General features: G+C 31.3%; 5 protein-coding genes, 1 long non-coding RNA gene, 1 other non-coding gene and 1 pseudogene across 8 annotated transcripts in view; 3 read left to right on the top strand and 5 right to left on the bottom strand.

Annotated features, from left to right (window-relative positions):
• LOC118033371 (microtubule-associated protein RP/EB family member 1B) overlaps nt 1-2,201 on the top strand; it is a 4,045-nt gene extending 1,844 nt beyond the window's left edge. The window contains exons 4-8 of the mRNA XM_035038328.2: nt 199-305; nt 421-563; nt 665-741; nt 1,578-1,691; nt 1,797-2,201. Of these exons, the coding sequence (XP_034894219.1) occupies nt 199-305; nt 421-563; nt 665-741; nt 1,578-1,691; nt 1,797-1,922 (567 nt within the window). The 3' untranslated portion in view covers nt 1,923-2,201. The remainder of the gene's footprint in view (nt 1-198; nt 306-420; nt 564-664; nt 742-1,577; nt 1,692-1,796) is intronic.
• Nucleotides 2,202-7,449: 5,248 nt separating this feature from the next.
• Nucleotides 7,450-9,735, bottom strand: LOC118033372 (HVA22-like protein a). Of its 2 annotated transcripts, XM_035038329.1 has the most exons (5): nt 9,518-9,733; nt 9,196-9,222; nt 8,957-9,079; nt 8,223-8,469; nt 7,450-7,739 (listed from the first exon to the last, which is right to left on the bottom strand). In XM_035038329.1, the coding sequence occupies exons 1-5, from the start codon at nt 9,577-9,579 to the stop codon at nt 7,677-7,679; spliced, it is 522 nt and encodes a 173-aa protein (XP_034894220.1). In that variant the 5' UTR covers nt 9,580-9,733; the 3' UTR covers nt 7,450-7,676. The 2 variants fall into 2 exon arrangements, with proteins under 2 accessions (XP_034894220.1, XP_073260896.1); XM_073404795.1 differs by lacking the exon at nt 9,196-9,222 and having other exon boundaries at nt 9,518-9,735.
• An 8,560-nt stretch (nt 9,736-18,295) lies between these two features.
• On the bottom strand, nt 18,296-21,978 carry LOC118033373 (NAP1-related protein 1). Its single transcript, XM_035038330.2, has 10 exons — nt 21,686-21,978; nt 21,091-21,213; nt 20,922-20,972; nt 20,733-20,804; nt 20,470-20,583; nt 20,322-20,383; nt 19,782-19,842; nt 19,599-19,655; nt 19,461-19,505; nt 18,296-18,705 (listed from the first exon to the last, which is right to left on the bottom strand). The coding sequence occupies exons 1-10, from the start codon at nt 21,812-21,814 to the stop codon at nt 18,613-18,615; spliced, it is 807 nt and encodes a 268-aa protein (XP_034894221.1). The 5' UTR covers nt 21,815-21,978; the 3' UTR covers nt 18,296-18,612.
• Nucleotides 21,979-26,900: 4,922 nt separating this feature from the next.
• On the bottom strand, nt 26,901-28,777 carry LOC118033374 (protein PHYTOCHROME KINASE SUBSTRATE 3-like). The gene has a single exon (XM_035038331.2). It carries the CDS (start codon nt 28,513-28,515, stop codon nt 27,121-27,123), a length of 1,395 nt encoding a protein of 464 aa, XP_034894222.1. The 5' UTR covers nt 28,516-28,777; the 3' UTR covers nt 26,901-27,120.
• Nucleotides 28,778-35,356: 6,579 nt separating this feature from the next.
• On the top strand, nt 35,357-37,895 carry LOC118033375 (geranylgeranyl diphosphate reductase, chloroplastic-like; annotated as a pseudogene).
• Nucleotides 37,896-45,939: 8,044 nt separating this feature from the next.
• On the bottom strand, nt 45,940-47,256 carry LOC140954622 (uncharacterized). The gene is made up of 2 exons (XR_012168044.1): nt 47,034-47,256; nt 45,940-46,899 (listed from the first exon to the last, which is right to left on the bottom strand). It is a non-coding gene; the product is annotated as an uncharacterized lncRNA (long non-coding RNA).
• Nucleotides 47,257-52,913: 5,657 nt separating this feature from the next.
• On the top strand, nt 52,914-58,604 carry LOC118033376 (uncharacterized). Its single transcript, XM_035038332.2, has 7 exons — nt 52,914-53,340; nt 53,796-53,921; nt 55,636-55,836; nt 56,669-56,765; nt 57,630-57,733; nt 57,893-57,944; nt 58,199-58,604. The coding sequence occupies exons 1-7, from the start codon at nt 53,117-53,119 to the stop codon at nt 58,421-58,423; spliced, it is 1,029 nt and encodes a 342-aa protein (XP_034894223.1). The 5' UTR covers nt 52,914-53,116; the 3' UTR covers nt 58,424-58,604.
• An 11,695-nt stretch (nt 58,605-70,299) lies between these two features.
• LOC118033379 (uncharacterized) lies at nt 70,300-71,135 on the bottom strand. Its single transcript, XR_012168100.1, has 3 exons — nt 70,926-71,135; nt 70,763-70,824; nt 70,300-70,652 (listed from the first exon to the last, which is right to left on the bottom strand). It is a non-coding gene; the product is annotated as an uncharacterized protein (transcript).
• Nucleotides 71,136-72,089: the final 954 nt, after the last annotated feature.

Here is a 72,089-nt window from a genome sequence, read left to right as displayed (position 1 = left end):
TATAGAGATATGACTGAGATTGTTGATTGTGTTGTTAACATGTGAGTTGAAGGTGTGTGTTTTTAGTTAACAGTGTTGATATTCTTCAAGGTTCTAACATGAGTGAGGAGACTGGGAACAGTTTTTCTTTTTTCTTAATAATAGAACCAAGACACTATATTTTCCTTGACATCCCTTCTCTTTCGATCTGCATGGCAGCATCTTGAAGTTAACAGGCTTGTTAAAGGAAGGCCATTGGACAACTTGGAATTCTTACAGTGGCTGAAACGATACTGTGACTCTGTGAATGGTGGCATCATGAATGAGTATATCACTTTTACATTCTTCACCCTTCCATTTATTTTAACTCTCTTGAAATTGTTTTTTTCATTTGCTCTAGTCGCTTACATACTTTTTGTTGAACATTTTTGTTTCTAAAAGGAACTATAACCCATTGGAACGGAGAAGTAAGGGTGGGAGGGACCGTAACTCTAGGGGTTCTCAGAAGACCACAAAATCGCAGCAAGCAAGCAACATGCATAACTCTGCCTCTGGTTACACAGTTGACCTGAACAAAATGTCTGGTAAATATGCACCACGTGATATCTTCCACATCCTTGCCTCTCTTTTTTATTTTGCCTTCATTTTGCTTTAATCCTTTGTTGTTTAATGCATGTTGCTACAGGGCAAAAGCAAGGGAGGGGAAGTGCTGTGGTAGGTGAGGCAAATTCTTCAGAGGAGATTCAAGCTTTGTCCAAGGAGGTATTGGATTTATTTATTTATTTATTTTTATTGTTTTTGAAACAGCAGCAAGTCAAAATCCCCTTGTATTTAGTGTCTTTGATAAATGCAGATTGTTCTCATGCACTTTAGAGTTTAGATGGTCAATTTGGCTGGGAGATGAGCAAGTGTTTTACACAGATGGTAGAGATTGAAATTTTTCAATAACCGCACTAGCTCTACTTTGTAGTCATAGTTCTCATATGAGGAAACCTCAATTTAATTCCTACCAGATTACCTCATTATGAGTTGAGTTCTAAACCTTTTGATTTTATCAATTTTTCCCCAACATTAGAGAATATATCACTCTTCTATTTATCCACCTTTAATAATAGTTAAAGGATTCCATCTAATTTGCACATGCTCTGAAGTATTTTATTCCAAGGTTTTTAAAATAAGCTCTAATTTTCCCTAAAAGACAATCTTAACGTTAAATAATACTATTTTTTTCTATTTTTCCCCTCCATTTCGCTATCTTGTCTAAAAGAGAAATTTACTATATTTTGGTGGTAAAATTATACTTCAGGGAACATGAGAGTTTATTTTGGCTCTATGGATGGAAACACTTAACTAGCATGTGCAAATTGGATGAAATATCTAAACTGTCATCAACAGCGGATGGGTGCAGGGATAACATTGACTGCTGTACATTATGTTTGGGGAAAAAATGATAGAATCAAAAGAATTTAGATTCAATTGATAATGAGGTAATATGCTACGTTGAGGTTACCTCTCCTCATAATAGCCTTTTGCTATTGAGACCTTGGAATATGAAAGATATCATGCAATGAGTATTGAAGTTTCTGGTGTGCATATAGATTGCAGATATGAAGCTCTCAGTGGACCTTTTGGAGAAAGAAAGAGATTTTTACTTTGCAAAGCTGCGTGATATAGAAATACTATGTCAGACTCCTGAATTGGAGGATCTACCGGTAAGAGTTTCTGGATGCCGAATATATAGATAAAGACATGGTTAGTATCATAAACATGGAATGGGGTTATGCTTCTGGTCATGCTATTGTTTAAATTCCATGCAGGTGGTAGTTGCTATAAAAAAGATACTGTATGCTGCTGATACCAAGGAATCTGCACTTGAAGAAGCTCAGGAATACCTATCTGAAGCTATCTGTACTGGTGAAACTGAAGTTGAAAGTGAAGTTTGAGTTGAGTTCTGGCCAGCACATGGCTTTCAGGGCGTTGTCATGATGCTTTAGTTTTTTACCAGCAATGGTAAATAAGAGTAGTGTTTTCTGTTTATTATGAGTTCCTGGGTTTTTGTGAATTTAATTGGCGACTAATCTATCAAAGTTAAGGGGAAGCTGCCGTTGCTCCCTTCTTCTGCACTGTGTTTGCAAGTTTATTACATGTTCCTGCGTTTCTGTGAATTTACGCGGTGACTAATCTATCAAAGTTAAAAGGCAACTACTAATGCCGCTTTCTTCTCCACCGTGTTTGCAGGTTTTGTCCTGAACTAGCTGTCTGATTTCCTATCTTTCTTTGTTCAATGCCAATATCCCACACGAAGAAAAGGAAATAAAACACACACACACACAGTAGACCCGGTGGATAGCAATAATCTGAAGGAAAACGATAAGAGCAGATCATCAAATTTGCTAGTTCTTTTAATCCATCAATAAATTGACACGATTTGCACCTACCATTTTCCTAAAAATAAAAGTTCTTGGAGAGCTGTTTCCATCCATCACTGTCAACTACCTTGGCCACCATAGCTTACAAAGAGAGAACATTTATCATGAACAGTTGTGTAATTGGGATGTGAAACTATTCAGCTCACCACAAGAAAGTTTCTTTCCACATTGCCAACATACATGATGTAATAGGATTTCAATTGGAAACCGTTGCTTTTAGGATCCTCCTTCCAGCAACAAGTGTACCCCAAGATTTAATAATGTAAGATCATAGTTAATTAGTGGAAAATCCCGACCAGAAATAATAATAATAAACCTTTATACGAAAAATAATTATGGCCGAAGACTTTATGAAAATAAGCATGTGTGACATGAATTAGGAGCATATTGGTAAAATTTATTGTCAACCCCATTTTTAGTAGTATAAACCGTGCGTACGTGAATAAATATATAACACGAAGAAAATACTTATGATTGATGGTTTAATGGAAAACATTGAAGTATCAGCTATAAAACCAATTACGGACAGTGGCCTAGGAGCAAAAGAGAGGGTGAGATCTTTTTCTTCTTTTTATCCTCCAAATTGGTTTCTAAAGGTGAATGAGAGTGAGGATCGAAATAAAAAAACAATCAAAGCTTGTGGAAAAGGGGAGGAGAGTGAGAGGTTGTAGTGCTCTGGCTATGGTTTGGAAAATTATAATTTGGATAGAAGGAAAGGTGGGTTCTTGGATTCTTTGATTCCCACACCAAAATTCTTTTAAATTAGAGTTATTTGGAAGTGTTGGAATGTTTACTCTCCTTAACTTCATGTGTTTGTTGCGTAATTGATTTTTCCCTAAGTAATGTAAAATTAAGAATTTTGTGTTTGAAATAATGTAATTAGTAGATAAATGAAAGAATTTGAGGCCAACCATGTGTTGCCGGCCATGAATGTGCAAGTGTAGTAAGTTTCAAATTTGAGCATGATTTGATGTAATGATGTTTTTGAGTTGATTTTTGTGTGATGTGATGGTGATTTGCATCTTTGTGTTTGATTATGTTGTTATTAAAGTAGCTTGTGATGTGCAAATTGTTGTTGATTTGTATAGGAAGTTTGGTTAAGTGAAATCATTATGTACAAGAGGGGATGATAATATTGCGTAGAAGGTGTTCGATAAAATGCTTGAATGAGATGAATAAGTTGGTGATCAAAGTGTTGGCAAATGCTTAATGGAAAGGGTAGGTTAGTAACCAAAAGGCATTATAAAAACTTGAATTGAATGAGTAAATAAGTGGCAAAAAATAACATAAAGGATGTCTGAATGAATGAATGAGTTAGTAGTTTAAAAGACATGACAAATTCTTGAATGAAATGAATGCTTGGGTTAAAATAAAATGTGTATGGGAAGCCAAAAATGGCATAATGGGTGTCTGAAAGAAATGAATGCTTGTGTTAGAAAGAAATAAAAGTGTGGGAAGTCAAAAATGACATGATAAATGTTAGAATGAAGTGAATATTTGGGTTATGGAATTGGATGATGAAATGCATGGACTTTAAAATAGGTTAATAATGGAAATTAGGTGATGAAATACATGGACATTAAAATTGCAAGATGATCTGTATTGGATGATGAAATGCATGGACTTTAAAATAGGTTAATAATGGAAATTAGGTGATGAAATACATGGACATTAAAATTGCAAGATGATCTGTATGGATAGTTGAAATAAATGACTTGGAATAATTAGATCCTTACATGGACAAGAGGAGAGCTAGGATCATTTGTTAGGAGTGGTTAAAAACAATATAACAAGATATAATATTTGTTTTAATTTATTATACATAAGTTGTAAAAAAAACCAGCATGATTTAGTTTTATTTAAATAATTTATTAAAAATATATAATGACCTTTGTATAAGGTAAAAGGTTTGAAGTAATACCAAATTGAGTCAAAGCAATAAAGTTAATTTTATCTTCATGATATATACATCACTTTAATGTTGTTGGTCTTTTTATCTATCAAATAGAAACATACAAAACATATAAGAAACATTAACTAAAGAGAAGCATTATTTTATGTTTGATAAACTGTGAAATAAAGTAAAAAATAATAAAGAATGTTTCTTACATATTTATTTTAATTATGTCCGTCGTTCTTTCATAGAATAGAAATCATCGATTATCATATAAATTATGAATCTTTCAGCAATTTTATTTTACTATATAGACAATCAAATTGCAAGAAAATCATCCTCCATCCGATTGCGAAGTCTTGTTTTAACAATCTTCATTGCTGAGAAAGCTCGATCAGTAGTTGTTGTCGAAAGAGTTAAAATAAACCGAATCAACCTGTCAATTAGTGGATAAATATTTTTCCTTTTAAAAAAATCAATTCTTCTTATTTTGTTAATGGTTCAACCTAAAATCAAAACATATATCGTGAGAAAAAATTGATAATTTTGGTGGCCCTGCTAAAAACAAAACATAAAAAAAAATTCCAAGCATAATCAAAACAAAATAATAAAATATATCTAATTAATTAGAAAAAAAAAATCACAATCAAGAATTCAAAAAACAATTTTTAAAACTAGTAGATCTTAAAAACAAAGAGAAAAAATAACAAAATTATATAATAAAAAAAATCTCATCAAATTCTTAATAAACATCTCCAAACAAAATAAAAATATATTTTAAATTTAAGTTATCAATACCTAATTACCTTGTTTTGTTTAATGAAAGATGAATTAATCGGTACTTTGCTTGAATCTTTTCGCAGAAAAATTTTATTTGTAATTTGTATGGATCGGGTGAGCTGCATACATTTATATTAGGGCTTTAGGGAGAGAAAAGATAGCAAAAACACATTAATAACTTTTTTTTTTTTTTCCTTTCCACATAGGCATATAGTTACCATAAAATCAAGACAAAGTAAAGGAATTCAAAAGTAAAGCAAAGGATAGCAAATATATTTACTGTACACAGACCATCTCATTAAATAATATTACAGCTCCTCACATTTAATTACCAAAAAATAAATAAAAAAATATCTTGCAAGGGCCCGGCTCTGCTTGCCACCCCTTCATTCCACCTCTGTACATGGATAGCTTCTTGAATGGTGAGAGGGGCGTCTGAAGCGGGACTAGCTACGGTAGAAGTAAACATAGCAGGAACACCAAGTATGTGTTCACCAATTTTTTGCTCATTTTGTTAAAGAAATGTTTTTGTTTAATTATTTTACATAAATTCAAGGTGAAGTTTAGAATACGAATTTGATATGAATGTTTTGGAATATGAATTGAAAAATCAGAGTCCATCGCATGAACAGGGACTGCTTTGAAAAATTAAGTTGATTGCATTGCATAAATGGAAACTATTTTAAAAAATTAATGAAATTGATGTGAAATATAAAAATACAAACTTGACATGAAGTTTATGAATATAAAATTTGATGCGATGTATACAAATATGATTTCAAAGTGAAGTAAGGATTCACCCTTTACCTCGATTTTTGAAGTTATTCTTGTAAATGCTGGAATATGAGTTGCACACACACATGCACACATACTTGAATCAGGATCGATCGATCGATATCTTAACTCCCATCTTTGGTAACAGGGGTGTAATTGTAACTCTATAAACTAGAGATCTCATGGAATAATAAGCAAATTCAGCCACCAAAGAGAGGGGTTCTGACAGCTACAACCACAGCTTGGAGCTGTCAATGAGGCTGCACTCTGTTACATTTGGATTTTGTCGAGAGATCTCTGAAACTTTATAAGAATTGGAAGTGCAGCTTGTTCAGACTCTAGCTCGAAAGATCTCACTTAATTGGTTGAGAATACTAACTTCTCATAGAACTAGATTTCCAATGTAATTGTCAGGTCCCTTCCATATCAGCTGCTATTTTCTTCAGTGGTCGAGATAAAAGATGAACAGACAAAAAGCTCTCTATTTTGCCTTTCTGCCCTGGATAATAACCGAATGTCCATCTAAACACAGAAAATCTGAAGGTTGTGGCATGCAGTCAGCCATATCACGAACAACAGGAATAGAAGGAAATATACAGTGTACTGTATGAAAGGCCTTAATATATATATATATATATATATATATATCAAGAGAATTCATGGAAACCAAGCAATAGTTTGGGGAAGAAGATTAGGTGTACAGATTGAACCATAATATTGCCCTGACAAAAAGTCCGGAGCACAAGAGGGAAAACATAAATCAGAACATAAAAACGGAGATTAGATAGTAGAGCACATCCATACTGGAGCATCGATTGAGCTTATCATAGAAATTAGAACCAGGGTACGAAGCCGATGTCTTCTAACTTCTTGCGTGGAAAGTTGATCAGCCATGTGATTTCCATCCCTCGTAAAAAGGGAACGGCACCAGTAAAACCTAAGAAGCATGTCAATGTTTTATAACAATTTTGATCAATAAAAACATCTTGAGACCCTTGATTCTCATCACCAGTCCCGATAGCTTTACAGGATTGAAAACTTATGATCCAACAATCTTCTCCAACGATTTTGAGAGTAGGACAGATGAGCAACTTCCCCCGAATTCCTGAGGGCCGCCTTGGCTATCCCCAGTGAGTAATTCTCATTTTGCAATTGCTTCAGAACCCGCTCTCGGTACTTCAGATTTCTGGCATACCCGGAATATTGCAAATCCCTGCAGCTGTGCCTCTCTCAATTGTGGAAAAGAAACTAGTATCGAAACTAGATGAGAATGGAATAGGGCCATGAGATGCTGAAGATGAACGACACAGCTCACATGATAATCCGAGATGCCTGAAAACTAATAGCAACCCAAAAATTGGCTGTATTGCCAACTTCCAAACTAGAAGTCTCATTGCAGGAGGAAACCATTCGCAGCATAAAGTTATTGGCTGGTTGAACGGCGGGTAAGGTAACAATCTTGTTGCACTGAAGATAACATTAAGAGAGGAAAAGCAGTACACGTTGTGAACGAGAAGAAATGGTTCCTGCAAAAAGTGATCGATTACAAGGATCTGGTAGTACTTGGAGTGTATTTCATCTTCAAGCACATAATTAAACGCATGAAAATAACGCACGCAGCCATGATATTTAAATACTATAATCTTACAACATCATGTATCCTTAGAAAGAACCACAGATCACATTAGACAGACAGAAAAATCGCCAGATTCAGTGAAAACAAAGAACTCTACTAAGTAGCAGCATCAGCATGTAACTGAAAGGAACTCTAGCAAGTCTTCCCCAACAATGAACATGGTATCAAGACAAGCTGGAAGCTCTCAGTATCGGTCATCCCTGTCACCATCAAAGAATGTATAGCCGCTACTCCTCCTGGACTTATCCTGCAGAACCAGAACATATGCATTGAGCCATTATCTTATTATAGTTGCAATGTGTTCGGAGATATTTAATGCTACATATTATTGGTAAACCATTTAATCAACTGCATTCATGATCAATTAAGGAAACTCCCTAGTTTATCACTTGCGCTATTTTTGTTCACAAAAATGCTGACGAAAACAATGGCAAGAAATAATTTCTAGAAAATTATGTGCCATTGGATCATGATCTTAATGCAGGATTCAATGGTCGTACCCTCAGTCTTTTCCTAGCATTTTAATGTTTAGCATTACTCTTTTCGTAATTAGTAGAACGAAACTAGAGATGGTTCAGGCAACATGGGAATGATGTAGATCCCTCTCTACTTATCCATCAATCCTTTCCACTCAAACAAACATAGTGTGGCATTTTATCAGCAGACTCCTAGAATCATTATGGCTCTCTCAAAATCAGTTTAAGACAACTGTTTATGGCTCATCACCTACCTTGGTAATGAGCTTCTCAAAAGCATAAGTCCCATTCTCTTCAATGTATTTCTCTGCGGCAGATAGAACATCATCTGGTTTGCTGAAGATATCCTTCTTTCTTGGCACATACAATATATTAATGGTTTCCTGTGGGTTGGCATAGAAAGGTCTCACAAAGTTCTCGTAAACGTATGCAGCACCACTGAAGTATGGAACGACCAACCAGCAGGTCAAAATGAGCTTCGCAAATGGCCAGATTGGTATCCTGCCATTACATTCAAGGGTTTAGCAAATTCTGCCACCAGCTAAATATTTTTGCAAAAGTGCATTGTTAAAATAACAGTAACAACTTAGCAAGGCATTTCACCATATTGAGAAATTACCCCAGAAACTAAATAAAATAGATCTTCCAAGCTAATTGATTTTTTGTTTATATTTTATTCCCATTAAGAAGTACACCAAATCTGCACAAAACTAAACTGTCACGATGTAACATGTGATAAATTTAGGATAGAACAAAAGGCAAGATGACTCAATTCTCTCAGCAGCAGGTTCTTTGTGAGTTGGCCAGCTTTGGATAACACCAGAACTAGCAAAAAAGGAGTTCCGAAACAATAATATTCAACAACCACCATCAGCAATGCAATCCCTAATTCCCATTCCGAAATTACTACTAATGATAGAAACAGAACAGACAAAACAAAACGAATTAAAATATTTTAAGAGGGTAATTTGAAGTGAAGAAAACTTACCACTCAATGACTTTGGCAAAGGTGAGCTCAAAGAGAGTGATCATGGAATAAAGAATCCAGTAAGTAAGCCATTGCTTATCATCAACATGAGATTTTGTCTCGATTGCCCTAATTGAGGCATATCTGTCCAAACACAACCCAAATTATCATAACATTTTACTCACAAAAAGAACTACGGCAGGAAAAGGAAACAAAAAAAAAAAAAAAAAAAAGGAAAGAGGGAAAAGAGGGGGGCTTACAAAGGATAAACAAGACTAATCACAGGCCTGGAAATTATTCAGATTAGAAGTTAGATTTTTAAAAAATAAAAATAAAAAAGCACACTATATATATAGAAAATTAATAAGCCAATGAGTTTGTTTTATCTTTGAATAACTTTTTCGTACCAAAAGAAAAAAATAAAGATAAATACAAACACCCTACTTTGAGGGTTTCCACTATCTCGGTAGCAAAATAATACTCCCATCACACAATGAAAGCAAGAAAAAATGAAGCTTTTGATGTTCTTAGTTTCAACAAACCTTGAAACAAAATAGATACACATGAAGAAGGAAAGCATACCCAGCAAGAACGTCAAAGTTCTCAAGAAGAACCTTTAAAAAGCTTCCAGTCCCAGATCCCATATCTGTCTCGCACGCACTAACAAAACAATGTTGTTCGCTTTCTCTGTCTCTGTTCGTCTGCAATTCTCTTACAAGAAGGAGCTCTCTAGCTTTTCTTGGTGATAGTGTTTGTGTGTGAAGTGAGAAAGGAGAGAAGACAGGTGGGGAAAAATTTTTCAAAAGGAAAAGCGGAAGCTGCCAAAACTCAAAAGCTTAAAATATTTTTGTTTTTTTATTTCAATAATATTTTTAAAAAGAATTTAAATATTTTTTATATTTTATATTTTAAATTAATATATATTTAGACGTTTAAATTATTTTGATATATTAATATTAAAAATTATTTTAATATATTTTTTAATAAAAAAAACATTTTAAAAAAAATAACTACATCTCATAATACCTGCGGTTTCTGTAACGTACGGTGTAGATTTTTATTGGAGCACAGCTCAAGCATTGACGAATGCATTGTCCAAATGTCCTCGTTCCGACTGTTTTTCCTAAATGGCAGTGGATTCGGTGCAGCAAACATTTTGGAATCACTGGAAGAGTCCAATTACTGCCCATTTTAATAAAGTTGTTTTTTAAAAAAAATTTTATTTTAAAATATATTAAAATACTATTTTTTTTATTTTTTTTATTAAAATAATATAAAATTATTTAAAATTTTAATTTATAATTAAAAAAAATTAAATATTTTTAAAACACAAAAACAAATAATATATCTTAATCTTTATTTAACTGCTTCAATATTTATATGCAATAGTCTCAAAAAAACCTCATTTGTTAAGCTCATTTGTTAAGGTTAGTGAGCTAATTCAAATATAATTTTAAAGATAATCTTAAACAAACCTAACTTGAACTAAGATTAGGTAAGCTAATTTTATTTAATAAAAAAAAACTCAATTACTCATGTAAGCTTAAGTTTAGAAACTAATTTAAGTATATATTTGATGCGTGAGTTTTTTATTTAAGTGTCTCTATTTTTATTTTTATTAATTGAGTTAAAGAATTTTTTTAGTTTTTTTTTTATAATTATGTATCTGTGCTAGATTTCATCATATATACAATAATATGGCTGTAAAATTGATACATCATAACATGCATATACATCAAATATACATGAACATAATACTTTATTTATAATTAAGTGTTTATATTTTATTATTATTATTCAAGTGTTTGCATTTAAATTTTTTTAGCTTTTGATTTTAAATGCTCCACTTTGAAATAGTATTTTGATCTTATTTGATAAAGTTAAGTAAAATTATAAATTAAAATGATAAAAAATTATTGAAAATAAAAGGTAAATTGTATAGACTACAATTGATTAGATAAAAACATTAAAAAAAATTAAAATACACACACATATTAAGGTTCATTAAAACCGAAATTTAATTAAAACTCACGAATTTTGCTAAGAGAAAAAAAAAAAAAAAAGTTGTGAAGGAAGGATAGTTCGGCCTTTTAGCTTGTGGCAATTACTTCAAAGGAGACCAAATTCGGTCATCAATATTTGTGCTCAATTATGAATTTTTAAAAGCAAGGTGGAAGTGACATCAAGTCATACACTTTTATACTTTCCTTTTGATCAAGCATGGAAGCGTAGTGAGCATTATTTACATCCAAAATATACATCATCTAGTCAAATGTGAATGATTGGGTGAAAATTGTAAGTTTTGTGTTGTTTAGTAGGGGTGTTCATGGTCCGGTTCGGTCCGGTTTTAACATAAAAATTCAACCGAACCGGAAAATACTATAACTTGTTAATATAACCCGAACCGAACCGAGAACCGGTTCAAACCGAACCGGTTTTGTTCGGTTCGGCTCGGTTTTTTAGCCTTAGAAACCAGAAAAACCGAAATCAATTAAATAAGAGAAAACTTGGTCCAATCACAATCACTTGACAAACTTGGCCGAATCACATTCAAAAAAATCCTTGTTGAAACCTTTGAATCCAAGCTCTCCGGTTGAGATCTGAAAAATCTCCCTTAATTGAATCATAATCACTGAATTTATCCATATTAAAACAACTACATGTTAACAAAGATTTCAATAGCATCCCGTAAAGTAGAGAATAGAAAGGCAACAATATAAGAGAAAATGAATTGCTTTAAGTCTTTCTTGTGCACAGAAGAGAGGGAGACGGAGAAAGGGAAGGGTAAGGCCACTGGAAAAGAAAAATGGGGGGAGAGAGAGCAGGGAAGGAGAGAGCGGGGAAGGGGGGGGAGAGAGCAAGGAGGGAGGGATGGGTGGGTTGCTGAAAAGAGAAGGGATTTTGGGGGGAGGGGGGGATAATTTATTATTAGGTTTAGTGGTGGTGGTGGGGGGGGGGTTTAATTTATTATGGAAAAGGGAAAGGGAAATGGGGAAAAGGGAAAGGGAAATGGGGAAAAGCTGGAAAGTTTTGGGGGGAGGGGGGAATAATTTATTATTAGGTTTAGTGGGGGGTGGGTTAATTTATTATTAGGTTTAGTGTTTCTTTTTATATATTTTTTTAAATTCAATTAAACTGGTTCGGTTTGGTCCGGTTTAATCGGTTTAAGCCTTCTTAAACCGAAATCGAACCGGACCTAGTGGTTTTTTAAATTTTTTAATCGGTTTATTCGGTTTTTTCTATCGGTTCGGTTTTTTCGGTTAATTTTTTCTCGGTTTTCTCGGTTTAATCGGTTGGTCGGTTTTTTTGAACACCCCTATTGTTTAGGCATTAAATTGGACACTTCAATTAGTCAAAGAGACTAAGCAATGAAAAAGGAAACATTCACAATAGGAAAAAAAAAAAAAACATTAGGGATGTTTTAGGCATGTTTTTTCTTGGTTATTTTATTTAGATTAATTAGGGGTTTTTGAGAATGTGGTAACAATTATTTTTCAAAGTACTTTTCGCTTAAAAATACATCAAAATAATTATTTTTTTTAATTATTTTTGATATCATCATATCAAAATGATCCAAATTTTTTTAAAAAAAATCATTTTTTTTAGAAATGTCATTTGAAACGCAATTCCAAACAGGCCCTTACTAGTTACAAACATGTGTTATATTATGGTCAGATCAAAAGATTATTTAAATGTAATAAAAAAAATCCAAACCATAGAAAATTCTTTGATATTTTTATTAAACTTGGTCTAGCGGGTCAACCTTGAAACCTCTTGATTTAAATCTTTGTTTAGGTATAAGTTTAAAATTAAATTATGTGAGAGTTGCTTTGAAGTGATCCAATCAGCTTGACTAATCAAAAAGCATATCGCTTGACCATTAAAAACATATAACGATGAAATTGAAGAAAAAATAATGAAATTAACATAAAAAACCTCTTAATCCAACTTCTTGTCTAACACAAGTTTAAAATTAAACTATATGAAAGTTGTTATGGTGTAACATAGTCAATTTGGCTAGTCCAAAGGTAACCACGCCAATTGGTTCAAAAAGTTTTAGGATAAAAGGAAAAAAATAAAATTAAAACAAAAAAGAAGAAGAAAGGAATGCATGAAAAAAATGGAGCGCTGAATTAAAAAAATGTTGTTAATATAAATAGTTCAACTTCTTAATGATTTCTACAAAAATTTTAGTATAAAAGTAATTGTTGTTTACAAATATCTATTTTACATATTCAAAATTAGTTAAGTTTATTCTCTACATTTACTTAAAAGATTACTCTCATTGTAAAAAAATTTTATACCACACATAATTTTTTTACAAATCTATCTTTCAAGTTTTTTATTGCATTAATTAAAAAAAAAAAGCTAATTCATGTGGGAGAAACATTGTACATTAGGTGTGATTTGCTATGGATTACAATATCAGAACTACGTTCTTATCTCTAAGAAAAAAACCATTATAATTATCCTATAGGGGTAGATTAGTATTTTTATAAGGTTCATTTTGTCATTCTTCAATTGTTGAGAGGCATCTTTGTCCTTTCATAAACTTGTTGTACAATGGATTTACTTTATTACCCTAAAAAGTAATTTTTAACTTAACTATGGCTAGGGGCATTGGTTGTTTTTCACTTTTTTTTAGAACAATGCAATGACTCTATTATCCTTGAAAGGAAAATTCTCAAAGCATCTTTACAGGGGCCAATTCATCATTTCTTGACGGTTTTTTTAGCAATACTTGTTTGGTCATGGGGTGATGTTGTCTTTTAACACATATATATATATAAAAAAAAGTTGTTGGTATGAGCATAGCATGTGTCAACTACTCTATTGCTTTTAGGCAGCGCGTGTGGATGATTGTAGTGGTGGAAAAAAATGTTTTGTTGTGGCATTGAATGCAATTGAACATTCTCTTTCTTTTTGGGCGGCACATATATAATGATTATGTTCAATTTGGTGTTGGTTTGATTTTCTTTTTTCTCCTTCATTTCTCTCTCATATGCCTCAGATTTCAAGCTGCCCATGAAAAAAAAGAAACACAACGGCCCTTGAACTTCTTTTCTTTTTAGATTCAATCAATATTTTATTTGGAAAAATCACTTCAAGTTGGAAAGTTTTTTTTTTTTTTATTACTAATAGTGGTAACTACAATAACAATAATAATAGGGGTGGTAGTGGTAGTGGTAATAATAATAATAATAATAATTAATTATTATTATTATTATTATTATTATTATTATTATAGTAATAATAGTAATAGTAATGATGAAACCAATAATAATGGTAATAATAGTGATAATAATTATAGTGATGGTAGTAGTTTTTTATGATAGTAATAGTTCTAGTAGTAGTAGTAATAGTGAAGTTAAGTGTAATTGTAATGTTAGTGCTAATATTAGTAAGAAATGATAATATTAGTAGGGTTATGATAATGATAAGACTACTAATTATGATAATAATGCTAATAATAGTGGTCATGATAATAATTTATTAAAAATAATAATAGTAGCGATGATAGTAGTAGCAGTATCAATAATTTATTATGATGATTTAGTGATTATGATATCAATAATTGAGGTGATAATAATATTAATAATAATTAAAATAATAATGATGATGATATTAGCAGTAAAGATAGCAGTAATAGTAAGACTACTACCACTGCTGCTACTAATAATAATACTATAGCAATAGTGATTGTGATAGTTAAAGCAATGATAATAATTATAATTATAGTTAGTGGTGGTGGTCGTAATAATGGTGATGGTAATGGTAGTAGAAGTTTAATATGATGGTTGTAGTGATTATGATATCAATAATTATGATGATGATAGTAATAATTGTGATGATGATCACGATAATAATAATAATAATAATAATTGTGATAGTTAATTCAATGATAATAATTATAATTATAATAATAGTTATAGTAGTAATTATAACAATGATGATAATGAATAATAATAATAATAATAACAACAATAAGAATGATAACGATACTAATAATAATAATATTAATAATAGTTTGTTATAATAATAGTGGTGGTGTTTATAATAGTAATAATAATGATAATGATAATAGTGATAAAAATAAAAATAAGTTTATAAAAAATATGTGAATGTAGGATATTAAAAAAGAAATGTGAAGTATAGTATAATTATCTCATATCAAAAAATTAAGAAACAATTTATGTAGATGTAGGCTATAAAAAAATATATGAGTGACTAAGTATTCATAAATTAATTTTATATTTTTAGGGTTTATTAAAAAGAAATGAAAAAATGTAAGAAAAAAAAAAGTTAGGTATCATCCAGGTTACACTATGTCACCCAAGTTTTAGGTTAACTTGGCGGGTCGCTTGGGTTTGACTAGAATAGTTGCAAGCCTAGGTTTTTATAATTTGAAACTCAACCAAGATCCGAGGTAACTCACTAAATTGGATGGACTTTCATAAATATACTTAAGTTGCAGTTGAAGCCTAAAATTAAAAATAAAATAAATTAAGAGAAAAGAAATGGTAAATGACACTCAATTAAGTTTGAGATTAAAAAATATTAATTAAACAAAAGCATAGGTACCTAATACATTTGTAAAGGTCTCAATATTTGTTTTTTTTTTTTTTAATAATAATAGTTCAGTATCAGTTAGAATGGTTGGCTGGTTAATATTGGCACAACTAATTAATCCATTAATTACTACTAAATTTCACTAGTGTCTTTAACGGTCAAACAAATAATTGACCGGTTTGATTGACCAAATTAAACAGTAGTCAATTTTACAATTTCTCTTATCAATCAGTTGACTAGATCATTTAGTAATTCAAAACAGTAAACTAATTTGGGCAGTATATCATATATTAGTATTTTTTAGACTAATTATATATTTACACAAACTTATATCAATCAATACAAAACCGATCCAATCATTTTAAACCAATACTCAACTCAAATGAGTTATGACTCGTTCATTCACTTATTATTATTTCATTTCTCGTTTTTTTATTTTTCATTGATTTCAAGTTAGCAACAAATGAAAATAACATATACTAAAACAACAATGAAAGTTAAGCATTCATGTTTACATGATTAAAACAAAATAATATTACAATCCAAAGTACAAGTAGTATACCTAATCTATATCAACAAAAGAGATAGAGCAAGTCTACTCCTGACGTGAGGATAATAGCATATCTAATGAACAATTAAAACATTAAAGAATATAAATAAATCTCCTATTATTATGTGATAATCCTTGACCTATTATCTACATCAAACATCACAATATCATTAGTCACCCATGACCTAGGCCCACTAAATAATGTTGATACCAATTCACCTGGTATCATTAGCTTGCAATTCATTGGATAACTAATTTAAGTTTCAGTATATGTTGATGTCAATGTATTTGTATTGACATCATTAGCGTTACCCATATTCTAGAATCAGCTAATCAAATCTCTAGTAAATGTTGATACCAATTATCATCATTGATATAATTAGTTTCTTATACTAGAAATGACTAATCAATTCAGGTAAATACCGATACCAATGATCATCATTGATATCATTAGTCTCTCATACCAAAAATAACTAATTAAATTCAGGTAAATGCCAATACCAATGATCATCATTGATATCATTGGTCTCTCATATCGGGAATGACTGATCAAATTCTCAATTCTTATTTCTCTTTTTTCTTTATCCACCAAATTATTTATTTTTTAATACCACTTTAAAAAGCTATAAGGAATTAAATTAACAATTATGCTTGTGTATTAATTGAAATAAGATAAGTGTCTAACACTTACCTACCATGCTTGACGTCCCAGCTCCTACTATAGACTATGGTCTATTCGCGGTAGTATCTCCTATCAACATAAGTTAACTTCATCATCATTATATCTAACTTCCATTCTTTCCTTGTAATTTAATATCCACTGCACACAATTAGGCTAAAAAACACATTTCTTGATGATTTCATATGCCATTTACATTAATTATCATCTCATTTTATGCCTATTTGGCCAAACCTATGCATAAAAAGGGAGGCAAGATTTTTCTTCACTTTGTCTTATATTGACACTTGACCCATTGTTTACTCACCATAATAAACATGTTTCTAGCATTAAACTACCTATTTAAACCATTAAATTCTCTAACCCAGTTTTTTCATAATACAAAACAATGCATGATTCATTAAAATCCATGTTAAAACTTTAAATTAAGCTTGGATTAGGCTTCCTCACCTCTTAAACACAAACAATTTGGTAGAAAATGGCAAAAAAAAAAAAAAAATTCCCCTTCACCTCTTTCTTTCTTCCTTTCTTTTTCTCTTCAAAACAGTCATTCTTAAGCAACAATTACCCTATAATTTCTTCAATTTCCTAGCTTAGATTTCCTTCCAACCTTTTTTTTAACCTTTATTTCATGTGTTTAGATGAGATTTTTCTGAAGAAATTTCAAAAAAGATTTAATAAAACTTCTCCCTCTTTTATTCTCTAAATAGCCACCTTAAGAAACCAAGTGTGCATTTATACTAGACAATATCCTGCAATTTATGATAATACCCTCCTTTTTTATTTTGAGTGTTTTTCTTTAAATGGTTATCTCATCTCATCAACCTTCTAAAAATAAATCGTATCTATAAATTTTAGTCCTTAAAACACCATCTCTAACTATTTATCACTGTTATATATACCCTTTTTGAATTAATCACGTTTATCATTGAGTCAATTTTACTCAATTAATAAATTAATTTTTTTTTTTTTCAAAACTGGGGGTTTCAACTTATCGCAAACACCCGCTAAATCCACCAACCAAGTCGCGAGAAAACTACAACCTTCAACCAAAAGAACGTCTAAAAGAAATTCCAAAATCACAAGACGCACTATTCATGTCGACTACCACCACAAATCAGCTTGCAGGCGACCATATCATCACGCACCAGAGGTAACCCAGGCTCCAAATCAGAGACCACTTATGATTTCAAGTCGTTAGGCGCCATGGATTAGCTGCTCACTCCCCATAAAAAGGATGGAAAAGAGAAGATGCACCTCACCAACGGGAGATGGTAAGCTTATGTGCTAAGCGAGGTTGAAATTCGAAAGAGATTCTTTTAGGCATGAGGACGCCATAGTGCTGACACAAGCAAGTTTTAACTCGTATAATGATTGCGAACATTACACGCGGGTGTCACAAGATTATGACAGAAAACAGACAAGGTTTTGTACCAAGTTCTGATGATGGCAATGATGAAGTTCAAACAGAGCATCATAACGCCTATCGGGGATATTCAATTAGCTTTACACCACAGATATTCTACGTTTGACCTGGCGAAGTTCACAGCAGAGAAAATCATTATAAAAGGCCTACATAACATCATTATCTAGAAACCTGAATTTCTGGGAAGGAAAACATAGAATAACCCCAAACACAAAGGCAAAAAAAGAAAGAAAAGAGACGGCCCTGAAACAAGAACAAAGTCAGCAAACCACTAACCGACCATGGTAACAGCCGGTGGCCTACATAGTAGAGGAATCTACCCATAAAAATGTTATAGTGTGGGGTTACCCTTCCCAGCACATGATACCAGCAATCCTTATAGACTACTTTACACAAGGTGTTGCCCAAAACGGGGGAAAGCTGATACAAGTAAAAAGCTGAAGTAAAGGGAATCATTTGTCTGCGTCGTCGTCGTCGTCTTCTTCTTCATCGTCATCGTCATCTTGCTCATCATCATCCTCTTCAGAGTCATCGCTATCCTTGTCCTGCAATTAGGCAAAACCCAGGAAAAATGATAACAGTTGAACTTTGGAAGACATTACCAGTTCCCACATATTCTCATTCAGTATGGCCGGCCTAATATAATGGCACAAAACTTTCATTTTATTGTTCAAAGTAGGAGATAATATCGTTTAATCAGTCAATAGAACTGCACCTAAACTTGAAACATCTTAAAGGACGGTTTCTAGCTAAGAAAGATAAAACAATAATGTCATTTCTAAGACAAATACCGTGTATCCCTAACAAGCATAGGCATAAAAAAACCTTAAGAATGAAAATAAGATCTCACCAGCAACCTTCTTTTCAACAGGATCATAAAAACCTTCAACTAGATTTTTTTTAACATAATTGGAATTTGTTGAAGCCTAAAGTCGATCGGCCTGCATTAAAGCACTATGGAACACCAAATTCCAGCAGTTAAGATTTCTTCAGCTATTAAGTTTATAATTGACTAACATATCAAATCCATAAACATCTTATAATTTTTTATAATTTCCTATCAAGTTTTGCAAGAAGGCCTCTATTAAGTTCATACTTCTGAAGAACAAGCATCTTCCATCTATTTTGGTTTCAATATCTTCATATCCAACAAGTAATCTAGAAAACCATCAACTAAACTTTCCAAGTACCAAAAATGAAATAATGAAGCAATAAAACATCACGCCCTCAACTGAAATAGAAGGAAAAAGTACAAGCACGTCATAAGATTCACAAAACATGATAAAATAGGATCATTTACCTCTTCATCTCCTTCATCCCCATCAAAGTCCTCATCATCAGGATCCTACGTTGGAGAATTAGGGACGTTACCCTTTATTTCAAGATTCATTTTCAAGAAAGAAAGGGAAGAAAAGAGCACAAAAAATAAATCAATTACAGTGTTAAAATATGAGAGTGGATTGGGCCATAAATCCTCCTTAATGATCTCTGCTACCTGCATTTTTTTTCACAAGGGATTGTATCAGCTTCAATAAACTATTTGGTAAAGAAGATAAAAGTCCACAATGCTTCCACCAATGAACAAAGCTCTACTACTTTGTCAGCTACAGATTCAACTAACCTCATCTTGCATGTCATCAATCATGCCTTTTGGCTGAGTGTTACCAAACCAGCTAAAGAAGCTGCATTCAAGCAGGTGAATTTGAAGGTGAGGCACACAGCACAACACAAGAGAATGGTACAAAGAACAGATTTGGAAAAAGAACAGGCAATATCCATAAAAGATGAAAATAAAGTTGAACTAGAAAACATCTTGCAACCGTGACTTGTATTCCACTTGAAACTTAAAACAGCATATTGTTACAAAAAAAAAGGATCAAATTTGACCAATCATAGACTTGTCAAAAGGAAAGATATCATTGGTTCGTTGAGGAAGACAATGAACAGAATGGCAAGTGACAATCAAACAATAAATCATGTTTCTAAGGAAAGAGAAAAAATGAAGTTATTGCTTCCGCACAGAGATTTTATTATGCTTCCCATTATTTGGTACTAGAACAGATTATATTTTTAAGGATAAGAAAAGGACCGTTATAACATGATAACTGGCTTTAGAGTAAGAAAACAGGAAAAAAAAAGTAAACAGGTTGAGAAAATAAACCTTTCATCAGCCCAAAGCCTCTTGTTCCCTTTCTTTTCATGACTGACTCCATTTGGTAGACCCTTCACATTTTGGAAATGCAATTAAATAATAAACAAATGAGAGTACACGTTTTAGACATTCCCTGCCATGAAATGACAGAATTTACCATGCCCTCTTTCCAGTTGATTGGTGTAGATGTTATCTCTGTCGTTCCTTCATCATGGAAGGAAAACGATTTTGTAAGCTTTGTCTCCTCAAAGTAAGGGTTGGATTCAAAGTTCTGTGAAGGAAAAAAAACATTGGAATCAAGAACTATTCAATCAATTGAGCAAAACCCAGATATCAATGAGTACCACTCAATCAGAGGAAAGGCAGTGGAATCAGTTATTCATCAAAAAGTATGCAAGCACGGGACGACAATAAACTTACAAATGTTATTGAATAACCAGATTTGACATCTTTTGAATCCTCCACTTCCAGCGAACTTAAATATTTGAATACCTACCCAAACACAAGGATAAGGGCATCAAATTTACTACACATACAGGCAGTTAAGGAAAAAGAACAAATGCAATTACACAAGTTAATCTTCACATCATACAGGAACAAAAACCAAACCTTTTGATCCTCTTCACTCAAAAGAGTACCAAGAGCAGGATGGCTTAGAAACTGCAGAGAACCACAAACAATTAGATGGAATGATGAACTCTTTTTTTCTTGGGAAGGCAGGGGCACAGTACAATAGCAGTTAACAAATTGTATATTTTGATAAGAACAGATCACTAACCGCAGTCAACCAGAAGTCTGGAATCGATTTAATGATCTCATTCCGCTTATCATAAACTGGCCTGCGTATCTCATTATACTTTTGCTCTACTTCCAAGACCTTATCGCTTGCCTCTTCGTTTATCTATAAAATTAACCAAATCACGGTTTAAGTTCCAAGGTCTAAAGTAGCAATAACGTCAACATATCCAACATGCTTCATACAATCCCCCTTCCTGATTGAATACTATAGAGTTGGAGGAAAATTATCATTCTTGTTTTTGTTGATTTTCTGGAAGTTTTCATCACATAACCAGAGATACTATTTCCCCATCTGAATTTCTATGCGACTCTACCAATAACAGGGATTAAACAAGTTAAAAAGTCATTTAATTATAACAAATCAGCACATCAAGGCATCGAAGTAGCATAAACCCAGAATGAATAGGCAAATAATTAAAGTCAATAAGAGAGTCCAATTTCAGCGTGTAAGGAATACTGAGTAATTGGATTCTACCAAACCAAAAGAATTTCTCAGATTTCATACCAATATACGGGACACTGAAAGCGCATAACCACAAACATGCAACATTTACATCGGCATTTTTTTACACTACCTTTTCGAGATCGTCTTGGATCTCCTGGAGCTTCTCGATAGAGATAACGAGTTCTTCATCGATTTGGTTATTGTCCTCCTCGCCTTTCTCCGCTACCTTCAACTTCTTACCCTTGTTGTCTGCCACCATTTTCTGTATCACCCAAAGCCCTAAACCTCTCTTTCTCCCTCCCTCTGCCCTACCGTTTGCTTTTGCTGCAGATGATTGTCTAAAACCCTAGTGCCTTTACGCTCCTTGTCTTTCCTTTACTTTTCTTTTTTCCCGTGAGTGGTTAGTACAAAAGGGTTAGGGTTTTGCGAGTTTGTATCCGCTGTGGAGTATGCGGTAGAGGTTTAGTAAGTAACCAATGGATGGGTGACAGCACAACAGAGAATCACCTGTTATCCATTTGAGTCTCAAGATTTCTAAAAAAAATACAATTGTTATTATTTGTTTGAAAGTTTGATTATGGTTAATTTTTTAAATATTTTTTATTTAAAAATATATTAAAATAATATTTTTTTTAATTTTTAAAAATTATTTTTGATGCCATTAAATCCAAATAATTTAAAAATAAAAAAATATTAATTTTTTTAAAAAAATAAATTTCTTTTAAAAATATTTTTAAAATATAAAAACAAACAGTCCACTAATCCATTATTACCCCTCTTATTCACCGTTAGTGGTAGTTACAAAATTCCATCCAGTTTGTATGTATTCGTTAACAATTTCCATTTCACAGTGTTAAAATAAACTCCAATCTATTCTAAGGAATAATTTTATACAAGCTACTATGATATTAGATTAATAATTTTATACAAGCTACTATGATATTAGATTAATAATTTTGGCTAGGAAAATGTAGAAGAAAAAAAGTTACACAATGATTTGACGTTAAAAACCATCTTTTAAAGCAAAGACGAGTATATGCAAACTACATTAAAAGATATTAGATTAAGGTTTCCCTTCTAATTTCAACCAAAGATGATAGCACTATTTAGAACCTCTTATTTTTATTTTATTTTCTCAATTTCTATATTTATAAAACTCAAAAAATATTATTGTTACCTATTTTTGAAGCCTTGTATAAACAAAAAAAAATTAAAAAAATGTTTGGAAGAAAATCAAAAAATATTTCGATAAGAATATACCGGCGCAGGAGGTGTGCCGAGCCCCAAGCATCGGCCCAAGCGCCACGTGGTTTTTTTTATAGTAACAACAGTTTTTAAAAATTTATTAATGATGATGATGATAATAATAGTAATAGTAATATTTATTTTTAGTTTTAACTTTCAAATCAAATTTATGAGTGTTTTTCAATATTAAGAATATATATATATATATATATATATATTTTCTAATTTAGTAGTTATTTTTATTAATAATATTGATAACACAAAAGATAATATTTTTAATATTAATACTTTTATTATAGTAAAAATAATAATATTCATAACACAACTAATATTATTTTTAATTCCAAGAATATTTAGAACGCAAATAATAATATTTTTTTCTATTAAAAATTTGAATTCTTATAAAAATAATAATATCTTTTATATGAATATTTTGAATTCTAAGAAAAATAATAATATTTTTGATATGAATACTTTGAATAATAATAATAAAAAAAATAATATGTTTTAAATGAATACTTTGTATTCTAAGAAAAATAATAATATTTACAACTCAAATTATAATAATTTTTATATTAATACTCAGAATTGTTGACTATTTTTAATAATACTACGTCGTGGGCTCACTTTTTATTTTTATAAAAAATATCATAAAAATTTATAATATAAATACTAATAATTTTTTCAATATTAATAAAAATATTTCTTTCAAATTTATTAATTATATTAATTATAATAAAAATAATAATATTTCTAAAACAAACAATAATATTTAGAATCCTAAACCTAGAAACCTCAGGTCTAGCACCATGACCTATGTGTTAGGTATCCCCAAATAAGGTGCCGGCATGGCTCACTCCTAGCGCAGCCCTAGCATCACATATGCACATGGGTGTGCCTAGCCCCTAGTCAGGCATCCCAAGCACCATGTATGAGCATGTGTGTGCACGGCACTGAGATAGTAGCTCAAGTGCCACATGTGTGTTTTGTTTGCCAACACATAGGAAGCCAAAGCGCCACGTGTGCATTATGAATGCCTAGCTCCCAAGCAAGCTGCCCCAGCACCACGCTACAGTTTGGTGCTTGGGGTATTATGGCTGCATCCTCTTACATGTCCCTATCAAGTAATATAGTTCATAATGAAAACACTCATAGTTTATAGTATCTGTGCTATAATATATAACAGTGTAATTTATAATAAATTTACTTACAATGAATAGTATTTCACACTACAACGGAACACTAATCAGTTTTACCTATAGAAAATAATAATTCTTTTCATATCACTTGCACAACTAGAAAATTGCTTTTAACCAAAGTTAATTTGCGAGGGAAGAGCTCCGCCATTAATTAACGATGAAAATAGCCAGGAATTGTTTTCATAGGTGGTTATTATCGAATGAATTAAAGATGGAAATTAAGTTTTTTTTTAATTAATCACGATGGAAATGCTGAAGGGTTTTTTTTTTTTAAAGAATATTGGTATTTTTTCATAAATAATGAAAAAATTTCAGGAATAAATAAAAGAATATTTTTATAAAATGATAATAATTCATATTGGTAATTAAAAATCCCTCTAAATTTGTCCAAAGTATAGTTTTCCTATCTTCCTTCAAACTTTCCTCATTATTTCTATTTCTTTCTGGATAATTATTTTTCCTGCATTCTGCCATTCCCACGCACACCCTTTATTTCATTCTCTCCAGCAGCATGCATCGCCTTTCTCTTATTAATTATTTTCTCTCCATTCTCCTTTTCCTTCTATTCTCTTATTCTCCACATCTCCCAATCAAAGCCACCACCATATCCCTTTACAATTATCTCTTTCTTTCAAGTCTTTTTCGTTATTACTCTCTCTCTTTTCGTTTTTCTTGCTCGGCTCTTCTTTCCCATCATCTCATTGTGTATTTCTCATTACTTTTCTCTTATTTCTGGCTTCCTCTCTTCTATATATAGTTTTATTTTTACTGCAAATTAATGCTGCGGTTATATTTTATTTTGTTGTTCATTCAACCCTGTCATTTTCGACGATGCATGTCTTAATTGCTCAAAGGCTCATATGCCATGAAGTAGGTTTCCTTCTGAGACATCCCTGAGCTACTGATGGCTGCCATATATATATTCCAAGTGGTCCTCTTGCTCATTCAGTGAGCTGTTTTCATTTGCTGTCAGTCCAACCCTAATTGGTCCCTTCACGACATTCCATTGCTAGACGTGTGGTTTGATTTATTACATCACGCCCAGAGATTTTTCATAAGCAACAAGTCTTTGTGGGCATCAAATCTCTTGCAAGGATGGATGTGAAAGGCAACCTCTCCCTCTACCATGCATTAAAGGCACATCAACTTCACTTCTTCTCATCCCTACCCATCACATCGTTCACATTTAGACTTGGACTTTAATACCTGTCATCGGTTCTTTAATTTCCAAGCTAAATATGTATGTTAAGGAATTCATTGATGTATGTAATTAGGAGAGCTTAGGACCTATCTCTCTGAAATTTCTCGTTTGATTTGAATGTACCAAGTTGACATCTACAGGGATTTTTCTGTTAATGTTGTAAGCCATTGATGTTACTTTTACTATTTGATGGGATTTTGTCAAGATTAGTTTATGCTGTGTTTACCAGATACCCAACCTAGTTTCTATTTAGTGAAAGGGAGAGAAGAGAGCATGGGTTCCACTCTGTTAGCGAAACGGATATAGAATTGAATATGCAGCTACCCAACCACCATGACTTCTGGATAACATTCCTTGACGCTCACACCCCACCATTGAAATTTCCTACCTCTCTTAATTGGTTCAGGCATTTCTCTGCTGAAATCCAACAAGAAATTGGCCTTATAATGCCCTTTTCCATTACGAGATGTGGCAGAAATTTGAAGATCGCATGCATGCAATGGCCGATGAGCTAATTGATCGGCGTTGAACCGGATGTTCAGCACACACCAAATATCTAAAACATCTGACTGTGACCAAACCTCTCGAGCTGGTTCACCAGAGTTTCAATAAAAACAAGGAAAAGCCTCAAGTGGCCTTAAATGTATGTATAAAACGTTTTCTTTGGGAGACAAGAGTGCCCTAACATGTATTAATTCTCCCATACAATTTTTGTTTTGGTTGTCGTAGGGTATTCTTGTCTAAAAAGAGGCAAAAAAGATGAATGAGAGAAGATTTTCAAATATTAAAATGAAGAAAACTATTAATATTCACAAAGAAAAAGGATAAAATACTTAAAACTTATCCAAAAACGTTGGATTTGATATAATAATAATAAGGTAGTATTTGGATGGTGATAACGCTTGCTTTTCATTTGAAAATATATCAAAATAATATTAATTTTTTTTTTAATTTTTAAAATTTATTTTTTACATCAATAAATTAAAATAATTTAAAAATATATAAAACTAGTTTATAGCATTCAAAAATATTTTTAAACACGAAAACAAACCCACTAGAAAAAGCATAATTTCAATAATTTGAAAAATGCACGTGCAAAATGTAATAGATGCATACGTACGTACTAATAAAATGTATAATCTCTTGGCCTGAAATAATAATGTACGTACGTATTATAATTATTGCTCTCTGAAGTGTGTGTGTGTGTGTGTATATATATATGGATCTCTCCTCTATCGGGGTGGGGGGAGGCGCGTCTCCATTTGTAGGAGAAGCTTTAGATATCTAAATAGATACATGCATGCCTACTACCTGAGCTTTAGATTTGTAGGCTTATATGTGAGGCAAGGGTGGCTAGCCAAAAGTAAATCTGTTGAACGATTTCAAGAATGTCCAAAACATGAGTGACGCACCAAGTTATAAATCAAGAGAACAAGAATAAGCTCTTATTAGTGGAGAAAGGAAAGAGGCTAGACATGGATGGTCGGCTGTGTGGTTCCTTTGTGTGTCTTCAAGGTCCACACACCTAAAGAAATCAGCGTTCACTTTTCATGTTTCCTGGGTTGTTCTCCCTTTGGATGACATTTACGATGTCGATGGCTAGAAAAAATCTACAATATCTAATCTAATCAGCCTCAGAATTTACGAACTTTACATGTAATATAAAACAAGCTTAATTATATAGCAGGTAATTAGAGGATTTTGTTTACATAATAAATATTAATGTTGCATGTATATATATATGTTCACGCACATTTTAAACATAATTATCAGATGCAAATCTTAATTATTTCCCTGATATTGATATTGTTTGTATGTTCATGCTTTCATACATGAAAGAAGCGGAGAGACGCTCATGATCGATCTAGAGTTCAACAAACAGAGCTTACTTTCTTAAGCTAAAAATGCATCGGGAATCATTCAAGGGAAATCAGGATCTTTCACCATATTCTCATGAGCCTGTAAATTCCGCAGTACTGGGATGGGCGCGTCTGTCCTTCGAAGCTGCTGCGAGTGAGACTTCGCCCTGTCGTTTCTCTTGTGTGCAGCTTCAGCAACATCTACTGCTTTCTGACTGTTGCATCCCAACAGGCCGTTTGGGCGGCTTCTTCTGGGCACCGTGGATGCTAAACCCGGATTAATTATGCTATTTCCGACAGCCACCATCTTTTCATCGTAGTCCACTGAAACAGCTGAGAAATCAGCAGCGCTGGCGGTGACTACACTCCATTCAATGCTTCCCTCACTTGGTTCATAGTACCGGCTGGTTGGTGTCATCATGCAGCTAGACATGCCATCAGATGTTTGCTTGGTGAATATAGGCTGTAGATGTGAGCTTCCAGACAGGTTCTCAATCTCGAACAGATCCGAACTGCCATCGCTTTCAATGTCTTCATACATCTGGCAGCTGCTGGCGGAGGTGGGTGGGAGGTTTGGGGATTTTGGGATGGCATCCCAAGCTAGCACCGACAGCTTTCTCTCCAGATTCAGTGCTATATCTTCCTTCTTAATCAAATGGGAGCCGAACACCTCTAGGGATATTCGTGGGTCGTCTTCTATGATCTTCTGTTGATCCCCTCCTTTAAGATTCAGATTTTGCACCCCAGAATTAACGCATGGCAACACAAAGTACTCTCTTCTTTTTGAACCAACACTCGTTCTTTTAAAGCTCGGGCTGTGAAACTCATCTTTCACCTGGATTAGTCTTGATTGAGACTGCTTTCTAGTCCCTTCCGGTCCGATAGGATTGCGAGCAGATTCCCTCCTGAGCTCTTTTCCATGAGTGATCCCTCTGTGACCAATATTTTTATCCGTATAAACAGATTTCTTGTCTGAGCAAGAGCCATTAATGCAGGAAAAGCCTGAGAAGAACCATCTTTCATTGACTTTCTGGTGCCTGGTTGGAGATGAATTTCTCAGGGGATTTGGTAGCAAAGCTTTTTGACTGTTCCAACTCGCTTCAGAACTCACACTTGGAGTTCCTAATCTGCTTCTCGGTCTCATTTGTTGTCGATCAACCGGGTATTCTTTCTCATGCACGTACTTTCCTGCATTAATATTGTCAACGATTCTTGGACCATCATCATCCAGTTTCATATTGAAGTATCTCTCCGCGCCAAAGACGCTGATTTCCCCCTCTTCAGCTTTAGTCCTCTCTGACCTGGCAGGGAGGGAAATCTCTTGGCTTGAAGTGATTTTGGCAGGATGGGTAAACTGCACCGACTGATCTGTCAGCTTAAGTACAAAATTGTCTTCTTGTTTGGTGAGATAAGAAGAAAACGAGGCCTCGTGAAGATCAGGGCTCTTGCTGTCCATAGCACCAGAGATGGGGGAGATTGACTGGCCTAAGAAGCCGGGAATAAATCCTGCGGGAAAGAAAGAAGAGAGCAAATAGATGGTGAGAACACAAGGCACACTTTACAAAGCGATTTTTGAATGATATGGATCAGTTTTTGAAGATTCTAAAGCCATGGCATTAAAAAGGAGGAAGAAATGGTGCTCAAAGTGGGGGCAAGTATAGTAGAGCAGAGTTTGACTAAGAGAAGGTTAAAGATCTCATGGCCGGATTCTTGAGAACAACCAATCTCTTTTTTCTTTTTTTTCAAGTAATTGTAGATGTTCGAGTTCACTTGGAAATTGACAAATCCCTGGGATCTTAAATTAATATTGTAAATTTTAAAAAATAAATCGATCAATAAAGTTACATTGTTAGAATTATATATATATAATTTTTTTTTTGTCAGTTTGCAAGTGCCTTGACTAATTTTACAGATCCTAAAATTAACAATCATATAAATTTTTAGTAACTATCATATTAATAATTATATAATTTAAACTTGAAATTATAAAAAAATAAAATTAATTTTAAATTTTATCATTAAACACTCTATATTAGTAGGGCTTGTAGAGGCTGCAACATATGTGCCTAATACCAATCCTACGTCTACCTGCAATATGTACAAGCTTTGCTGTTAAGGAGAATTGTTTTTATATGTATTTTTTTTAATTTAAATCTTTGATGGAATTTAAAAAGAATTTATCAAGTTCTTCAGAATGCGTCATACTATGTGAAAAGTAAAAGTGGGTTTTCAATATCGTTTGAAAAAAAACTTAGTTTTAATTAATATGTATAAATTTTACTGCGAAATAAAAATTAAAAAAAAATAAAACTTTTATTTTATGCCGTGGTATAATAATCGTTCTAGGGCTAACACTATGTATGGACAACATGTTGACAAGTGGCAGGAGTTAAGATTTGACCATTCTTTGGATAAGCTCTGTTACGTTGATGGGGGCATGAAAGGACCAAATCAATACGTTTATTTATCACTATTAACAGCACTCTTCTCATGTGAAACACATATCCTTACTGTTCTTGATAACACTTGCCAATCCTTATTTTTATAACACTAACAGGAAAACAAAAAAAAAAACCCTAAATAAAGAGAGGATATTTGAATATTTTTTTTTTTCATCATTTAATATTAAATTTATTAAAAATTAAAATTTATTTATTTTTTTCAATTTATTTTTTATGAGGTTATTTCAATTTCATAATGGTCTGCGAGTTTGATGGGTTAACTTGAGTCTTTTTTTTTATGATTGATTTTTTCCCTTAATTTTATTTTTCAATATTGAGTTGATTGAAGTTTAAGTTTCGTGATTTATTTTGATTTATTTTTATAAAGCTATACTCATCTCATGACCTCCAATCATGTGTTTGGAGGGTTAACTTAGGTTCATTAGAGTCATTTTCTAGTCAATTTTTATTTGATTGTTTTTTAATTTCATCTTTTAATATTGGGTTGATTGAGAATTAAGTTTTATATATATATATATATATATATATATTATATATATATTTTTTTTTTTTCTATTAGGCTATTCAGGTCTCACAACCTGGATCACAGGTTTGATAAGTTAAATTAAGTTGAATAAGGTCATTTTTTTTGCTATTTTTTAATATTTTTTCAATTGCATCTTCAACATTAAATTTATTAAAAACATAACTTCATAATTTATTTTAATTTATTTTCTATAAGGTTATTATGATCTCATGATTCAATATGTGAATTAGCAAGTTAACCCGAGTTGACTCGAATTGATCCAATACATTGGCTTAATATTTATATAAAAAAATTATTTTAAATATTTATTTTAAATCAAATTATATTTTTACCGGTCATTCATATTGTTTTTGTATTCATCAAGATAATTAGATCATATCAAATCAATCTACACATACTTTTTTCTTTCTACTAGAAAAAACATTAGCAAACACCTAGATATTTTTTTTAATAAAAAAAATTAATTGAACTCGGTTGTGACAATAATCTAATTTTAAAACTACAAGTATTCGATCCAACTTTTGCTGAAAATTCCAGCCCCCTTCTTCTTTCTTGACGTTGGTGTCTTCCACTACCGGATCATCACCCCTCCGACGACAAAATCACCTCCAAAATCATCATTAAACTAATAATTTAAGTCTTCTTACAAAGCATTTCCAAAAAAAACAAAAAACAAAAAACAAGAAAGCACATTTTTCAAAACTTACCAATCATGTGGGCAGAGAAACAATACCGTAAACATGACGAGGAAAGAGCTGCCAAGATCAACAATTGCTGAAACGATGGTATAAATTAATCTGATCCAGCAAAAATCACGTGGGCAGAGAAACAAGAAAGCACATTTTTCAAAACTTACCAATCATGATATATTCCAATCAATCCACGCTCATGTTTAACACCCAGAGTGTTTTAGCAGATTCTAGAGCTGCAGCAAAGCCTCCCATGCCAGCATTCATGTCCATAAAGCTGCGATACCTCCCTGAGTCTATGGTTTTGTTTATCCTCCGGTTGTCCTCCAGGAGTGCCTCCACAGACACTCCGGGAATGGAGCCACTGGATATTCTGGAAGGAACAGCATTCAGCCTCTCCGAAAATGGCTGCCGTGCTGCACCTAGTGACTTCATCTGTCTCAGGATAAGGAATTGCAAGTTGAACTTGTGATTCATGAGAGTCCCTTGGTGCAAATGGCATGGCTATAACATTCTTTTTGAAAAGGGATGCACCCCAACTTGCAACCTAGGAACCGGAAAAAGCAATTAACGAAATGAAAAACAAAAAAAAAAAAAAAGAGTAAATACCAAACACTCCACGCTGCAGACTAAGCAAACATAGGATCATTAAGAAAAACAGTCACTGATAACATTAAGAGAGAACACTAGAGGAAAATAAGGACCACTGGTATAATTTAACTTACCCCACATCCAGTATCTAATGCAGTTCTAACAATTCCATTATCCATGGGAATTACAGAAGCGAGTTCATTAATATAGGCATTTTGTGATGGAAGAAAATTAGTGTAATAGAAGCTCATGGACAGCAATGCAAAATAGTAAAGCTAAAGAATAAGAAGAAAATTAGAGAGGAAGTATGTCTATTTATACTTAGGTTTATAAATCAAGTGTTTTTTCTTGTGTACATATTTTTTCTGTATGCTTATGTTTATACTTCTAATTATAAATTTATTTATAGATCTAAAATCCAGAAAATCAAATAATTATACTAAGTAACGGAAAACCTATTTTAAATAGGAAAAGTAATTTTATTGACTTAATCAGTTGGCTGATTCTTAATTAATAAACTGGTTCTTTTAATTTTGGACCAACTAACTAATTCCTCTATTTTTTAAGAAAACTAGAAATCTAGTTTATTTTCAATATTCCTCCTTAAACTTAATTTCTTATAACTCTCAACATTTTTTATATTTTGACAAAAACATCATGTTTGAGTGGCTTTGTGAAAATATATGCAATTTGATCTTGGGTCTTCACACACTTGACTTTAACTTTCTTGTTTGTAATACAATCTCGTGAGTAATGAAATATTGTGTCAATTTGCTTACTTCTGTCATAAATACTAGATTATTTGCTATTGCAAGGGATGATGAGTTGTCTATATAAATTTTTGTAGACTTCTCCTATGAAATTTGCAACCATTTCAATAATCTTTTTAGCCATATGAAATGACAAATACATGTTGTAGTATTTACATATTTAGCTTCATAATTTGATAATGTGACTATAAATATCTTCTTTGAACTTCATATGAATAATGTTGTGTCTTCTATGTAAAAGTCTTCTATGTAAAAGACAAAACCTGTAATGCTCTTTCTATTATTTATATCCCTTGCCTAATCACTATTACTATAACCTATAAGATCAAAGTTGTTAGAGTAATCATAGAATAAGCCTAAATTTATTGTATTTTTGATATATCAAAGAATTTGCTTTAAAGTTTTGAGATATAACATAATTGGTATCTCCATAAATGTGATCACAAGCCCTAGATAGGAGGTCATAAAAACAATAGTTTTCATCCAAGCTCCTTGATCATTGCTTGCTTAAAATCTCTAAATATATCTTTGGGTTATTACATGTAAAGATCAAGTCATCCACATACAAGCATACAATAAGAGTATCACTACTCTCTTTAATCTTTATATAGATAACATATTCATAGAGACACTTTACAAATACATTCTTCAAGAAATAACTATTAATATGACTATACCAAGCTCTCGGGGTTTGCTTCAATTAATACAAGGCTTTGTTCAATTTTAATACATTGTCTTTTTGTCCTTTCACTTCATAACTCATATGTTGCTCAATATAGACTTCTTCTTCAAGAAATCTATTTAAAAAGGCTAACTTGACATCTATTTGATATATCTTTTATCTATGTTGGGCAATTGTGGCAATTATAAATCGAAGGGTCTCCAATCTAGCAATTAGAGCAAAAACTTCATCATAGTCAATCCTTTGCTTTTAACAATAGCCTTTTGTTACTAATCTTGTTTTGTACCTCTCCACTTCTCATTTTACAAGATGAGTTTTATTAAGGTGTTTTTAACCTTTTATTTTGCTGAAAAAGTAGATTGAGCCTCAAAAATATTTTTATTTGGGTTGTTTCTTTTTGTTTTTTTGCATGATTAAAAATTGATTTGAGGTTAGAAATGGGTTAATGAAGTCTTTAAAGTTTTTTCAGGTATTTTGAGATGAAAAAAGGTTTAAAATTAATATTTTACATCCTAAAGATTAGGTCTTGATTTTCTAACCATTAAAGGTGGTCAAAATTGAACCAACAAATGATATGTTGTGTGCATTGTAATTTTTTTTTAAAAAAATAAAATTGGGTGGACTACACATCATTCATCCACCTAATTAAAAAAGAAAAACAAAGATGATGGTCAGTTACATAGATCTTTTTTGTTTTAGACCAATAGTTAGCTCACTCAAGCCCAAACATTTACTTTTTTATATATTTTTTTTCTGTGGATTTCAACTTCGATTTGATTGAAATATAAAATTATATTTACAATTTTATTTCATTAAAAATTTTAATTTATTTTCAAATACAACTATATTATTTTTATTACTAGTAAGTGCTCTTTTTAGATGGCCTTTCATGATTGTTTTCTTAGATTTTAAACAATTTTCATTCTAATTAAGTAATTAGATTCATATTTGAAATGTGATTTCATTATATAACATTTAATTTGGTATTTATTTTCAAATAAAATTATAGAAGTTGTTTATAATATTAGCAATATTTTTTAATTATTATATGTGAACATGCTATGCAACTCTTTTTTTGCAAGTTTATGGCCATGGATATTCTATGAAAAATAAAACTTAAATCATTCTAGTTTCTGTGAATATTTTTTTGTTGCTTTTGATGTTTTATTATAATTAAATATGATGCTTATAAAAATTATTTTTCTTATCCAAACAATGAAGAAATGCATGAATTTGAAAAATGAGTTTTGACGGGAAAAAAAAAAAAGAGTACATTTTTCCTCCATAATTTATTTTTTATTTATTAGGCGAGTATTTTTTTTTCCAACATCGTATGATTAGTTGAAAAACAGGTTCAAAAATTTCGACGCGGTAGGGTACGAGCAATATATTATTTTTAATTTCTTAATACATTGGCATCAAAATTATCAAAATATATTGTTTTTTAATTGAAACTTTTGTTTATGTTTTGGATAAGTGATTGTTAAAAAAAGTAATTATTTTATTGAAAAACTTTATGAAAAATAGATCTCATTAATAAAACGAAGAAGTTTTAATTAATAAAATATTTATTTCTTTATTTCAAATATTTTATTTATTCTAATTATTATTTTTAATAAACATCATGCCTTAAAAAACTACATTTTTTATTGAAAAAATGTATTAATAAGAAGAACATGAATTAAATTGGAAAATTATTTTGTTTCAATAAAATTTTAATTATTGCTTTTCTTACAAAAATCAACTTTATTTTTATATAATTAAAAAAAATTTGAAGAACTACGTAATAGATATTTTAATTTGAATATATCTCTTAATTTTTTTATTTAATTTTTAATTTGTATTAATAATTCTTTTTAATATTGTTGATATATATAATTTTCTATTTATTTATTTTATTAAACACATGCACCAGTTTTACAGTTCATAACTAAAAGTTTTCATGATGTTAGAAAACGAGTTAGCGACACCCAAACACTTTTTTTTTTTTTTGTAATAATTTTGTTTCACCCGATTCATATATCTCAAGCAAGCCGGTTCCTGTAATTGTGAAAATAATTACCTGAATGTAATTGTTATATGATTTGCTTCTTGCTCGAGCATTGAAAGTTTTGTCCATAATGGTATCATGCATCTTAGAATCATATGCTGTAGATAATTTGATTATAATAAAGTAATGCAATTATCATGCTTTATGATCTTTATGTTTAATATAACACTTCTGCTCCCAATTTTTTCATGTCAAAATAATCCCAAAAAACATCTTGGTTTTTTGCATAATTTTAGTATTAGTGCTAATGTGCATCAATTTCCTACACAAATCATATGAACAAAAATAAAATCAACAAACATTTGGAAAAAAATCTAATTAACTTAAAAAGTAAGAAAAACATGCTAAATTTCCTACACAATTTTGTGTTTCCAATCTATTTTACAAATATAGAATTGATTAGTGGCATACAATGAACTTTCTATAGTCTATTGGAAAACGCACGCCCGAAATCTATCAAGATTATCCAAATTCAATCTGCGCCATCCATTTAATTAATCCAACGCCAAACAACTCCTCGAATCCGTAATCGTATCCCCAAGAGACTCCATCGACTACAACTGAATTAAAAGAACACAAGTATCAACTTTAACCGGAAAACAGAATAAGCGAAATTTGAAGGCTCAAACCCTCTCAAGTCCACCGTAACAAAATGACTCCGTCTGTTGTCTTCAAATTCTTCACCGCACTCCAGCACTCCTCCCTCGAGCATCCAAAATTACTCCATTCCCACACAACCCCCAACTCCCCTTTAACATACCGCCGCTTCCGAATCACAGCCGGCAAGTCTAGTCCCAAGCTCCACCGCAACCTCAGAGTAGCCGTCATCGGCGGAGGCCCTGCCGGCGGTTCCGCCGCGGAAACGTTAGCCAAAGGAGGCATTGAGACATACCTCATCGAACGGAAGCTGTACAACTGCAAGCCATGCGGTGGTGCCATCCCTTTGTGCATGGTGGGTGAGTGAGTTCGACCTCCCGTTGGACATTATAGATCGGAGACTGACCAAGATGAAGATGATCTCTCCATCTAATTTCGCCGTGGATATTGGGAAAACTTTGAAACCTCACGAGTACATCGGCATGGTGAGCCGTGAGGTGCTTGATGCTTACTTGAGAGAAAGAGCGTCAAAGAATGGGGCTAAAGTAATAAATGGTTTGTTCTTGAAGATGGACATTCCTAACAAAGGTAGTTAAAATATAAACACTCCCTATGTCTTGCACTATACTGAGTATGATGGGAAGAAAGGCGCAACCGGAGAAAAGAAGACTTTGGAGGTTGACGCGGTGATTGGTGCTGATGGGGCAAATTCCAAGTCTATTGATGCTGGTGATTACGACTACGCTATTGCTTTCCAGGTATTCTTATTACTACTATTTCTCATTAGTAGCTTGATACTACTCTACTCTATTTTATTTTGGCAACATTTTCTGACACTACTTTAATGAGATCAGTTCTTTTCAGTTCAGTAATGAATTGCGTTGAATTTGTTACTTAAATCTTATATCGAATTGTGGAAAATGCTTGATTTCACAACCTTTGCATTCTTATTGTTACGCGAGGTGCGATCAATCGTTCTTGTTCTTGCTCTTGTTTGATGACAGAAACTATACTTTCTAGTCTCAATTTGCACCAGAGGTCCTTCAAACTAACAATAATATGCTATAACATCGAATTTTGTTAGAGGATTGTCATAATTTCAATATTAACTTTTAGATTTCGTGATATGGGAGCTTTTACCTTTAAGTATTCTCTAATACAGGAACGATACTCTGACAAACAATTATGTTGTGAAGATACAACTAAAAATGTCAAGCATTTTGTACCAGTAGTTAGTTGTTATTGATGGTATAATGTAATTGACGAATACACACACAAAAAAAGAATTTCATAGCTGCCATGGATACTATTGTATTGCCTTGGTAATTTTGGTTCTTGTTTGCCATATAACTAATTTTATGGTTGCCCGGATGAGTTATTACTACATTCTTCCAATTGTTTCTGTACATAGACATCTTAGATAAAATGTTTACAGAAGCTTCTGACATACATTGCTTTATTTATGCTTCCACAATTGGATTTGGCTCAAACATTATTGCATTGAACTAATGGATGATCAATTCCTCCTCTGTTGATGTTCTTAAATTCACCTCGGGTTATTGTTTTCCTTGTATGTACAGGAGAGGATAAAAATTCGCAATGATAAAATGATGTACTATGAGGATTTAGCTGAGATGTATGTTGGTGATGATGTCTCGCCAGACTTGTACGCGTGGGTCTTCCCCAAATGCGACCATGTTGCTGTTGGAACTGGAACGGTGACTCACAAAGGTGACATCAAAAAATTCCAAGAAGCCACAAGAAACAGAGCCAGGGACAAGATCCTTGGTGGTAAGATTATACGAGTGGAAGTACACCCAATACCAGAACACCCCCAACCTCACCCGATACCAGAACACCCCCGACCTCGCAGATTATTAGGTAGAGTAGCGCAAGGTGGTGATGCAGCTGGGTATGTAACCAAATGCTCAGGTGAGGGTATCTATTTTGCAGCAAAGAGTGGTAGAATGTGTGCAGAGGCAATAGTTGAGGGTTCAGAGAATGGAAAGAGGATGGTGGATGAAAGTGACTTGAGGAAATATCTGGAGAAATGGAACAAGACATATTGGCCTCCATATAAGGTGTTGGATGTGTTGCAGAAAGTTTTCTACAGATCGAAGCCAGCTAGAGAAGCTTTTGTAGAGAAGTGCGCAGATGAGTACGTGCAAAAGATGACTTTTGATAGTTATTTGTACAAGAGGGTAGCGCCTGGGAACCCTTTGGAGGATTTGAAGCTGGCTGTGAATACCATTGGGAGCCTGGTGAGGGCTAATGCACTGAGAAGGGAAATGGAGAAGCTTAGCGTATGAGATGAAAAACCATGTAATTAAGAGGCTTGTTTCTTCACCCATCTCTACCTCTACGAGAGACTGACCATCTTAAATTAACGGCTCCCTTCTTGAACCTACGCAAGATGAAATCTGTATTTTCGCACTGTTGTCCAAATATAAACTAGGGAGCAGTAGTCAACTTACCCGTGCCTTGCACTTTTAATGTAAAACGTTTTAATTATAAATTCAAAAACTGAACTGATATATATATATATATATATATATATATATATATATATATATATATATTACTAGTTAGATGACCCGTGCGATGCCGCGGGTCAATTTTTTTTATATAAAAAATATAAAAAAACCTAAGATCTAAAAGTATTAGGTATTTTTACAAAACTATACCCAAAAGTTTTAGGTTTGGTTACAACGCCTGATGTAAGAGTAATATTTATAATATTAATAATAATATTAAACTTGCATGATCCAAGTTTAAGTGAGTTTGGCTGCAATAACAAACTTAATAACCTTAGATGTGGGTTTGGCTGCAAGGTTGTATCATAAAAGTGTGATAATTAAATTAGATTAAGTAAAAAGAAAAAAAATATAGAAAAAAAAAATCAACATAAAGAAAATAACTAATAAAAAAAAAATTTAAATTAACCAGGTTAACCCTTTAAACCAGGTTAATCCGTCAAACATTGGATTTGTGTCATGAAAGTTTAATAACTAAATAGAAAAAAACAATTAACGGGTTAACCCCGAATTAACTGGGCTAGCCTGTTAAACCCGAGATTCATGTCATGAAAGTTTGATAACTATATAAACAAAAATTTAACATTAACAAATTAAAATAAAATAAAACAAATAATTAAAAAAAAAACTAAAACAAACAAAAGTCATCGGTTTTCACTATGGACTGTACTTTATAGTCCATAATCAATGGCGTAAAAAAGAAAAAAAAGAAAAAAAACCTAACTGAGTTGAAAGAAAAAAAAAACCTATAGGAAGAAAAAAAAACTAATAAAGAAAAACAAAAAAAAATCTAAATTAACTGGGTAACCCGTTAAACCTGAGATCCGTGTTATGAAAGTCTAATAACTTAATAGAAAGAATTTTAATATCAACAAACTAAATTTTAAAAAAAAAATTAGTTAAAAAGGGAAAAAGAAAAAAGAAAAAACCTATATGGAGAAAAAAAACTAATGAAAAAAAGAAAAAAAATCTGAATTAACTGGGCTAACCTGTCAAACATGAGATCTATGTCATGAAAGTCTTATAACTAAATAGAAAAAAAAAATTAACATAAACAAACCAAATTAAAAAAAAAAGTAAAGAAAAAAAAAAACAAAACGCATCAACCTTTTCACTATGGACTGTATTGTGCAACCTAGAGTAAAAAACACAAAAACGAGAAAAAAAATACTAAAGACATCAGTCGATAACTAAATAGAAAAAAAAAATTAATATTAATGAACTAAATTAAACAAAAAAATATTAATTAAAAATAAAAAGAAAGAAAAAAGCTATAAGAAGAAAAAAACTAATGAAGAAAAAGGAAAACAAAATCTAAATTAAAATTGGTTTAACCCTTCAAACCATGTTAACCCATCAAATATAGGATTCACGTCATGAAAGTTTGATAACTAAATAGAAAAAAAAAATTGACAGGTTAACCCAAAATTAACTCGGTTAACCTGTGAAACCAGGTTAACCCGTCAAACTCGGGATATGTGTCATGAAAGTCTAATAATTAAATAGAAAAAAATTTAACATTAACAAACTAAACTAAACAAAAAAAATTATTTAAAAAGAAAAAAAAAAAAAAAAAAAAAAAAAACTTCGGGTTACCTTGTCAAACCAGGTTAACTCGTTAAACCCGGTTAACCGGTAAAACCTGAGATATGAATCATAAGAGTTTGATAACTAAATAGAAAGAAATTTAATATTAACAAACTAAACTAAACAAAAAAAATTAATTAAAAAAAAAGCAAAAAAAAAAAACTCCGGGTTAACTCGTCAAATCAGGTTAACCCGTTAAACCAGGGATCCGTTTCATGAAAATATGATAACTAAATCAAAAAAAAAAATTACCATTAACAAAAAAAATGGACGGGTTAACCTAGAATTAAGTGGGTTAACCCGTGAAACCTAGGATATGTGTCATGAAAGTCTGATAACTAAATAGAAAGAAATTTAACATTAACAAACTAAAGTAAACGAATAAAATTAATTAAAAAAAAATCTAGGTTAACTTGTTAAACCCGGGATCAGTATCATGATAATTTGATAACTAAATACAAAAAATTAATATTAACAAACTAAATAAAAAAATTATGAAAATAAAAAAAAAAAAAGAAAGAAGAAAAAAAATAAAAGGCATAGAAAACAAAAAAAAAATAAAAAAAAATAGTTTTTTAAAGAAAAAAACAGTTCAAAAAACAAAACAAAAAAGTTAAAAAAAAATATACTTAGCCTTTCATTGTGGATTGCTACAGTAAAAAGATGAGCAGTTTTAGTGTGTGTGTGTTTTATATATATCGAGAATTATAATGTAAAAAAAGTTATTACTGCAATGTTGTGGGTAAATATGGTAGAAGAACATGACAATATTGAAGGGGAGTTTATGACAATATTGCAGGTGTATCTCATTGTATCGTGAAATTTTTAATTGACAAACATAAAGATATTTATGTTGAATGAAATAAATTTTAAAATATATGAATTAATAAATTGAGAAAGAGTTATTAATGTTAATTAAATGTTAAAATAAAAAAATAAAATTTTATCTTAAAGAATTTTATCAAGTTAAAACTTTGGTTTTGTGAATGATCAATTCTTTGTTCTTAAAAATTTATTGTTTTTCATTTAATGTAAACAAGTGGTATCTACAAGTTTCATGAGATTTTAATAACACTACCTTGTTTGGATGACTTCTGCACAAAGTCCATGATCTTAAGGAAATATAACTAAAAAATCTCGTACAAAGACTAAAATTAAACATAAGATTTAGAGGGGGGAAAATAAAATAGAAGAGAATATGCTAAAAAAAAAATAGAGGTAAAGGAGAGTGTAAACTCTAAAAAATCTGTGTTAAAATACTCTTTTTCAATCATTTTTTTATAGAGGATTTTGAAACTTAAATTGATAAAGAATTAATTTAGTAACCACTAGAATTCATTTCCACTATTATCAAACTTAATTATCCTTTACAAACTAGAATTTAATTTGAAAGTTTTTTATTTAAATGTGATATTTTTGCTTGAATAAAAATTATCTAAAAACTATTTAGGTTTAAGAAATTATTCATTCTATTTATTCATGGGATGGGAAAGCAAAAAAGAATTTTTTATACGTCAAGTAATTATAAAATCAAAATCAAGCTCAAAAATAGGTTGGCAAAAAAAAAAATTTCTTTGTTATATAAAATTTTCTTTTTATAATAAATCTAAACTAAAGCCCGAGCCAAGCCTCGCACAAAACCACTCGTGGTTTAGGTCCAAAACTCACTTTTTTTAGGTCGTCTTCCTTTTAAAATATTAGGTGATTATTGGGTTCAATTTTAACTCTTGATGTTTCCACTATATAAACAACAATAAAATCTTGTTTCATTCCTATATAGGATGGAGTTTTTTAGTTTCACAAAACTATATTGATTAAGAGTTATTTGAGATGAGTTTTTCATTTATCCATAATTTATTTTTATTATATCAATCTTCCATATTAAAAAGTTTATGTTGGAGATTAAATTTTAATAAAAGTTTAACACCAAAAGTAAGTGAATCTGACTTTAAATTTGCCATTAAATGTGTCTATTAACCATGTTTTAAGATAAAATTTTCAACAATCCTCATATGAATGAAAATTATCTTACCAATATAAAATACTTGAAAATTCATAAAGAGGTATTGATTTGGTGGATCACTACATTTAGATAAATAACTTTTGATTTTGAACATTATTTAATGAAATATTATCGGATTTATTCAGCTAAGTTATGATTATGTTGTCTTGAACTATTCAGTTTTTTTATGTAAATCAATACATTAGTATTCATATAGTTTTCTACCTTGATATTTTTTTGGTTTTCATTGTTTTGTTCATTTTAGCTCTGAACAACTCCTAGATTTATGTGTGCTAAAAAATTAAGTATTTTTTTAAATTCTTAAAAAAATGACTGTATTTCTCACTCATTTAGATGGTCTTTTATTTAGACTATTCTACTATACTCTATTTGGTATACCAATATATAAAAATATTAAATAGCACAACCCACCTTGAGCACACTACAACTAGTAACATTATTATCATAGGAAAAGACAAGAAATTTATTAATTTTCAAGTGCTATTGAAAATGTTATATAACTTAGTTTTCTTTTTAATATAGATCTTCAAATCTCCAGTCAACTAGGTAGGGTTATTGTCATTAAACTCTTTTATTTTTAAAAGTTTTTAAGCATATTTTCTTTGATCAATTATTCACAAACTCTCTCAATAAACCTTTCGTCAGCAAATTCATAATTTTTTCCTTTGACTTTACATAATTAATGAGAATAATATCATTTGAAAAAAATTGTTTAAGGATATTATTTATATGATATATATGTTTAGATTTATCATTATACATATTGCTTTGTGCCCTACCAATTACAAACTGACTATCATAATGGATATAAATTATTGGCATTGGTTTTGACCAACTTAAAATATCCTCTCACAAATTCCAAAGTCACTCGTCTTCCTATCTAGCTATTTCAAGAGCAAAATTTTTGATTTTATCGTGGATCTTGTAATACATATTTGCTTGGAGGATTTCAATGATTTATTTGCTCTATCGAATGTGAAGATATATCCACTAGTGAATTTTGAATCTTTAATGTCATATTTAATTGACATCATTATACCCTTCTAGTACCAACAAGTAACAACTATAGTGTAAACAATAGTCCAAGGTATACCTTAATTATTTAAGTACCCTTTTTATTTCTTCTTGATGATCCATACTCACATTACAAATAAATCTATTTAGTTTCCTAGTCGAGTATGCAATATTAGGTTTTATGCAATTAATAATATATATCAAGCTTCTAATTATTCGACAGTATTCCATTTAGTTTATTCCTTTCATTTATTTTTTATAAATATACATACTTATGTCCATTAATGTTTTAACTATGTTATTATCACATTTAGAAAATTCATCAAGAATTTTCTCAACATATGATTGAGACAATACCAATTCATTAGATGTTCTAATAATTTGTTTGTATTCATAGTATAATATCTGCAATATCCAAGTCTTTCATGTTAAACTTATTAGTTAACATTTTCTTAGTAGACTTAATCATGTATTCATTATTATCAAAATAAACATATCATCCACATAGATACATATAGTGCATAACCTTTAAATGTGTTTTTCATATAAATATATTTATCAACTTTGTTGTTTTTTTAATTCATTTGACAATATAACCTTGTTAAAATTTTCATCCCATTATTTAGGTTCTTATTTAAAACCATATAATAATTTGATAAGCGTTCAAACTTTCTTTTCTTGACTATTAATAACAAACCCCTCGAGTTTTTCCATATAAATCTCTTTATCAATGTCATCATTTAAGACAATTGTTTTTACATCTATTTAATATATTTCAAGCTTGTTAATACATATAATAACTATTAATATATGTTCGTATAAAAGCTATTCTTTATACAGGTGATTGTAGGTCAAAATAGTCCACACTTTCTATTTGTTGAATCCTTTAACTACAAGTTTTGCTTTATATTTGTCAATAGTTTCATCAACTTTTATATTTCTTTTAAATATCCACTTATGACCTAATGTTTTTCTTTTAGGTGGAAGACCCACTAGTTTCCATGTATTATTAGTCATAATAAATTCTATTTTATTATTAACTATCTCCTTTGAATTCAAAGCTTCGGGATAGAAGATTACCTCAAAGTATGTCCAAAGGTTCATTTTCTAACAAGTATATTAGAAAATTATGACCAAATATTTTAGTTGTTTTTTTCTTTTTACTCCTTATAGGCTCAACTTCATCGTCTCCTGATCGATAATGATTATTTGATATAGCTTCAATTGTTCTCTTATATGATTGATTTTCTTATGCTTTATTTAATGGAAAAACATCTTTAAAGAATATAACATTTCTTAATTTTATTATAGTATTAGGATGCATGTCCTCAATACTTGACTTGTATATAAAAAATCAATGTGCTCTACTATTAGAAGCATATCTAATGAAAACATATTCCAAAATTTTAGGTCATAGCTTGACCTTTTTTTTTTTTTTTTTGATCAAGCACTATCATACTTGCAAGACACCCCCACACTTGAGGGATTTGTAGTAATGTCGTTTCCTTTTTTCACAATTCATATGATATCTTCTTTAACTTTTTTATAGGATACTTTGTTAAATATATAATTGGCAATCAGAATTGCTTTTCCCTACAAGTTTTAAGAGATTTTTTATTTTATCAACATGAAATTTATTATTTATTTTAATGTTTGGTTTTGACATTTCACAATGTCATTTTATTGAAGTGAATAAGGATCAATAGTTTAGTGTATTGTTGTAACCCATTTTTGGGTCCCCACATAAAAATAATAATACTAATAATAAATATATAAATATATAGCCGAAATAAATTAGAAAAATAATAGGAGGCTGGAGCGCTCAGAAAATGGTCAGAAAAATTGATTAAGGAAGTTAAAAATACAAAGATTGAAATTTTGACAGTATTTACTTGAATGATGAAAGCCTTGTTGGAAAAGAAAATTTAATTTGAGGAGAAAAATCCAAAATTGAATGTTTATGGACTCAATTGGATTTTATTGAAAGTTTAATTGAATTTATAGAGAGTTTAATTTCAAGAAAAAATAATTTTTAAGTCAATTTGAGCTTTAATTCAAAGAAATTAAAGTTTTTGGGTCAAATTATAATTTTTAAGAGTTGATTTGGTCAAATCAGAGGCTTAATTGCATAAATATTGAAGTTTAATGACCAATTAAGAACCTAATTAAGGAAATCCAAAACCAAGGATCAAATTGCAAATGTGTGTAAATAGAGGGGTTGTAATTAACCAAATAAGGGGCTAAATTCAAGAAATTGAAAGTTTATTGATCAATTAAGGGTCAAATTGCATAAATCAGAGACAAAGGACCAAAATGAAAAAGACCACCAACTATAAGGTCGTCGATTGAAGTTGGAAGGGATATAATTGAATTAATTCTTAAAATCAAAATTACATTTTAAGGACTTAAAAGAACAAAGGATAAATTGAGGACTGATTTGAAAATTGACGTGTTTTGACGCTGTTTTTTATTTAAATGAAACAGCATGCTTTGTTTAAAATGACGCCGTTTCATGTTTTTTTTTAAAAAAACAAAACAGTGTCATTTTAAATGACACTGTTCGTCCTCCTTTTTCCCCTGAACGTGCAGCAAGGGAATGGCACTAGGGAATGGCACTGTTTCTTCGAAACAACGCTGCATTTATATAAATTAATTTTATGTGAAACAACTCATGTATGTATCAACTAGATATCGTTATCTGACATAAAAAAATCAAGAAACAATTCATATAAATGCATACTATAAAAACAATATATAAAGCATTAAGTGTACTATTGTTATCCTGCATCTAAAAGTTATGATACAACCCATGTAAATATAAACTATAAAAAAATAAAATATAAGACATTAGTTATCTCACATTGAAATTTTAGAAGAACATTTCATGTAGATATAAGCTACACATAATTATTCTATATAGAAAAATTAAAAAATAATTAATGTGAATATAAAGTATAAAAAACATATATGAGACTAGGTATTCATAAATTAATTTTAAGATATACAAGTCTCAACTTAATGAGGCCGAGTCACTCGACTCACGAATTAACTTAACCTCCAAAGGCGCGCCAGATTTCTTAATCATGGTGTGCAGAGCATCAAATCTTTGACTCGTCAAGATGCTAGACTTCAAACATATTCTCGTAAGGGACGAGTTTGGGGATCACAACAATTCTTTGTAAGTAATTTATTTATCAAAGAATTAATACATAAACTTAGTAAAATCATTATGCCTCAATATTGTGCTTAGTATCATCAGTCATCTACAAACCCTAGATATTCAATGGTGTTAATATTATCACCCAATTATTTTTTTTTTTCATTTTTTGAACTTAAAGAATTATTCTAAAAAACATGTGACTTTAAGAATTTATAAATCATATTGGTTAATTTATATCTCAAAAATACGGCAGAATTTAACAAAAACAGCACAGTAACCAGTTCCCAAACATTGATTTTGCCTCACAATACAGCACAGAACAATATAGTAACCACAACCCGCAAAACATAGATTCTCCGCTTGCTCTAAAATAAACTCCTTCATCACTTTCTCAGCTTTTATCTGAAACTATAGGTTAATGAATCATTGAATGTCAAATAAATAAATCAATTTATAAAAATTACAAGAACAACCAAGGGATCTCATGCTTTTATCTATAAAACCAACAAATTTTATTGAAAACCATTTTGTTTGATTTAAAAATTAATTAATTGTTGGTTTTTTACAACAAAAAGTTTAATGTTTCTGGTTTCAATTATTAAAAAAAAAAAAAACAGAACAAAACGATTAAATAAACAATAGATCGAGTAACCAAAAAAATAAAAGCATGAGATCCATCTACCAGGCACTTGGAGTTGGCCTCAGTTCGTGGGAACCAGATCCAGCACAAGGCAACCAACCATTTTCTGGTGAAACACAAACCAAAACAACATGCAAAATGCAGGTGTTCAAGATTTGTCGACATATTCTTTAGAGGTTATAGTTTGATTTGTTGAGACCAAATTCTTATCATAAATAAGCTGACTCAACTGGATTCTCACTCCCATCCATAATTGGGGAACAAGGGCTCCTCTGCACTAGGCTTAAGATCTTGGATTGTGCTATTGATCATAGGCTAACAGAACACAACTACTTTGACATATTTCCTTGCATCTAAAAGCGTAAATTCATTGACATTGGGTTTTGCAAGGCCTTGCAAATCATCCCCATCTAGTTTCCAGTTTCTATAGGCTACAGCTAAATGCATTCCATACATATCTCCCTGACAACTTGAATCTCAAATAGCCAAACTCAGTCATAACAAGCAAATTATTACTGTGAAGATGACAACAGCAAATCCAACCAGCAAGCAAAAGGAGTAAAAATCAAAAGACATGAAATAAACAGAATAAAAAACAAAATGAAATGACTTCCAAAAATTGATTCAAAGGGAAAGATTATATTTTCACCTGAAATAGTTGATGTCAAATTTCAAGAATGGACAAAAACCGTGTTATAATTTTGTCAGATTGTCTCCCTCATAAAACCGACACAGTATTCATTCCCTTCCTAAAATGGATTCTCCTCTCCTATAATTGCAACAACCAAAGGAGAAGAAGCCATTTTAGGAAGAGGAATGAACAACGTGCCCAGAGAGAAAAAGAAGCAGCCAGGAACAAGGGATTAGGGTTTTCCTTGCTTTCGATTGCTTTTATGCTTGCAAATATATAGGGCGTACCTACTACCCTCACGACCGTCCACATCGAAACGACACCGTTATCATCTTCTCCTGATTTACTTATATGTTTTCCGACACGACAACGTTCCACTTAGAGGTGGCGTCAGCTACATTTATTTCAATTTCTTCTCATCCTCCTTTCCAAATTCCATTTTCTAGGCAAAAATTTCAATTCTAAACCATAAAATAAAGTTGCCGTTCTTGCATTTACGATGCGTTTATCTTGTATAAAATATTTTATAAAAAAAATTGTGTTTATTTTCTGTAATATAGTGTATAAAAAAATTATTAAATATTTATTTGTTAGAAAATATTTTTTAATTTATAAAATATTAATATATTTTAAATTACCATTTACCAAACATCAAATCGTAAAACTTATGTAAAATCGTTTAGCTTACAATATTTTACATCTAGAATATTTGGAAATATTACTTATTAGTTCAAATTTCAAAATTAAAAGACAAGTAAATTCTATTATAATTTCTTTTTATCAATAAGTTCACTGTTTAAATTTCTTTTCCAAAGTAATTCAATTTTCGTTTTACTTATAATATCCTCTAAAGTATGAACTATCTCTTCTTCTTTTTTGCTATAAAAATGAAATTAAATAAAACAAGACCTGTTTTTGGAAGAAACCTCCACAACACAGCAACTTATTTAATTGATAATTTCATAACATGGATTTATTTCAAAGAAATTTAACTTCCTAAAAGTTTATTCAACTGTCTATCTTAAAACACAACACTTAAAATGGTCAAATATGTGTTTTTCTGTTGTTGTTTTTTAATTATTTATTTTTAGAATAATATGCTTTTTAAAGTTGATAGTAAAAATAGTCTTAAATATGTAAGTATCAAAACATAAAATATACGTAAATCTACCATCTTTTTTAGATTAATGGTTTTCCAGTAACACTTTTTTTTTTTTTTTTGGATTCGAGGAAACCCCACCCTCCGGAAAGCGCACTTTGTGGGCCCAGATAAGCGAGTAAAACCCCGGCTGTCCCAGGCTCTTACAAGAAATGCACGCCCTAACTCGAACTCAAGACCTGCTGTGCAGATCTCAAACCCTTTGCCACCACGCTACACCCCTTGGGGACTTCTCTCCTTTCTACAAACACATCAAATAAATGGGAATGGTTTTCCAGTAACACGTGCATTAGTAGATGAGATTATAATTTCGCCTGAATTTAATAGATATTAATCCTAACTAACCAAATAGGTAGGGAATTTAATAGAGATAATGTAAAATTTAAATATGAAAAATAAAGTTTTGGATTTGATATGGATATTGCTTTACCCGGTCTAAAATACATAAATAACCTTAAAATATTTAAAAAAATTACATCTATACCAAGTATATGCATAGAGAGAGAGAGAGAAAGAATTTACGGTTTCTCCTCATTCTTCGCTAAAAGTCAATAACAACAAAACATCCTTGTTTTTCTTAACTATCGGTGTTGCTAGGATTGGCCCAGATACATCTTTTAGCATCATTATTCCTCATCTTTTGGCACTATGAACTTAAAAATTACCTTGTGATTGTTACATGGATAGTCTCTGCTTGATGAACATATATTTTATCTCTTTGTATTTTTTGCCCCCGACATGAAAATGGAACCACCAAAATTTAAATATAACATGGAGAATGGAGTCACCGTATAATTTCTTAAAAAGATCAAGAATTCTAAAATATACATTAACTTCAAAGATTTAAAGGGTTAGTTATACTTAAAAGAAGATAAAAATCACTCTTATTATAATCTTTTTAAGAAAAGATTCCTTTAACTATTTGTTTATCCTAAATTTTTTTTATGCATGCAATTAACTATTTAAAATATTTTTATGTGCCGAATAAAGAAGTTGGAGTTTTTATAGATATAATTATCGGAATTGCCTTGATAGTTCAGTCACTTTATAAAATGGCACCAACAAAGATGATTGAGCTAAAGATTTAACTTCAGGAGCTACTAGATAAAGGGGTTTATTTGACCTAAAAATTTCCTGTTGCAAGCTCTAATATTATTCGTGAAGAAAAAAGATAGTACCTTTCGACTTTACATTGATTATAGACAGTTGAATAGAGTGATAATATAAAAAAAAAACTCATTTAAAAATATCTATGACCATAATGTTTTACTGATGACTTTTAGTATTCTTTTGTAATTTTTCCTTTAATGTTTTTTTGTTGTCTTTTTTGTGAGTTTCCTTTTCTGTTATTATTATTATTGTATAATTCAATAAAGTTATTAAACCTTATTAGACGAATAACAAGGGTTACAATTTGGGCATTTTAATCCAAGTGGACCCTGATTAAGCCAAAATGTTGTTTTTTTAATTTTAAAAAAAATATTAGAACGATGTCATCTTGAATATTTTTAAGTCAAACAAAGATTTGATAGGATCGACTGAGTCATGTATAGGGCATGCTTGGTTGATTGAGTCATACAAGGTTAACTCTCATTCGGTTTAATCCAAAACCCAACTTAGATTAGAAATCAAATCGGCAAATCATCAGGATGACCTATTAGATTAGCATGTTATCATGTTTACCTTTTAGTCTAAGTTTAATAATATTATCAAAAAAAATTAGTGCATGGACAATCTTACTAGTGTAACCTAATAGCAATAGGTCGTTTTATTGAATAAATTATCCTTACTTTTTCTATCATTTATAAAACTATCATCGATCATATAAATAAATAAATAAATAAAATCAATGTAGTCTTAAATTTATATACTCATTTTCAATCCCATCTAAGACTTATAAATTTATCAATTAAGTTTTGAATATTTCCTACATTTCTCAATCAGTTTTGTTTATTAGTTTTCTCCAATATTTAAAGTGTATTGTGTTTAATTATTCATTAAAAATTGTCTATTTGAAGAAAAAATTGACAAAAACTTAATGACTTTTATTGTTTTTTTGTAATGCACATATTTTATGCACTATACAATTTGTTGAATATTTTTTAAAAGACTTGATTGTGAATTTCTTGAAATGATTGATAAAATTTATAGGTCTGTAATTTCATTAAATTTAATTGAGAATGAGTATATACATTAACAAAAAACTAAAAAAAGGAGGTGAATTCACTATTCACCTCATCGCATAACATTTTTTACAAGAATAATGTTTTTTTTTAATTTATATTTTTTTTCTCAATTTTATTTTTTAATATTGAGCTTATTGGAAACTGATCTTCATAATTTGTTTTTATTTTTTTTCTATATGTTTATTATAGTTTCATGATCCGAGTTTCGAGTTTAACACCTAGGTTGATTTTTGGGTTTCTTTTTTAATTAATTTTTTATTTTTATTTTATCATTCAACATTGGGTTAATTAAGAATTGTGCTTCACAATTGATTTTGATTTTCTTTCTATGAGGTTATTTCGATCTTATGATCTAGATTGCGGTTTTGGTAGTTTAACCTCAATTGACTCGATTTTTTTAGGTTTTTTTTTTAATTTATTTTTAAAATTTTATCATTCAATATTGAGTTAATTGAGATTTATGCTTAATAATTTGTAATAATTTTCTTGCTATGAGTTTATCATGATATCATGATCTGAATTATGAATTTGATATGTTAATACTGGTTAATCTAGATCGAGCCTGTATATTGCCATTTTAATATTAAAACAATCTCATCTTGAATTTTTTTAGTCAAATTATGATTTTACAGTCATACATGTTGCTTTTAGAGTTGTCAAGTCGATTAAATCATATCAGATAAACTCCATATAATTTAATTTTTTTTTTTACTAGAAACTATGTAACAATGCCTGAACTTTATTTTTATATTTTTTAAAAAAACTTGATTCTACCTATAGTAGTGATAACTAATTATTTCTGATAACAAAATAAACTAAAATGGTGGAGTGATGTTCATTGCACCATTTACTATAATTATAGACTTAGTGGCATTGTGGGTTGTAATGGTGCAATTAGAGTTTTGCCCCCAAGTAATAATTAGCTTGATTTATAGGGGTAAGAGGGTCTTTTTGTTATTTTAACAATAAAAACACTAAAATTCCCTCTAAGGCAAGGAATATATGCTTGACATCTAGGGGTATTTTTTTCTTTTGAATGCATGGTAAAATTACTTAAATGCAATTAAAGAAAAACAATAGCCTTAGTCAAGGGTTTTTTTTTCTATCTTTCCAATTTTTTTTTGTTATTTATTGTTTTGTTAAAGGCATTATGGTCCTTTTGACTTATGAATGCACAATATACTTACTTAAATGCCCCTTAAAGTTAAAAATACTTTTAAACAAGGTTCTTTTTTTGTCTTTTAATATTGTTTTTTTTGTCATTTAATGTTTTGCTGAGGGCATTATAGTCTTTTAACATAAATAAAATAATTTTAAAATTTTAAAAGTTATTGGCGTGTGTATGGGAGCTTGCACATTTTGAGTGTCGTGTATGGCACCTCCTAGTTGTAAAAATTGCCCTTTTATCTTGTCTTGGAATGTGCCACCATGTCCTCTTTCTCATGGTGTGAATTGTGTAGGCGGAGGTTGGATGATTAATCGTTAGTGGACCATTTTTTGTTTTTCCCTTCTTCTTTTATCTTCCTCTCTCCTAAAATTATAGGTCTATCCTCATTTCAGCATCAATCCTTTTTCTTTTAATTTTTAATTTTTGTTTTTGACCCTTTTGTAAAAGCTGATTTCTTTTCAATTTAGCTCTTCAATTTCAATTTGTAATGTATTGATGTTTTCAATTTGGTTCTTATTTTTTTTATTAATTTTTTTTCTTAATACTTTTATAAAAGTTTTAATGTTTTCAATTTTACCGTTCAATTCAAATTTATAGTGTATTATTTGTTTCATTTTGTTCCTCATTCTTTTGACTTTTTATTTTTTTAAAAAAATCTTTTTGTCAATGTTTTTATTCTTTTCTAATTTAACCCTCAAATCAAAATTTTGTTGTTGTCCTATTTATTTATTTTTATTTCAATTTTAACCCTTATTTTTTTTTTATTTTGAATCTTTTTGTGTAATTATTTTTCAATTTTATTTTTCAACATTCATTTCTTAGGGATTTTAGCTTTATGATTTTTTTTCCATGTATAGTGCTTCAGGTCTTATGACTCAAATCACAAGTTTGAAAAATTAATATGGGTTAACATTTTTATTTTGACTTCTTTTCTTTTTTTGATATCATTGTTCGACATTTTTTTTTATTTAAAAAAATTAGCTTTGTGGCTCTCTTCTATTTCCTTTTCTATCAAATTATTTTGAATTCATGAACTAAGAGGTAGGTCTGGTGAGTTAACTAGAACTATTTTATCTATTAATACTTAAATTACATGTCTATTATGCTAGCTAAAGTTGTCTCCCACTAATTTTTTAATTATTTTATATTTGGTTAGCTAAAAGTTAAACAATATCGTTTTTCTGCTCTATGATTAAATTTTTTTTTTTTCATGTTACTGAATTGTTTTTTAATATATATCTTTTTTATGTTTATTAGTGTCACCTCTTTTTTTTTTCATTTAATTTTTTCTATATAATTGAAATAAAACTAGTTTATTTGATTGTTACTGAGTTATTAATTTTTTATTTTTCTTAATGCAGTTACAACTGAACATTTGACGAGAAAAATAGTGGAGACCCGCAACTCATCACGTCTAGGTGGCTAAATCTAGATTTCTGGTATAAATTAATGAAACTTCAGCAGTCATTTCTCAATTTTTTTCAATTCCAAATTAAAGGAAGTTGACTACACAGTTCACATCCTCAAGGCCGCTTCTATAAATTTTTGTCTTCAGCCGTAAATCGCTCTCCCTCTCTCTATAATTTCGATGACAGGAATTCGGTTACAACAAGAAGAATCAGCTGACCTAACGCAAATCAGAGCTGCTGGCACCGGCGGCGATCTGGTGTCGGACGACGATAGGTCTGTGGCGGCGGATTCTTGGTCAATTAAGAGTGATTATGGGAGTACTCTCGATGACGATCAGCGCCATGCTGATGCCGCCGAGGCTCTCTCCGCTGCCGCTAACTGTCGCGCCGCTTCTGATTACAGGTTGGTATTTTCATTTTTAATTTATTCACTTTTTACTTTTCTCTTACTGTTTGAAACTGAATTAAAAATTCAGTGATCAAATTAGGAAGTTGGGCCCTTTTCTATTATTTAAACGTCATTGGAATTGAAATGTGAGAGTTTAAAATTTAAAAATCGTTTCGCTTTGCGTGAATTTCTTATTCTTTTATTGTTTCTATTGTTTTGGTATTTCAGAAATTTGGTAAAATCCTTTCGATTTTTTCTGTTTTGTTTTAATTTAGAAACCACTTTATTTCACCTAATTTCTCTCGGTTTTTATTATTTTTATTAGCTTGTGATGGAAAGATTATTTAGTGAGGGATTAATGGATTTATTATATACGAGAATGCTTGCCAATTGTCATTCGTTTTAGAGCTTGTTTAGATGTCTGCGCGAATGTGCATGTACACTGAATCATTGATTGCTCTTGAACACAGTTCAGACAAGGAAGAACTGGATGCTGAAGGCGTGGCTTCCATGTTAGGTCTACATAGTTATTGGGATGCTGCCTATGCTGATGAGTTGGCAAACTTCCATGAACATGGTCATGCCGGTGAAGTTTGGTACATATTCTTTTATTCATTTAATTTTCTATGCATAAGAAAAACTTCTTGCTATTCAGTTTATGTGATGATGAAGGTTGATGTCTGCTGCCTAACGATGGAAATATAAAGTTTCCTTGTAGTGGAGCTTTAGCTTGTTGAGACTTGAGAGGAAATGTAGTTCCTCAAAAAATAAACTTCTTATTGGTGGCTTTTCATAGTCTGAAAATCTCAGGCATCTACTCTCTTTGGGTATTAGGAATGCATGTCATACATGAAACTTGCTTTTCTCACTCAATATCAACACAGAAATTTCTTTATTCTGAGGGAAATTCATTGTTTTGTACATCTGTACTAAATTTTTTTTATCTAGTTTTAATTTTCAAAATTACATTATATAATTCTGCTGCTAGTGGCCTAGAATTTGTCAGTTCTTGCCCAATATGCAATAATGATGCTCAAATTGAATACAGGAACGCCAAGTTACTGAAATTGACTAATTCAGCAATGCTCAAATGTTTTATGTGACCAATTAATGTTATATTATCATAATGGTCTTAGAACGAGAAGCATATTCAGATTCTTGTAAGGATGTGTTGGTCATTTAAAGTGCCTCCAAAACTGTATCTTTTTTGAAGATGTGATGAGGTAAAATTAGTATTTTTCCTTTTTAAAGAGAAAAAAAAGGCTATTTATCTTTAGATTTTTGTTAAGCAGAGGTTTTTTTGTTTGGCTCTCACCTGATGGGGTCCAGCTGCATGGAAAATTCTCTGGGTTAACTCATCAGAATTACTGCGTTTGGATGCACTTTAAGGAATAGTCTTTTAAGTCAAGGGTATGCCATAAAAAAATGTATGAATGATAAATCATTATAAAACTATGCATGATAAATCAATGTAAAACTATGCTTTTTGTTGATTTCTTGATTGGATTTTTTCTATAGGCAAAAAAGGAGAAAAAACCTTAGGAGCACCAACACGGTGCAATCCATAATCTATACTGAAAGGGCATCACACAAGTACTTTTTTCATGACAACGGTGTATGTTATAATCCAGCTTTAAATAACAGAAAGATAGCTACACTACTTAAAGGCCTCTTATTATAATTAAAGGTATTAAGACACTTTTCCCCATATCTGTACACAAGCATTCTGAAGTCCATACCTGTCCTTGAGCTAATACCTAGCAGATTGCCACTGCTGAGAATGAATGATGTCACAGTCTTCTAGTCTAAGCAGAATGCCAAAGTGATGCAGCGATTCTGTTGCTCTCTTATGGAGATTTTACCTCCTGGCTAAGGTTTGTCTTTTTTGGACATTGTCAATGGCCATGATTCTCCACAATACTGTTTTTCAAGGAAAAAAAGTAAGTGGAGGTCAGCTTTCTTTCTAATAGCTTTTGAAAGAAAGCTGGTCTCCCATGCATAGTTAGCAGGGTCTCACATGTTTCTGATTGGATTGAGTTATTCATGATGTAGCTTGAGTAAAATCTTGAATACATTTTAGATGCCATTCATTACAATAGATGATTCATAGGAAGGTATATCAGTCCTCGTATCTACATGGTGAGTTTAATTCGAAACACGCACGCGCGCGCGCGCGCGCACACACACACATCATTTAAAGATGAGGTCTGCAACATGTAAATGGTGTTTTTTCTCTTTTGCTAATATTGATCCATATATTTATGCTATTGGGATCTTATTTGTTTGCTTCTTTTTCATCTTTCGCTATAGGTTTGGGGCTGATGTCATGGATGTCATTGCTTCTTGGACAAAAGGCCTGTGCTTTGAAATTTCTCAAGGTTGCATTCCTAATCATGTTGATGATATCAAGTCTGAAACTGTTGAAGAGAGTGATAAATATCTGTCCAGCTGGAGTGTACTTGACATCGGGACTGGCAATGGTTTACTCCTTCATGAACTTGCTAAGCTGGGGTACACTTTGAGATTTTGCTAGTTTTGGTATTATATGCTATATCACCCAAATAATTTAAAGTGGCCTTACAAAAGCAATAAATTTGACTTAACTGAATCACCTTTTCCTTTTTTGTGTGAAGACATGAGACATATGTCCTGCAAATATTAATTTAGGATTTGGAAAGTTGTTTTATTATGTAAAATATTGATGAAGTTATTGCTAGCGGTGCCTTCGCCAGAGATGGTTAAGGTGGCTAATGCAAAGGGACCTTGGTATTCATACAAGGACCCACCAGTGAAGAGCAAGTACAAATACAGTCTTTTACAAAAAATAATTTTGTTTACATGCTTTCTGTCATTTTGACTTGAACATGCACACACATTTGTGTTCTTGCTGGGACTTTTAACATTGATTGAAAGTTTAATATTTTGTTATCTCAATTACTGAAGGCCACACTGGAGAGCAACATCCATGGACCTTTGTTATGCAAGAAAGTAAATATTCACATTTTTGTTTTGGAAAAGAGATGTTAAAGAGGAGGAAAGAAGCTAATTTGATCAAAATCTCATTTAATACATTTTGGTTCTTGAATATCTGTGTTCGGTCTACCTCTATGTGCATGTTGTGACACATACAAAACTAAGTGGGTGCACTTCCAATTTAAAATAAGATTAGTTTCACTGTTGTTTTCAGAAATATGGAATTGATAATTCAGCAAAATTTGCCCACATTGTGCAGAGCCTGATTTAATGCTGTTGCAAAACTGTTGAAATTTTTTAGTAGAGCTAAAAATTTGCTCTTAATTATTATATTTTGCTAGAATAATGAAGGGACTCTTTTGTTTACCAGGTTTTCTGATTTAACTGGAGTTGATTACAGTGAAGGGGCCATTAACCTGGCGCGTAGGCTTGCTGATCGTGATGGGTTTTCTAATATCAATCTTCTGGTGTGTTATAACTTTGATATTACTATGAAAGTATAACTTATTGTGTTTGTAGTCTTATGAAAATTTGGTTTATGCATTACAATTCATTATTGTATCTGTCCTTTTGACTTACAAGTGCACAAGGCTTATATACAAGCTTGTGATTGTCTTCTCCATGAAATGATCATTTTTGTTGTCTTTTGGTAGGATGTTGATATTGGATAGTTTCATCTTATTGTTTAAATGAAATCTTAATGATTGATAGCATGGAAGTGAGCAATATATCCATAGCCTTTTATTTTTAGGTAAATTGCACTAGCCTCCACTCTAGATATCGTGAAATTATAGAGACCCCACCCAAAAATTTAAGGATATTACAGAAACTCCCTTTCCCAAACTAATCCCCTTACTATTAAAGGGGTGATTTAAAAAAATCATAAGGGCATTTTGGATACAAAAGAGAATTTCTGTAATGTTTTTAATCGTAGAGGGGTTTTTGTTAAATCTTCAAACTTTTGGGTGGGCTTGGTAATTCCACAATACCTTTTGGGCTTGTTGTAATTTACCAATTTTTTATTGGTCATTTGTTTCTTTTCTTTTATTGTAGTTTAATATTGGATGGTTTTGTCTTAATTGCTAAATGAACATTAAATATTTGATAACATGGCATCAATCTATTTTTTGCTTCTTTTTTTTTTTTAGTTCTTTTTTGAAGTGTCATGCATCAATACTTGAGAAAACTGGTGACCTTTCAAGCTGGAAGTGAGCTGCTCCTGAATTTCTCGTAGAACTTGTTTCTAATCGACATAATCTTTTAATTGTACTTGGTCATGTATATGTATTAATTTCTGTTCAAACATATATCTGTTACTTTTTGGTCTTTAGGTTGATGATGTTCTTGAGACAAAATTAAACAGACAGTTTCAGCTGGTCATGGATAAAGGGACTTTAGATGCCATTGGATTGCATCCTGACGGTGCTATCAAAAGGTAAAATCAATAGTACCTCCCGACCAGGGTATCCTGATTACATTCTGGTCTTGTTTACTAAGTACCCTACATTTACAAATTAAATTTCTGTTAAGATTCCAGTTCAGTCACTACTTGTTAAATAGTAAATGTTAAACTAATCTTATTTTTTAATTTCAGGATCATGTACTGGGAATCAGTTTCAAAGTTGGTTGCAGTAGGTGGAATCTTGGTAAGCTTGCATGTTGGAGCTAATTTATCTTTACTTCCTTTGCAATCAGTAATACCACCTTTCAAGTCAATCAAGAAGCCTAATTTTTGAGCTAAAGACTTGGGTTGCATTTTGCATTCAAATATCATATTTTCCTTAGACTAGGTCATCTTTTTTTTTTTTTTTCTCTGGCAAGGTTGATATTAGTTTCTAAACCTTCAACCTGCTAACTAATGTTCTCTTTGTTTTTTTCTGATCATGATACATAATTGCAGGTGATTACATCGTGTAACAATACAAAAGACGAATTGGTGCAAGAAGTAGAAAATTTCAATCAAAGGAGGATTGATGTATCCCTGGAATCAGAGTCCATGAAGGGCCATGAAGCATCCAGAGATCCTCCATTTCGATACCTCAATCATGTCCGAACATATCCTATGTTCATGTTTGGTGGATCAGTGGGATCACGTGTTGCCACCGTGGCATTTCTTCGAAACTGAGCATTAGTTTCGGCCATGGGTGGGACACTGGTAGGTTTTGATGTGTAAGATGGGGAGTGGAAGTGATATTTTTTGAGAAAGCTTGATGTTGTTGGAATTGAATACAATGTTTGATGCACTAATGATGACTATATCAATTCAAACTCGTGAAGAATGCAGAAATGATGGGATTCAACGTTCATTTAAAGGTGCTCACTGAATTTATGTTTTCTATTAGGCAAAGATAATTTCCATGTTACTACGCTATACATTATAAGCTTGTTATCTCCATTTTTCTAGCTTTTAGCTACTATATTCCCGAGCAAATTAATGCCAAGTGAATAAGTCGCTTTAAGCAGCTTCACCTTCTCATCAAATACATGAAAGGAAAAACCAACCAGTTTGTTGATTGGTTCTCTGGATCTTTGTTGAAGATTAGCATGGTAATTATTTGTCTAGAGCGTCATGGACATTAAGCTTATTAAAGGAAATATATCGATGATGAAAAATTTGGTTTATACTTGAGGAGCTTAGTATGCAGTGAGTAAGCCACGCAATAAAAAAAATTGGTTTATACACTCTGTTACATGTTTCTAGTCTATCATAGGAAAAAATTTCAATAGACCTTTTGAGTGCTTCAGTTGTTATTAGATAGAGTAATGAATATATTTTAATGGTCGCTGATAGTTTTAGCAAAACAACAATTATGAATCCTTATAAGAACATAGATGCAATGAGAGTAACTTTTTTTTTTTTCTTTTCGGTCTACTTTTGCATGCCTAACAATACTGTCAGTAATCGAGATACAAGATTTTTCAATAGATTTTAGAATGCATTATGGGATATTCTTGAAGTAATAAGCGGATATGTCCTGACTAAGGTTATAAATCTAATTGTGGTTCATGTATTGATGAATTCGTGTAAAGACTTTACACAGAAAATGAATTTTTTTATGGTTTATAATCTTGAGCCAAGACGCGTAAGTTTAATTTGGGTTTTGTGTCCAGGTTTATTATTTGTTGGGCTTGACCGATGATTTGAAGTTTGCCTGAAAAAATAAGTTCATCGTGGATTGAGGAACTTTCTAATATTTAAAATATATGTATAAAAGAAATAGTAAATGAGACAATTAAGAGAAAAATATAATCATTAATTCTTGAAGAGTGAAATTGTTGAGTGTGAGATATATATTTTTTATAACCTTTCACCTATAATCCAAGGTATTTATATACCTTAGTCACACTCATCTCAAGATGTGGAGAGCTTCCTGATTGATGGAAACATTAATGCTCACTGTTGGTCGTAGAAGTTTGTGATTGTCAATGATATATTGCTAAAAATAACCATTGGTCGAGAATGTGCTTGAGTTGTATAGAAAGTGATTCGTGTTGCAATGCAACTATTGGCTAGGAATGTGGTGACAACCATGTATATAAAAAAGTGTACTTACAGAGAATATATTAGAGAATATTTCAGTAAATCATAAAAAATATTATATGTATGACGGTGCGTGATTAACTCCTCAAGAGTTAAAAAATACTTAGAGGTGTGTGCTAAAAGCCGAGATTTTTGTGTGGTACTAACTCAAGATCCAAATAATTTATTAATGTTAAAACATAAGAGAAAAAGAAGAGACAATCCATATGGGCTAGCCTAAACATAATGGAAATCAATCCACCTCGGCTGTTACCTAAACAGAAGGCAATTGTTTGGGCTACAAACCCAAATGGTGACTCTAGGTGCAGTTCGTCTAGGCCATGGTCCAAATAGGCTGCTATTTTGTTTTCTTAGTAAAAATTATTCACCTGTATCTTTCCCCCGAGTCTTTTAAAATATATGTTTGAAAAACCTAACTAGTAGAAGTGTGGGAAGAAAATATTTACAATATAAATGTTACCTGTTATGGTTACCCACTATGAAAATGTTACCTCTTTGTGTAATAAACGTGTCTACATGAGGATTGTCTTTGTAACATTGTTAACGCTAGTCACAAAGACTTAGAGAATGATCCATGATCCTTTTGAAGACAAATAGTTGTAGAGATCTCGAGAAGAATCCTTGATTATTTTAAGGATATTGAAGATGCATATGGAGATTTAATAGGGATATATATGGCGATATGAAGATCTCACCATAGAGATTTTTTATGAAGATATGTTTAGAGATTTTAACAAAGATTTATGTTGAAGACATGAAGAGAAATTACTACTTTTATTGAAAGGTTAAAAAAATAGAGATATAATTATTGGAGATAATTCTAGGATTATTTGATCTTAGGTAGCTCATCAATTGTGCAAACTTCTTTCCTTTTGAATTGTTTTGGGTTTTTTGATCTTAGAATTATTTGGGTTTTTTTTTTCTTATGAATTGGTGGAGGTAACTTTTGGCGACCAATCTTTCTATCTCCTTTTCAGAGTGTTACATTCCTCAGTGTCATGTTTATAATCATGGTGAAAAATATAGAATGTATTAGGATTTCTCATGTTCATGTCACTTTTAATGGGAAAACGATATTTCACAAATTCTCTTTTTGATAACAGCTAGCACCTCAATCCATGTGGTGGTTAGAGGGGTAATACGGAGCTCGAAGGATGTAAGGCAATGATAAATGTGGCCCTTGGTCCTCATTTTAAATGCTTTAGTTGAAGATTAGGAAGATTTTTCTCAGTATAAACATGGGTGCCCTTGTCTGATCATGCTGACTTTTTACACCATCATATAATTTTTCATGGTCTATTTGACGTTGAAGAGATTTCTATTAGGGAGAGTGTATAACTTTTTGACACGATCAAAATATTAATGTCTTATTCCAAGTGCAGGAGTGTCGAAGTAATAAATAACCTGACAAGATCCGGGTCGAACCACATGGAGGTGAACTTATAAATAATATATAATAATAATAATAAAACAAAAAAAAGGGTTTATGAGAATTTTATGAGATATTGATGTAAGTATTAATCAAAGATAAGGAGAGTGTATAACTTTTTGACACGATCAAAATATTGATGTCTTATTCCAAGTGCAAGAGTGTCGAAGTAATAAATAACCCGACAAGATCCGGGTCAAACCACAGGGAGGTGAACTTATAAATTATATATAATAATAATAATAATAATAATAATAAAACAAAGGGTTTATGAGAATTTTATGGGATATTGATGTAAGTATTAATCAAAGATAAGGAGAGTGTATAAGTTTTTGACACGATTCAAAATATTGATGTCTTATTCCAAGTGCAGGAGTGTCGAAGTAATAAATAACCCGGCAAGATCCGGGTCGAACCACAGGGAGGTGAACTTATAAATTATATATAATACTAAATAATAATAATAATAATAAAACAAAGGGTTTATGAGAATTTTATGGGATATTGATGTAAGTATTAATTAAAGATAAAAGTAATTGTCAAGGTTAGAGGATCCACTAATAGTATTGAAAATAAGTATAGTATAAACTCTTTTTATTAATCAACTGGAAACCACACACAAAAGAGGTTCCAATCGAATGATTTATCCTTAATAGTTCATTATAAATTTTTAACATGATCATATTAATTATCTTATTTTAGTAACACCATACTTTTAAATATTGTCAAGAATTCATGATGCTAACTTATGTTAACAACAAATCAAGTTTCTTTTATAGCATAGGTGTAGGGTATACCATACGGTTGGCTATGAAAGTGCCAAGCATTTGTTGTAGCAAGTGTTATAAAACACAATTCTAGATTAACTATTGAATAAGCAAGGTATTAATAGTTAATAAGATAAAAAGATAAGACATGTTAATCACAAACTTTCTTGGATATAAGCATTGAAGTCCATGTTGAGTTTATATTATACATATTCTGACACTATTAGTGAAATATTTTTACCTTAACAAAATAAACTTAACTAAACATAATGAAAGAGAGAAACATAAATAAACAAGATAAGAACATAGTTATGATGAAAAGCATAAACAAGAGATTAATGAAAGCTAAACTTAAGTATTACAAAAATATAAAGAAAAAGAGCAAGAACATGATCTTGATTTGAAAACCAAGATGCCTAAATGCATGGCAAATACCTCATTTTATAGGTCAAAATTCAGAATTATTGATTTGATAACTAATTATTGAATGGGTGGTCACCTCTTGACTTGGTAACAATCTTTACCTTCTTGTCTGTAGAAAACGTCATTGCTAACATCAGAATTTGAACATATAATTTTCATGAAAGTTCTGGAAAATTGTCTTAGCTTTCCAATAAAACAAGAATGAGATCATTTGGACTTTTAAAACTCAAGATATGGGCTAAACATTAAATAGTATTTAGGTTGCAAGACAAATTCAGACTTTTTTTTTTATGCTAAGATTTGGACTTTCAAAAAGTAGAATTGAGTTTCGAACTCTTATAAATGTTTTAGGCCTATGTCTTAGCTTTTGATCCATATAAACCAAACTGAAATTCAAGATCTACAACTTCAGATATAACCTAATGATGAAATAGTGTTCCAATTGTAATTGAATCAACATCTCTTTTCTATGCTTAGCCTTTTCTTTATCCTTTCACTTTCAATAATTAATCACATCAATCAATCCTTTGAATTGTGAGATATGTCTGCATTTAAAATGAGAATTTGCCATAAATTAAAGCTATCTTATATTATTAGACTTGTTATTATAAAACATGCTCTAGTTAAGGAGTTATTGATACTTCAAGTGCAAAATGATGATATAAAACCTTAATAAAAATGCACTTTTAAGTACTAATCACCTTTCTATAAGGAATAATTATATATTATACTAATTAGAGCTTATATGATGATGAGTACAAAGAGTCTGTTCACATTGAGTATTTATTTGTTGAACCTTTAAAGATATGCCTTGATGCTCTCATCTTCTAGTTATGTAATGGTAAACAACCTAATGCTGCTTTGTTTAGCTAGAATACTTGTGCTGAAGTGATAGGTAAGTTTGGAGTCGAGATAATAAAAATAGAGGATAGAGCCAACTGTAGGTTATGGTACTATGCATGAGCATATCCACGAAGCATAGTTGAAGAATTTTGCACATTGCACCACAGTCTTGTGTGACAAGCTTTAAGATGCATCTTACATTTTGTATGTGTTTTTGGTAGTTTATGAATTCTTTATAGTTGTCTAAGGTTGTAATTATAGAAACACAATATTTTTGAAAAGTTGTGTTCATTATTCTATTGCAAAGCATATATTCTTTTAATGGGCTATGTTTAAGAGCTCATAGATCCCTTAAGAGTCTTAGCATTATCATGACACTTAAGAGTCCTCTACTGAAAAATGGTCACCATGTTTTTTTTTTTTTTTACAGGGCATGAGAGCCCCTCCCACTAAAGAGTAATGACTGGATGATGTTGCTATTATACTAAGGAGATCTCTATCTTTCCCTTGAAGAGTGGTGCATAAAGCATTAGGGAGATCAAGTATATCATTTGGAGAGTGATGCATATAGCATTGGGAAGACCAAATCCATCATTTCCTAGGAGAAACGTGCATTCCTAGGACAAGTGTTGATGAGCTTTTAACCATCACCTGAGTAGTGAATTGTTGAAGCTTATGTTGGGTAGGAGTGTTCGTGGCAACATGTTGACTTGTCCCGCTTCCTAGCCCATGTGGACATTGGTTATATGTGCCATGTAATGGCATAAAAATGCCAAAAACAAGTTTTAGAAAAGAAATTGATACTTTTTGATCACTATCCCTACATACATCACCATTGATGAAGCCAAAAAAATCTAAGTAGCTTAGGAATAGAGCTCTCATATTGGATAATCGGTTAATCATTGGTCCTAGTAATCTCATCCATTTTTCTTAACCAAAGAGGTTGATAGCTTATACTTGGTACCTGGTAGGCCAAGGTGGCTTATGGCTAGTACCTGTAAAAAGTCCTTTTTTGTAGATGTAAGGACTCTTAGATGCTTAAGTAAGTACATTTTTAGAGAGAAAAGGTACAATAATATTCTAGAGCGAGATGCTCTCAAATATATATATATATATATATATATATAGTAAAGAATGAAGATCATGAACTTTTATTTTGAATGATTTATGATGTATTTATAACACACGAGTCTTGTACTGCTGTAGAAAGAAGGAGTTGAAGTGTAATTTTACCTTTATGATTTTAAGTTGTATTATGAGCTGTATTCCACTCATTTTATGCAACAAAATGATGGAGATATGGTAGGCCATGAAAGACTTTAATACATCTAATGGTATTGGTGAATGTAGATTTGTTTAATTTAGTATATTTGTTGAGAAATAATTCCTATAAGATTTTATATAAAAATCTATGGAATTGATGGCATTAGATTTAGGTATTATGTTTGAATCCATGGGTGTAGCGCATCCAGCTATGCCTAGGGTGTGATGAAAAAAATTCTCGGGAAGTCCTCGGGCTTAACACTAAGATAACACGCGACAGGCCCACCTCATTGGCCTAGTAGTGTGCTAGGCCAAGCTATTGGATTTGGTAAGCACCAAATTGAGGTTGCACCTAGGCCTGGTATATTGCCAGGCCCAGGCGCTAGACTGACATGTTTGGGTTTTATTGTTATATTTTTAACAAAACATATAAATATATATTGATAAAATCTAGTTTCATCACTAATCTTCAAAGTTTTAGATGGTTTGACGAAAACTCAAGTGTATAATGGAAAGGAAAACTTACTAATGTGAATTCTCTTTTTTATTCCTGGATTAATTACTTCAGTGCCACTTCAATTACTAGAACCAAAGTGATATTCCACAATACGAACGTCTTTGTAAATCTTGTTAAGTTAATGTAGAGAGTTAAGATGGGAGAAGAGAAAGAGAGAACTATGTTCTTTCAATAATGAAAACTTACATCTTCATACGAGTTATGTCCCTATTTATATAAGTAGAGGAAGCAATTACTTTCTTTAGTAACTACTCTAAATACTTGGACCATACCCATCCATCATGGGCGGACAATGTCTAACCCAATAACCAACATCTCCCACTCGCCTATGAGGGATTGAATCTCTCTAATACATTATACTTCAAACTTGCACAAGAATTTCTTAGTTGGTGAATAGACTATGCGACCTGAAACACATAGTGAAAGGAGCTCTAATATATAAACCTAAAATAGGCCATATAAGAGACATCAACCTCATAATTGATATACCCAAAGTATTTTTAGTAACACATGACTGAATATAATTCAATCCCTCAAGAATTTCATACTCAATCCATTCTTACAATTACAAGTATTTTAAATCATATTAAATCTATTCAAGTGATATGATCCCGATTGGTGAATACAAGTGATAGATGTAGAACTAAAATTAAATTGCTTTCGCTCTCATATCAATCAGATCTAAATTAACTCGCCTTCCTAAGAGTATTTCTTTAAGTTGAATCATTCTATGATCATAGGATATACTCCTAAAGTAGTGATTATTAATACATCATCTCATGATATAGTCAAAAGTCATACAAGATAAGATTTTGAGATCTTAGAAATGATCTTCAGGACTCATATAATAAAGAAGCAGGGATCCATTCTTTATTCCTGTAGTAGTCGCTAGCACATGTAGTATGAAATACATGTTATAGTGGAGCTTACTCTTTTCTTTTCTTAAGATAAAGAGTGTATATCGTTGCTCTTCTTGTTAGAGAAAATACACCATACGAGTATTAGTCTTGCTGCTAAAAACATAGACTTCAAATAAGAAATTCTCATTTGCTCATTTATCATTAGTAGCAGATGAATAATTTCATACTCGGCTTCAATCATAATAGACACATGAATGGTGAGAATTCGTTCATGTCGATTCTTTTATCTAAGAACATCATCTTGGTCCCTACCAGGGTGACATGTTAATAATCATTTTGAGTTAAAATTGTTTCTATTGCGCCCAAGTCGCTTATTGAGCATTGAAACTCAAATAGTCTCATCTCTACTCACCTTATAATTGTTAAAGGTGATTACTCATGAGAGTGAATCAATCTAAGTCTATTAACATACTTTAACAAATTGTACTATACGATACTCACAATATATTCTATAAAACAAATAATGAATAACATGATATAATAATGTTATTTATTCATTATTCAATCATTGTAAACCTTCATATGATCCTTTTGACTGCCATTTAGAGTTTTTGACCAAGGTTTAATTGATATCAGCTAACCAATGCAATGACATAACATATATTGGAGTGTGTGCACATCATTGCATACATCAAACTACTGACAACACTGGCTTAAGGTACTTTGGACATTTTCTCCTTTTCTTCTGGAGTCTTGGGACACATATCACGTCTTAAGCTCAAACTTTTATCAACATGGGTGTTTGCTGGTTTGCTATCTTACATGTGATAACGCTCAAACATCTTTTTGATGAATTCTCTTGAGTTAAATTCAAAAGCCTTTTAACGCGATCTCTTATGATTTTCACAATAAGAACATAGTTGACCTCACCCATGCCTTTCATTTCAAAGTTCAATGATAACCACTTTTTAGTAGTATTAATCATCTCTTTACTATTTCCAGCTTTTAAGATGTCGTCAACATATAAGGACAATATTATAAAACTATTGTTAGAACATTTTAAATACACACAATGGTATTCTTTCATCATTGTAAAACCATCATTAAGAATAGCTTGATGAAATTTGATATTCCGTTGTCTAGAAGCTTGCTTAAGACTATAAATGAATCTTTTAAGCTTGCAAACTTTGCGCTCTTGTCTTTTAGTCTCAAATCCTAAAGATTGATCCGTATAGATCTCCTTATTTTGTTTTCCATTGAGAAACGCAGTTCTAACATCCATTTGGTATAACTTTAGGTCCATATATGCAACTATAGCTAAAATGAGGCAAATTGAAGTAATCCTCAGAACTGGTAAGAATGTATCTTCATAATCAATTCCCTTTTCTTGAGTGTAGCCTTTCGCTACTAGTCGAGCCTTATAATATTCTATTGACCTATCTGCCTTACATTTAATTTTAAAAACCCATTTATTTCCAATGGATCTTCGTCCTGATGGTAAATCAACCAAGTCCTAGACTTGATTAATTTTCATCGACTATATTTCTTCTTCCATAGCTTTAATTCATTCTTTTACTTTAGGACTAGATAAAGCATGACTGAATGTTTTAGGCTCTTCATCATCTTGTGGAGCAATCATGAATGCTTCCCCTTCAATCTCAAATCGATGACGAGGAATTGGTTTACGAATGCTACTTCAAGGTTGAGATTGCTCATGATCTTGCTCTATGAGAGTAGGAATAGATAAAATATCACTCCCACTATTTCTAGAGGATTAAAAGTTTCATCTAAGTCCTCTGCTGAATGGCTTATTGCGCCATAATCTAGATTCTTCATTTTATTTAATTGAAAATATTTTTCAACCTCACCTGTCTTTGGAAAAACCTTTTCTAAGAATACAATATCACACAATTCAATCTCCGTCACTCTTCCATCAGGTTTTTCACCAGTAAATACAAATCCTTTGGAATGTTCATAATATCGTATAAAGATACACTTCTTCCTCTTAGGACCAAGTTTCTTATATTTATGAGAAGTATTGTGAATATAAACTGCACACCCCCATGAATGGAAATAACCTAGATTAGGTTTGATACCATTCCATAGTTCATATGGGGTGGATGAGACAGATTTAGAGGGTACATGATTAAGTATGTAAGCAACAATTAACAATGCATTTCCCCAAAAGGAAATTGGTACGTTAGCTTGCTCCATCATTAACCTAACAATGTCAAATAGGGTTCTATTCCTCCTTTTCGCTACACCATTTTGTTGTGGAGTAAGAGGAACAATTAGCTATCTAGCTATATCCTTTTCATCATAAAAAATTCAAATTGATTAGATAGGCATTCACATCCTCGATCAGTTCTTAAAGTCTTGATCTTAGTGCTTAGTTTATTCTCCACCAGATTGATGTATCGAATGAAGCAATCCAATGCTTCGGATTTATATGAGATCAAATAAACAAGATCAAATCATGTGAAATCATCGATAAATATGATGAAATAATTTCCTCCATGTCTTGCCCTCTCATTCATTGGGCCACAAATGTCTGAATGAATAAGTTGTAATGGACTACTAGCTCTTTTAGCTTTGCCAAATGGTAATCTAGTTGCTTTTCCAGCAAGACAATGCTCACAAATAGGCAATTTCTCTTTGGTAAGTGATCTTAAAAGACCACTTCTTGCTAATCTATGTAATTGATCTTGCTCAATGTGTCCTAATTTAGCATGCCAAGTTATGATATTAATAGTGCTAGAGTTTTGAACAACATAAATTGAAGTATCATAATTAATAAATACATTAACGGTGTCTAACACCATAAAACCATTTAATACAAAACTAGAACCATAGAAAAAAAATATTATCCAGATGTATTTTTACACAACAACCAACATCTGAAACTTTTAAAAGAAATAAACAAAAAATTTGTCAATAAGTCTCTATTCTAAGCAACCAAAGGAAACCAAATAAATGACTTCCAAACTATCTGAACAATTGATAATGGATTTTTTAGCATGTATATTTTCCACTATTCATGCTTGCTTTTGAAATATTTTGGATGTGTTGCACATGATAATTAGAATTTTGGATCCTTTTTTGAACTATTGACCTCATGGAAAATTAATTTGTTTTCAGATACTAAGTTATTGAGCAGCCAGAATCCAGTAGTAAAACCGAACATTGATTTATTGTGTGTTGCAAAGGAAGCTATACAACTTAATTCTAGATGTTTGTCACCATTTTCAAATATCTAAGATGAAGGTCTACAACACATATGAAGGGTATATAACTCAATTTTGCTGTTTCAAAGCCCAAAAAGCAAGTTAAAAAAAAAAGATTGAATCAGACCCGAACTTCCTGCACTCCAAATACTGTCTCGGTTTATAGCCCATATTCAAGTCTTAGAGATTCAAAAATTGTAAAATCAATGTTGTTGCAAAGAAGATTTGATTTTCTGCAATTTCTCCATAAATAGAGATCTTGAACTCGCACATTTCCTACCTCAAATCTGGCCCAAAATGTCTGGGTAGGAAGGAATTCAAATCAAAAATGGAAACTTTCGTTCTAACAGGGGTTAAAAGGCCATAATATAAAAGAAAAAAAGAAGGGTCTACAAGTGAGAGGGGCATACATAGAGAGACCCTAAAATAGACTAAAGGGAAGGAATGAGGCGGCACAGAAAGGGACGAAAAACAAAGGCAAAAATAGAGGCAAAAACATATAAGATTTGGAGGACACCTATCTATTCCACTACCATTCTCTGCTTTTGAGTGATGTTCATTGTATTACGTTTGTTTCTCTTTAATTTAACTATGTAGTAGACTTTTATTATGAGATTTTTTATGTAACCTTACTATGAATATGTGAACAATTTTTTTAATTGAATTATTACATTAAGTTGTTGAGTATTTCACTCTATGTGTAATACTTGTGTATGTTATGTCAACATTTACATGATTTAGAATTCAATTTGAGGTTGGGAAGTGATAATTGTTTTAGCTGTTGTTTGAAATACCTTAAGAAATCTATAGGATAGAGATATCCTAGCAACTTTTAGAATTATTATAGGTTTTACGGTACTTAATAAATTTCGACAAGTTCAAAACTTTTATAGAGTATATAAAATTTGCCTGTCAAAATAATTCATTGATACTCAAGATAGATTAATGTTTAAATTAGAAAAACTAGTTTATCAACGCTAGGAGTGAATTAATTTGATTTCACATAGAAATAGTTACGGTAAGTCAAAAATCCTAAAACCAATAGAATTGAATTCAATAATATTTAATTAGTCTGGTTTTTTTTTTTTAATAATTAATTTTTGTTTCATACACTATCTCATTCGATTTCTCAAATAGATCATAATTTAAAAGACTTTGTAATTAGTAGTAATTTTTACAAATCTTCATAGAACGATACTCTACTTATCAGTTTATTATTTGTTACAATTCGTGCACTTGCGAAATTAACCAACAACAATCATCAGCATAATAATGTTCTCTGTACATCCACACCTACAATAACTGAATTATAACTGAAGTGCACTCCTTAAATATCTGAGAAACTAACAATCAACACATCTGCCAAATTGTGGTGGTCTTGGAGTGTGACGATTGTTGGCTCCAGATCCAGGATAATCGTGGAGTTCCACAATCTTTCTTCCATTTGCGATATGTTCATCCTGGTCTTTCTTCTTGCTCTGGAGTTCCTGTCAGCGGATGGATTAATATTCATGTGCAAATGGAGTTGAGAATATTGGGATTGTAAAATCAAGCATCATGATCGTAGCTGTAGGGAAATCTATAATTATTTTGTTACCATTTGGGTGTCCTCAAGAATCGGACGAAATTGATCATGACCATGCACCTGACTTCCAGTTGCTGGAGAAATAAAACAACACATCACAATCAAGAAGAATTATCATATTAAGAGAAAAAAAATGAAAGAAATGAAGGTGTTAAGAAAGGTATTGAAGACATACTCCTTGTTGAGATTGAATTGCTCCAATAAACAAGGTTAGAAATCAACAAAAAGCTTACAAGTAACCGGAAGAGCACTCCTGCCATTGCTGGAACAAGCTTCCTTACAGACAATCTAAGGGAAGCCCTCAAATTATGTGTATATATCATAGATGTTTCTGATAAAAAAAGACATGCCAATTAAAGTCAAAAGGTGACTCGAGCACAACACACTTGTGCTTGTGGGGGAGAGGGCTTGCGCGTTTCAAGTCCAGCCATAAGATCATATGGAAGCCATTAAATTGTATATATTAGTCTGCTAAAGTGGGGGTGCCATGAGAAAAATATATCAATTAACGTAGTGGGTAAAGATGGAGCACCTAAATTCGAGTGGAGGATGACTATAGAAATATGATGTCTTGCACTAATCTAGTGGGAATTACTATTTATTAGAGCCAAGGGATGTTCAATGCAAAGTTTGCTCCATCTTTTGTTTTTTATTTTTTATTTTTGGGTCTTCACTGGCTTGCTCACATCCGTGAAAAGTGACAAATTCACAATAAATTAAAGCAATAAAATTGATATCGAAGAAGTGGGAGGTTGATTTAGAAGATATGCTGTTTGATCAACCAATACTCATGTCCGTTGATAGTTTTTTCCATTCATTTTTGAATGCGTGGATCGCGACCTGTATCGGTGGATGTTCTTAAAGTATACTTATTTTTTTATATTAAAAAGTAGTGTTATGTTAATACATGGTTTGTTTAGAAACCAAGGCAATATATACCACTTAAAAAAAATGTTTTACTTTTGAAACAAAATAGGGTATTTCGTCCTTTTATTCAAAAATACAATGGCTTATTTGCAGGTTATTTTTTTAATCAAAATGACAAATTTCTTCTTAATTTTCTTTAAAGATTAAACATACTAAATATGTCATCACCCTATTTACCTTTTTCTTTTTAGTTTTTAAAAAACTTATAAATCACGAACATATGTCATGTAAGTTTAGGAAATGATAAATTATTTATTATAAATGAAATATTTTTAGCATGTTACAATACTTATTGATCATTTTATATCTCAAAAGCGCGAAAATAATATTTAATCAAGTATTATTTAGTTACTTTAAACATTTATAAGTAATTACAACATATTACACAATGCTTTTAACCCTACCCAAAAAC

Source organism: Populus alba, chromosome 15 (assembly GCF_005239225.2).
Source record: "Populus alba chromosome 15, ASM523922v2, whole genome shotgun sequence".
Taxonomy (NCBI): domain Eukaryota; kingdom Viridiplantae; phylum Streptophyta; class Magnoliopsida; order Malpighiales; family Salicaceae; genus Populus; species Populus alba.
The sequence above is the reverse complement of the archived record's forward strand: the minus strand, read 5'-3'. Positions and strand labels throughout refer to the sequence as shown.

What these genes read in the sequence shown, in the direction of transcription:
- LOC118033376 (XM_035038332.2), top strand. Translation starts at nt 53,117, where the DNA reads ATGACAGGAATTCGGTTACAACAAGAAGAATCAGCTGACCTAACGCAA. An exon ending in CGCGCCGCTTCTGATTACAG is followed by an intron (nt 53,341 to 53,795) that starts GTTGGTATTTTC and finishes TCTTGAACACAG; the next exon opens with TTCAGACAAGGAAGAACTGG. An exon ending in CATGAACTTGCTAAGCTGGG is followed by an intron (nt 55,837 to 56,668) that starts GTACACTTTGAG and finishes TTTGTTTACCAG; the next exon opens with GTTTTCTGATTTAACTGGAG.
- LOC118033372 (XM_035038329.1), bottom strand. Translation starts at nt 9,579, where the DNA reads ATGGGATCTGGGACTGGAAGCTTTTTAAAGGTTCTTCTTGAGAACTTT. An exon ending in TTTGCCAAAGTCATTGAGTG is followed by an intron (nt 8,470 to 8,956) that starts GTAAGTTTTCTT and finishes ATGTAATGGCAG; the next exon opens with GATACCAATCTGGCCATTTG. An exon ending in TTGAGAAGCTCATTACCAAG is followed by an intron (nt 7,740 to 8,222) that starts GTAGGTGATGAG and finishes CTGGTTCTGCAG; the next exon opens with GATAAGTCCAGGAGGAGTAG.
- LOC118033373 (XM_035038330.2), bottom strand. Translation starts at nt 21,814, where the DNA reads ATGGTGGCAGACAACAAGGGTAAGAAGTTGAAGGTAGCGGAGAAAGGC. An exon ending in TGAGTGAAGAGGATCAAAAG is followed by an intron (nt 20,805 to 20,921) that starts GTTTGGTTTTTG and finishes GTGTTTGGGTAG; the next exon opens with GTATTCAAATATTTAAGTTC. An exon ending in AGGCTTTGGGCTGATGAAAG is followed by an intron (nt 19,843 to 20,321) that starts GTTTATTTTCTC and finishes GCTTGAATGCAG; the next exon opens with CTTCTTTAGCTGGTTTGGTA.
- LOC118033374 (XM_035038331.2), bottom strand. Translation starts at nt 28,515, where the DNA reads ATGGACAGCAAGAGCCCTGATCTTCACGAGGCCTCGTTTTCTTCTTAT.